The sequence below is a fragment of the Aethalodelphis obliquidens genome, unplaced genomic scaffold (genome assembly GCF_003676395.1).
Source record: "Aethalodelphis obliquidens isolate GAN/ISIS:26980383/991018 unplaced genomic scaffold, ASM367639v1 scaffold88, whole genome shotgun sequence".
NCBI classification, from domain to species: domain Eukaryota; kingdom Metazoa; phylum Chordata; class Mammalia; order Artiodactyla; family Delphinidae; genus Aethalodelphis; species Aethalodelphis obliquidens.
In genome coordinates, this window is record NW_020838032.1 from 304,484 (window position 1) to 376,572 (window position 72,089).

The window sequence follows — 72,089 nt, forward strand, 5'->3', positions numbered from 1 at the left end:
AATATTCAGAAGTGTACTTCAGATCTCTTTCAGACAAAACAAAATTTATTTTCGATAAACTAGTATTCCCAGTTCAAAATTATGTCTGCATAGCTATGTATGGCTACATAGCTATAGCTAAGTACCAATTAAAAAAATTGTGCATAACAATAACAATGATAAATTAGATTTTCAGGATCAACCAAATGGGAGGGCAAAATAATTAGTTCTTGGGGTCATGTATTTAATTCATCATATCATTAATTCTGCTCATTTTTACTTCCCAATCAACTTCCTGAGAGTTACAAGGAAAAGTTTTTTATTTTCTCAGGTCCAAGAATCTATCTCCTAGGAGACATGTCTGACCCCAAAAGAACAGGTATAACATCTGCTCTGACCTACCTCCATGTTTTGTTTTTCCTTGCCAGGTATATACTACCTCTTCTGTCACATTAAAGGTCTCCCTAGAAGCCTAGCAGAAATAGTATATTCTGTCCTTCTACCAAGGCAGCTTCACACTATAATGGGGGTGAAACAAATTTGTTTTGTGGAGACTGCAGTCTCCAAGTACCATTAACCTGCCTGACCAACTGGCTATTTTAGTGATCTTTCAGTTTTCTAAGGAACTGACTGCCAACTGACAAAAGCATAATTAGCTTAATTATCAGCTAACTAGCTTGATACACAATTAATAAACTGAGAAACTACTTGGAATATTACTCAGCCATAAAAAAGAACAAAATAATGCCATTTGCAGCAACATGGATGGACCTAGAGATTGTCATACTGAGTGAAGTAAGAGAAAGACAAATATATGATATTGCTTATATGTGGAATCTAAAACAATGGAAATGAACATATTTACAAAACAGAGTCACAGATGTAGAAAACAAACTTATGGTTACCAGTGGGGAAAGAGTGGGGGAGGGATCAATTGGAAGATTGGGATTGACATACATGCACTACTATATGTAAAATAGATAACTAATAAGGACCTAGTGTATAGCACACAGAACTCTAATGAACTATATGGAAAAAAAAATCTAAAAAAGAGTGCTTATATGTATATATATAACTGATTCACTGCTGTACACCAGAAAATAACATGACATTGTAAATCAACTCCAATAAAAATTTTACAAAATAAAAGAAAATCTTCAAACACTTGCAAATTAACACACTTTTAAATGTTTCATGGCACAGAGGAAGTTACAAAGGGAATGAGAAAATAATTTGAAGTGAACAAAAAGGAAAAATCTTGTCAAAATTGGTGCACTGGCAGTGGTTGAGAGTACGCCTGCTGATGCAGGGGACACGGGTTCGTGCCCTGGTCTGGAAGACCCCACATGCCACAGAGTGGCTAGGCCTGTGAGCCATGGCCGCTGAGCCTGCACGTCTGGAGCCTGTGCTCCACAGCGGGAGAGGCCACAACAGTGAGAGGCCTGCGTACCGCAAAAAAAAAAAAAAAAAAAAATTGGTGCGCTGGAGCTAAAGCAGTGCTGAGCAAGAAATTCATACCACCAAAAACTTACATTAGAAAAAAAGAAAAGTCTCAAATCAATAGTCTCTTCTCTCATCTCAAGAAATAAAAAGAGCAGAGTAAAAAAACCCAAAGCAAGCAGAAGAAAAGAAATAATGTAAGAGCAAGATTCAATCATGTTGAGAAGAGAAAATCTAAGAAACCTGAACTTAATCCTTTGAAGATAGAAATAAAACTGATAAAACTCTACTATGACTGAAAGAAAATGATACAAATTAATTCAGGAATGAAAAATATGATATCACTACACAGATACTGAAAGGATAATCAAGGAACACTACAGAAACTCTGTGTGTGTCACTTTGACACTTTATGTGAAACCAACCAATATGGACGTCAATATCACAAAGCCACAAATTATGAAAACTCAAGATAAAACAGAAAATCTAAATTTTTCTATAACTATTAAATACATAGAATTCATAGCAAGAAGCATTCCCGAAAAGAAATGTTCAGGCTCAGTTGATTGCAATGAAGAATTCTTCTACATTTAAAGAATTAACACCAGTTGTACCCAACTTCCTCCAGAAAAGGAGGGAATACTTTACAACTCATTTTATGAGGCCTGTACACAAAAACATGACAAAGACAAAAGGAAAACTAAATATTTATATCTCTCATGAATTTCCATTAAAAAATCCTCAAAAGCCTATTAGCAAATCAAATCCAGCAATATATAAAAACTAACATCACAACAAAGTGGAATTTATTCCAGGAATGCCAGGCTCATTCAACATTTGAAAATAAATTAATGTAATCCAACATATTAAACTAAGAAGAAAAATGACATATTAATGCAGAAAAGCATTTGACAAAATCAATTCCATTTTATGGTTTTTTCTTTAAAGTCAGCAAATTAGGAATAGAGAATGTCACCAACTTGATAATTAATTGAAAACACAGCTAACATTGTACTTAATAATGGAAGACTGAATATCTTCCTCAAAATTAGGACTAAGGCAAAGATGCCCACCTTCATCACTGTTATTCAACGTAGTACTGGAAGTCTACCCAGCACAATAAGGCAAAAAAAAAAAAAAAAAAAAAAAAGGCATATAGATTATAAAAGAAAAACATAAATATATACCTATTTACATATGACATAATTGTCTATGTATGTACGAAAATCCCAAAAAATGCAGAAAAAAATAAAAACTTCCTAGAATTAATAAATTAATTCAAGTTTGCAGGTTATAAGATCAATACAAAAAATAAATTATATATCTATCTGCTACACACACACACACGTATCTAAACCTAAAACCCTATTCAAAATATAATTTAAAATGGATCAGAGATTTCAATATAAAATGTAAAACTATAAAATTTTAGAAGAAAAAGGGATAATATTCTTAAAGAACTTAGTCTTGACAGGATACTCATAATAAATAGAAGATAAATATAGAACAGAAAACTGATAAATTGAACATCAAAATAAAACACTTACTCTGAGAAACACAATAGCAAGAAGATGGAAATAGGAACTTCCATGGTGGTCCAGTGGGTAAGACTCCATGCTCCCAAGGCAGGGGGCCCGGGTTCAATCCCTGGTCAGGAAACAATCCCACACGCATGCCGCAACTAAGAAGTCCGCATGCTGCAAATAAGAAGTCCGCATGCCACAGCTAAGCAGTCCACATGCCACAGCTAAGGAGTCCACATGCTGCAACAAAGATCCCACGTGCTGCAGCTAAGACCTGGCACAGACAAAATAAATATAAATAAATAAATAAGATAAAAATAAATACAAGCTACAGACAGAAAAAAAAATTCAAACTATATATCTGACAGAGGATTTGTATCCCAACCATACAAAGAATTTTTTAAACAGTAACAAAACAACTCAATTTCAAAATGAACAGGAGGACACTGGGAAGGCTCACACAGGGAGTACTTCCCAGAACTGCTGCCAGTGTCCTTGTACTAACAGTGAGCCACACCCACCCCCCACCTCTGCAGGAGACCCTCCAACACTAGTAGCTTCCATGGACCCCTGATTGCTACTTGAGGAGAATTGCCCTGTGGATTTGACTGACCAATGATTATGCTATAAGCAGTTTCAGGTGACTGGCCCAGCAGGAGTAAAAAGAATTTATCTTCAGTATAAACTTCATTATTCTACAGAGTCTCTTCATTTGCCTGGGAGGTGAGAATATTGAGACTCAAGGAGATTAAACAATGGAGTACTTTCGCTGCTCAAAGGTAATGATGCCATTACTTTCACGGAGTGTTGACCACCCTCATACACTGCTTTCTTCACCCAGGTGCTAATTCCTGCTGTGATGCTGTGTCCTTTCCTGGCTGAGGAAACCAGGATCTACAGTGCCATGTGGTTGAAAGGCTCTTGGTGCTCCAGCCAGGCGTCAGGGCTGTGCCTCTGAGGTGGGAGAGCCAACTTCAGGACACTGGCAAACAAGAGACCTCCCAGCTCCACATAATATCAAATGGTGAAAATCTCCCAGAGATCTCCATCTCAACACAAAGACCCAGCTTCACTCAACGACCAGCAAGCTACAGTGCTGAACTCCCTATGCCAAACAACTAGCAAAAGAGGAACACAGCCCCATCCATTAGCAGAGAGGCTGCCTAAAATCATAAGGCCACAGACCCCCCCAAAAACACACCACCAGACGTGGACCTGCCCACCAGAAAGGCAAGATCCAGCTTCATCCACCAGAACACAGGCACTATTCCCCTCCACCAGGAAGCGTACACAACCCACTGAACCAACCTTAGCCACTGGGGACAGACACCAAAAACAATGGGAACTACGAACATCCAGCCTGAGATAAGGACACCCCAAACACAGTAAGTTAAACAAAATGAGAAGACAGAAAAACACAGAGCAGATGAAGGAGAAAGCTAAAAACCCACCAACCCTAACAAATGAAGATGAAATAGGCAGTCTACCTGAAAAAGAGTTCAGAATAATGATAGTAAAGATGATCCAAAATCTTAGAAATAGGATAGAGAAAATACAAGAAAGTTTAACAAGGAACTATATAGTATCATGTCATCTGCAAAGACTTACAGTTTTACTTCTTCTTTTCTGATTTGGATTCCATTTAATTCTTTTTATTCTCTGATTACTGTGGCTAAAACTTCCAAAACTATGTTGAATAATAGTGGTAAGAGTGGGCAAACTTCTCTTGTTCCTGATTTTAGTGGAAATGGTTTCTGTTTCTCACAATTGAGAATGATGCTGGCTGTGTGTTTGTCATATATGGCCTTTATTATGTTGAGGTAAGTTCCCTCTATGCCTACTTTCTGAAGAGTTTTTATCATAAATGATGTTGAATTTTCTCCAAAGCTTTTTCTGCATCTATTCAGATTATCATATGGTTTTATCCTTCAGTTTGTTAATATGGTTTATCACATTGATTGACTTGTGTGTATTGAAGAATCCTTGCATTCCTGGGATAAACCCCACTTGATCATCCTTTTAATGTGCTGTTGGATTCTGTTTGCTAGTATTTTGTTGAGGATTTTTGCATCTATGTTGATCAGTAATATTGGCCTGTAGTCTTCTTTCTTTGTGACATCTTTGTCTGGTTTTGGTATCAGGGTGATGGTGGCCTTGTAGAATGAGTTGGAGAGTATTCCTCCCTCTGCTATATTTTGGAAGAGTTTGAGAAGGATAGGTGTTAGCTCTTCTCTAAATGATTGATAGAATTTGCCTGTGAAGGCATCTGGTCCTGGGCTTTTGTTTGTTGGAAGATTTTTAATCACAGTTTCAATTTCAGTGCTTGTGACTTGTCTGTTTATATTTTCTATTTCTTCCTGGTTCAGTATCAGAAGGTTGCACTTTTGTAAGGATTGGTCCATTTCTTGCAGGTTGTCCATTTTATTGGCATATAGTTGTTTGTAGTAATCTCTCATGATCCTTTGTATTTCTGCAGTGTCAGTTTTTCCTTCTCCTTTTTCATTTCTAATTCTATTGATTTGGGTCTTCTCCCTTTTTTCTTGATGAGTCTGGCTAATGGTTATCAATTTTGTTTATCTTCCCAAAGAACCAGCGTTTAGTTTTATTGATCTTTGCTTTCGATTCCTTCATTTCTTTTTCATTTACTTCTAATCTGATCTTTATGATTTCTTTCATTCTGCTCACTTTGGGTTTTTTTTGTTCTCTAATTGCTTTAACTGTAAGGTTAGGTTGTTTATTTGAGATGTTTCTTGTTTCTTGAGGTAAGATTGTATTGCTATAATCTTCCCTCTCAGAACTGCTTTTGCTGCATCCCACAGGTTTTGGGCCATTGTGTTTTCATTGTCATTTGTTTCTAGGTATCTTTTGATTTCCTCTTTGATTTCCTCAGTGATCTCTTGTTTATTTAGTAGTGTATTGTTTAGCTTCCATGTGTTTGTAATTTTCTTTACAGTTTTTTTTTCCTGTAATTGATATCTAGTCACAATTGATAGCATTGTGGTCGGAATACATACTTGATGTGATTTCAATTTTCTTAAATTTACCAAGGCTTGATTTCTGACCCAAGATAATCTATCCTGGAGATAGTTCCATGAGCACTTGAGAAGAAAGCGTATTCTTTTGTTTTTGGATGGAATGTTCTATAAATATCACTTAAGTCCATCTTGTTTAATGTGTCATTTAAAGCTTGTGTTTCCTTATTTATTTTCATTTTGGATGATCTGTCCATTCTTCAAGGTGAAGTCTTAAAGTCCCCTACTATTATTTTGTTACTGTTGATTTCCACTTTTATGGCTGTTAGCATTTGTCTTATGTCTTGAGGTGCTCCTATGTAGGGTGGATAAATATTTACAATTGTTATATCTTCTTTTTGGATTCATCCCTTAATCATTATGTAGTGTCCTTCTTTGTCTCTTGTAATAGTCTGTATTTTAAAGTCTATTTTTTCTGATATGAGAATTGCTACTCCAGCTTTCTTTTGATTTCAATTTGCATAGAATATCTTTTTCCATCCCTTCACTTACACTCTGTATGTGTCCCTAGGTCTAAAATGGCTCTCTTGTAGATAGCATATACATGGGTCTTGTTTTTGTATCCATCCAGCCAGTCTGTGTCTTTTGGTTGGAGCATTTTATCCATTTACATTTAAGTTAATTATCGATATGTATGTTCCTGTTACCAATTTCTTCATTGTTTTGTTTTTGTTTTTGTAGGTCGTTTTCTTCTCTGTGTTTCCTGCCTAGAGAAGTTCCTTTAGCATTTGTTGAAGCTGGTTTGGTGGTGCTGATTTCTCTTAAATTTTCCTTGTCTGTAAAGGTTTTTATTTCTCTGTCAAATCTGAATGAGATCCTTCCTGGGTAGAGTAATCTTGGTTGTAGGTTTTCCCCTTTCATCAGTTTAAATATGTCCTGCCACTCCCCTCTGGCTTGCAGAGTTTCTGCTGAAAGATCAGCTGTTAACCTTATGGGGATTCCCTTGTATGTTATCTATTGTTTTTCCCTTGCTGCTTTTAATATTTTTTCTTTGTATTTAATTTTTAACAGTTTGATTACTATGTGTCTTGGCATGTTTCTCCTTGGATTTATCCTGTATGGGACTCTCTGTGCTTCCTGGACTTGACTATTTCCTTTCCCATATTAGGGAAGTTTTCAACTATAATCTCTTCAAATATTTTCTCAGTCCCTTTCTTTTTCTCTCCTTCTTCTGGGACCCCAATAATTCGAATGTTGGTCCATTTAATATTGTCCCAGTGGTCTCTGAGACTGTCCTCAATTCTTTTCATTCTTTTTTCTTAATTCTGCTCTGCAGCAGTTAGTTCCACTATTTTATCTTCCAGGTTACTTATCCATTCTTCTGCTTCAGTTATTCTGCTATTGATCCCTTCTAGAGAATTTTAAATTTCAGTTATTGTGTTGTTTATCATTGTTTGTTTTCTCTTTAGTTCTTCTAGGTCCTTGTTAAACATTTCTTGTATTTTCTTAATTCTATTTCCAAGATTTTGGATCATCTTTACTATCATTACTCTGAATTGTTTTTCAGGTACACTGCCTATTTCCTCTTCATTTGTTTTGTCTGGTGGGTTTTTACCTTGTTCTTTCATCTGCTGTGTATTTCTCTGTCTTCTCATTTTGCTTGACTTAACTGTTCTTGGGGTCTCCATTTTGCAGGCTGTAGCTTCATAGTTCCCGTTGTTTTTGTGTGTGCTCTCAGTGGGTAAGGTTGGTTCTGTGGATTGTGTAGGCTTCCTGGTGGAGGGGACTGGTGCCTGTGTTCTGGTGGATAAAGCTGGATCTTGTCTTTCTGGTGGGCAGGACTGCATCTGGTGGTGTGTTTTGGGGTGTCGTGAAATTATTATGATTTTAGGCAGCCTCTCTGCTAATGGGTGGGGTTGTGCTCCTGTCTTGCTAGTTGTTTGGCATGGAGTGTCCAGCAGTGGATCTTGCTTGTAGTTGCGTGGAGCTGGATCTTAGCATTGAGACAGAGATCTCTGGGAGAGCTCTCACTGATTGATATTACTTGGGGCCAGGATGTCTCTAGTGGTCCAATGTCCTCAACTTGGCTCTCCCACCTCATAGGTTCTGGCCTGACACCAAGCCAGAGCACCAAGATCCTGTCAGTGACACAGCTCAGAAGAAAAGGGAGAAAGAAAGAAAGAAAGGGAGAGAGAGAGGGAGGGAAGGAGGGAGGAAGAAAGGAAAGAGAGAGAAAGAAAGAAAGAAAAACATAAAATAAAGTTATTAAAATAAAAAATATTGAAATAGAACAATACAAAAGGTAATAAAAAAGAAGAGAAAAACCAAACCAATAAACACATCCACCAAATATAACAAGCACTGAAAAATAAAATAAACATAAAAATCAGAAACTAGTCAGTCACATACGGCAAACCCCAAGTCTACAGTTGTCCCACAGTTCACTGCCTCAATTTTGGGATGATTTGTTGTCTATTCAGGTATTCCACAGATGCAGGGTACATCAAGTTGACTGTGAAGGTTTAATCTGCTGCTCCTGAGGCTTCACAGAGAAATTTCCCTTTCTCTTCTTTGTTCTCAGAGCTCCTGGGGTTCAGCTTTGGATTTGGCCCTGCCTCTTCATGGTGGTCACCCTCTGGAGTCGTTTGGGAAGTCTGAGGTCTTCTGCCAGTGTTCAGTAGGTGTTCTGTAGGAGTTGTTCCACATTTAGATGTATTTTTGATGTATAAGTGGGGAGGAAGGTGATCTCCACATCTTACTCCTCTGCCATCTTGAAGGTCTTCTCCAGCCAATTGATTTTTGACAAAGGTGTACAAGCAATTCAATGAAAGGACAGTCTTTTCAACAAATGGTGCTGAATAATTAGATATCTATAGGCAAAAAAAAAAAAAAAAAAAAATCACAGAATGTTGACCTCAACACCACGTCACATACAAATATTAGGGCTGTTTCTCTTTCTTATCATTCTTGTGTTCACTAGAGTAGCACTTTTAATTCCCTTCAAGAACTTTTCCTTGCATTCACACCTTGGCTGTTTGCACTAGAGGCCTGGGTTTTAGTCTCTCTCAGCTTTCAACACACCTTCCTCACTAAGCTGAATCATTTCTAGCTGTTGATTTAATATGAGAGACCCATGATTCTTCCTTTTACTGAACACTTAGAGGCCACTGTGGGGTTATTAATTGGCCTAATTTCAATATTCTTGTGTCTCGGTGAATATGGAGGCCTGAGGAGAAGGGAGAGAGACAGGAATTCCTGGTCAATGGAGCAGTCAAAACATGCACAACATTTATCAATTAAGTTCATTGTTTTATATGAGTGAGGTTGTGGTGTCCCAAAACAGTTATAATAGTAACATCAAAGATCACTGATCACAGATCACCATAACAAATATAATAATAATGAAAAATTTGAAATATTGCAAGAATTACCAAAATGTGACACAAAGGCATGAAGCAAGGAAATGTTGTTGGAAAAATGGCACTGATAGACTTGCTCAACTAAGGGTTGCCACAGACCTTAAATTTGTAGGCAAATACTTCAGCCAATGCAAAAACTATATATCTGTGAAGCACAGTAAAGCAAAGTGTAATAAAACAGGGTATGCCTGTATTTCCTTATTAATCTTCAATCTAGTATTCTATCCATTATTAAAAGTGTGATAGTTAAGTTTCCAACTATTATTGTTTGTCAGTTTCTCCTTTCACCTGTCTCCTTTCACTTAGCTTCTTGTATCTTGGGGCTTAGTTGCTAGGTGTGTGTATGTTTATAGTTGTTATAGTATCTTTCTGATGGATTTACCCTTTTGTCATTGTAAAATATCTCTTTATATCTACTAACATTTTAAAATTTAAAGTCTATTTTGTTTGATATTAGTATAACTTTCTTATGGTTGCTGTTTGTATAAAATATCTTTTTCCACCTCCTTACTTTGAACATTTTTATATCTTTGAAAATAATGTGTCCTTAGCTCAAGCTGGATACAATTCATCTTGGTTTTGTTTTGTTTTGTTTAATCTAGTCTGACAATCTTTACCTTTTGTCTGAATTGTTTAGTTCTTTCACATTTAGTGTTTTTATTGAGATAGTTGGATTTTTGTTTGCCATTTACATTTTGTTTTCTATGTCTCATGTTTTTTTTCCTCCTCTATTCCTCTTTTATTGTTTTGTTTTGTAGTATGTGAATATTTTTTCGTGTAACACTAAATTCCTTTAATGATTTTTTTCTCTGTATTTTTTATAGTTTATTTCTTTAGTTGTTGCTCTAGCCCTTACCATATACACCTGAACTTATCAGAATCTACTTCAAGTTTATATTAATCTAATTTCAGTGACACACAGAAAAGTTATTCCTATGTAACTTTATTCCTCCCCCTGCTTTGTGATATTATTGTATGTATTACATATCTCTATATATGTTAGTAAACTCAACAATACATTCTAATGATTATTACTTTGTATAATTTTATATCTTTTAAAGAAGCTGTAATAAGAAAAAAGGACATGTATGTATGAATCACATTTATTTTATTAACCTTTTTATTTACTATTTTTGTTTTTCTTCTCTTGTTTCTGTGGATTTGAGTTACCATCAGGTGTTATTTCCTTAGTCTAATATATCTTTCTCCTACCTACCTCTTTGTGGTTTTATTGAATACTTTTGTGTATGTTAGACACCTAACATGACTAAATGTACATACTGTTTTATACAGTTACTTTTTAAATCAGTCAAGAGAATTTTCTTTAGTGTGTCTTGTAAGGTGGGTCAGCTAGCAACAAACTCTCAACTTTTATTTATCTGGGAATATTTTTATTTGGCCTTCATCTTTGAAAAATAATTTTTCTGCATATAGGGTTCTTGGTTGATAGTCATTTTCTTTGAGTAGTTTGAGTATATCACCACACTACCTTTGGCCTGTGTGGTTTCTAATGAGAAATCCACTTTGGAAACACAAACTTCTCACTCTGTATGTGCTTTGGTGATTTTTTATTCTACTTTTCTTCTGGCAGTGCTTTCTCCAGCCTCAGGTAGTTTCCTCACATGTTTTCACATAGTACTCAATCAAAGACTGAAGGAGACCCTATTGTAGATCTTCATAGCTCTCTCTCAGTGTAGCTCTTTTTTATTCTATGTTGAAACTCATTAGAGTATAACATGTGGTAGTCATAGCACTCACCTCGTTTCCCTTTTCTCATGAGTTCCTAATCTGCACTGCCTGTTGGATCATGTCTAAAAGCCAAAGTTTCATATATTTTTGTATTGTTTATGAATTGTTTGATGTGGGAGGATAAATTGGTTCCATTACTCCTTCACATCCATAATAAAAAACCCTATTTGGTTTTTTGAAACTTGATAAGTGTGGACTTTTATTGGAATTTAATGTTATTTATACTTGTGATTTAGGAATTTAAGAAGATTGATCTCTTTCAGTATCTGAAAATATTTTTGTTTGGACCTCTCCAAAAAAAGTCAAGTGAGTATTGTTACTATGCCACTTGTGAAGCTGCACCTTCCTCCACGTAGAATCATCAAAGCCCATGTGAACCCACGTCCTAAATTATTTCCCATTTACAGGGTATTGCTTTATAAAGCCAGAGGTTATCTTCAAGTTGGAACAGGAGAAGATCCATGGTTATGAGATAAACTTCTAAAGAGGAGTTATCCAGGAGAGTTTCAGAGTGCTGGCAGAAGGTATTCCTGGAAAACTTAACCCCAAATGTATCTGTTAAAGATGGGCACCTTTGGAAGTTTCAAAATGAATAGATCCAATAAAATGTGCGTGTGGAAAATGTAATGTAAGGGATACAATTTAATCATTTTTATTTTTTCTTCTTTCAAATGCAGCAACATAGTATATCACATACCTGAAAAAATCAAGTCATCAATTTCTATTTAACGATTACAAAGTTAAATGCTAAGGAAGATTGTAAAAGCAACTAAAATGGAAGGTTAAAGGATGGCAAAAGAGAGAGGATCAGTGGTTGTGTGGTGGGAAATTACTAGATACTGTCTAATTAATAATGAATAATTATGTAAGATTTATTAATTATAAATGTAACCATTACAAATGTAACTACTATCATTGTAAAATATAAACTTTCTCATTATTAGAAGGAAGACACAGTTAGTAGTACAAAGAAAACAGACCTATCACTGAAAAGATTTTTCATTAAAAAACCTGTGTAAACATTAACATATGTAAACAGCGTAACATAAAATATGATGGATGTATATGTCATATCAATGTAAATTGGTTAAAGCCCCCTGTTAAGAGAAAATGGCATGAGAATGTATCAAAGATATATACCTAAAATAATTTGGAAAGTTTAAAATATGAGACACTTAATACTAAGGCAATATACAGAAAATAATTCAGGCTTAATTAATATACTATTGGACAAGGTTTTGATTCACATCAAAATTCATGCAGTAATAAAAAGAACACCTTAATAAAGCTAAAGAAGATAATTTTAAAAGGAGATGCAAAGCCCACTGGTTCCTGTGTGCCACTTAAATTATCATCGATTCATTAAAGAAAAAAAAACTTCAAGATATATGAGGAGAAATAGGAACACATAGCTATCATACACCCACTTATACCACTCTGATATCATGCTAGATACAGTGAATAACAACTGGGATTCCAGAACATGAGTTGGTAAATTATGTTCCTTGTGCTAAATCCAGGTAGCTGCCTGTTTTTTGTAAATACGGTTTTTGGAACGTAGTCATTTGCTTGTGTATTGATTATGGCTGCTTTTTTGATACAACAAGCTGGATGAGTAGTTGTCTGAGATCATATGGCCTGCAAGAACTAAAGTATTTACCATCAGGCCTTTTAAAGAAAAAGTTTGTTGACCCCGTTCTAGAAGATATAAATAGCATATGTTATGACATGAGTGTGATACATATTTATATGTGTCTTTCAAACTCTGTACTCTGAAAATATAGTGTAAACTTTCTTTGAAGTGTCAATGGAGGAACTAAACATAAATACATTTGGGGTTAAAAGAAAACTTCAATAAAAAATACATGTATATTTTTGAAAAATCTATTTGATCAAGGGATATATCAAAATCAAATTTATAAAATATAAAATGTGTTTGTGAATCTATATCCAGAGGTCTTCAGGAACTCCGAAAAGCTTTAATATTCAAACTTACAGTTTATTACAGCAAAAGGTTACAGATAAAAGATCAGCAAAGACAAAAGGCACATAGGGCATATTCCAAGAGAGACTGGATGCAAACTTCCCATTTTCTTCTCCTGTTGTAGTTGTATGAGCAGTGCTTAATTCTGCCAGCAACAATGTTTGACAACATACATCAAGTATTGCCAACCAGGGAGATTTACCCAGGCTTTGGTGTCCAAGGTTTTTATTGGGGTTGCTTGGAGCATCTGTGTGACTGACCTTAATTACTCATGCTCCAGCCCTTCCAAAGATCAGACTAATAACAACATGGCCTAAGGCCCCAACCATAAGCAACATTATTAGCCTGAACTATCTGGTGTGGCTCAAGGTCCCGAGGTATATAAAGACATTCTTATCAGATGGGATATTCCAGGGGCTTATAAGTTATCTCCCAGGATCTGGTCAAAAGCCAGTCATTTCTTTGGAATGTGCAGGGTTTGAATACCCCAAACCTGCCGAGTTAACCCTTTACTGTGCAGAACTTTTGGGCTATGGGTATAGCATTTCTTGGTGGAAAATTTGAAGAACAGGAATTTTGAGTAGACTAAGCTTAAACAGAAGTAATTTATTTAAAAAAATTAGAAACGAATTAATTGGAAAATTATAATGGTATAAATTAAAGCCAAAACATGTTCCTTGGAATAAAAAGGATTTTAAAAATTCATAATATTAGCTAGTCTATGCTGGAAAAAGGAGAGGAAACATCATATAAGAAGTTACAGTGCAAACATACTTAGAAATTCAGCTGTGCAAATATTGAAATTTTGAAAAATGTTGAGCAAGATGAAATAAAACTGAAATAAATCCATATATCATGTTCATGGATTGGAAGACTGTTATAAAATTCTTTTTTAGCTTGGCAGGTGTTTATTGATCTCCTAGAGGAGGAGAGAGCTGGGTACAGCCCGGTTGTCACCTCCTCAGAGACTCCACATTGTGAATTGCCCCGCAGGGTCATTCTTATACAGCATGAAGTAGCCCTGCACCTGGGCAGGACTGATCTGAGTTGTAGCTTGAAGGACACGATCTGCAAAAGTCTCAGCCAGAGAAGCTGCTTGCCCTGGATAGAACCTCTGGGACATCTGGGTCTGCTGCCAGCGTGAGCAATGGCCCATGTACTCCTTCAGGTCTACTCGCCCAGGGAGTATCAGGGCAGGGTCGAGCCTGTCAACATCATTGGTTGTCATGAACACAATGCGTGCCTCAGTGGATGTTTTAAAATTCTTAATTCTTACCAATCTGTTTAAACATGTTTGAAGAGCAGGATAGTATAGGATCTTTTCTAACAGGTATTAAAGATATACTGTAAACCTATTGTAACTGTTACAGAATGGTACTGGTGTGGGGGTAATTATAGACCTTTGAAACAGAATCGAGAGCCCAGAAATAATTGCACGCTTTAATGACAATTGATTTTTAATCAGGGCAACAGTGCAGAAAGCTGCAAAAGCCTTTTTTTTTTGCCGTATGCGGGCCTCTCACTGCTGTGGCCTCTCCCGTTGCAGTGCACAGGCTCCGGACGCACAGCCTCAGTGGCCATGGCTCACGGGCCCAGCTGCTCCACGGCATGTGGGATCTTCCCAGACCGGGGCACGAACCCGTGTCCCCTGCATCGGCAGGCAGACTCTCAACCACTGCGCCACCAGGGAAGCCCTGCAAAAGCCTTTTATATGCAACCTGTCATGGTGTCCCAGCTTTATATCCTACCACAAAAGTCAATTTTGGGTAGACCGAAGTCTAAATTGTACGAGGCAAAACAAAATATTTTAGAAGGAGATACGGGAACAAATTTCCTGTGTAGGGAAAATTTTAAACCAAAAAAACCCCTCAATATATGAGGAAAGATTTATAAGCTCCATTAAAATTCAGAATTTCTTGACATCATAAGAAGCATGAAGCCACACTGTGGCAGAATCTTATCTTTGTGATACCTGGAACCAAGACAAGACTAATATTTAGATTATAAGGAATTATGTAAATCTTTGAGGAAGAAAGCAGGCAACCTAGCAGAAAAAATGGGCATAAGATTTAATAAGGAACTTCCCCAGTTATTGTTATCCCCAGTAATAATATTATTATTATTATTCCTCCTTCCCAGGAGGAATAATTGGACAGGGAAAAATATATTTAACCCCATCTCTTGTGGAAGAAATGCAAATGAAACCACAGCGTGATACCACTACACATTTATTTATAAGATTGGCAGAATTTCCGAGTCTGACAGTATCAGGAATGAGGATGTGGAACATCAAAGAACCTCATCTACTGTTGAGGAATTGAAATTTGGTGCAATCACTTTTTTTAAGCCTTTTTTTAAAGAGCAATTTTAGGTTCAAAGCAGAATTGAGCAGAAGGAACAGGTATTTCCCATATACCCCTTGCCCTCACAAAAGTGCAGTCACTTTTGAAATTGATGGACATTATCTAGTAAAGATATTCACACCCCGCGTCATGCTGTTCTACTCCTAGCTACGTATTCTTGATAAAGATGTGTTTCTATGCTCCAGGAAGAAAGTGAGAATTTTTTTCCCCACAATGAAATCCAGCAAATATCCATTAACAGATGAATGAAGAAATAAATTGTGGTACATTCATGGAGGATAAGCTATATAGAAAGGGAATTTTCCAAGTATGGCTACAAGCAAATACATGAATGAACCTCACAAACAATTTTGAACACAAGAAGTAATTATTCAATTTGTGTAAAATTAAACTTTTTTTTAGGGTTGCATGAACAGGTTGTAAAAGTATAAAGAAAAGCGAAGAAATGATTTTTGTAGAATTTATGATAGAAATGACCTCTCAGTGTGAAGAAAATTGTGCCCAGGAAAGAATATGTGAGGTGTCTTAGAGCTAGTCATTTTACGTATCGTAGTCTTGATGATGGTTCTATAGGTGTTCAGTTTATGCCATTTGTTAACATATAGAGAAGGGATTTATGTGTATTTGTTTTATTATTTTATTGAAGCATAGTTGATTTACAATGTTGTGCCAATCTCTGCTATATAGCAAAGTGACAGTTTTATATATATATATATATATATATATATATATATATACTTTTTAAAAATATTCTTTTCCATTATGGTTTATCCAAGGCTAAACCCATTTTGGTTTATCCCAGGAGATTGGATAAAGTTCCTCATGCTATAGAGTAGGACCTTGTTGTTTATCCATTCTAAATGTAATAGTTTGCATCTATCAAACCCAAACTCCCAGTCCATCCCTCTCCTTCTCCCTCTCCCCCTTGGCAACCATAAGTCTGATCTCCAAGTCTGTGAGTCTGTTTCTGTTTTGTAGTTAGGTTCATTTGTGCCATATTTTAGATTCCACATATAAGTGATATCATACAGTATTTGTCTTTCTCTTTCTGACTTACTTCACTTAGTATTATAATCTCTAGTTGCATCCATGTTGCTGCAAATTGCATTATTTCATTCTTTTCATGGCTGAGTAGTATTGCATTGTATATATGTACCACATCTTCTTTATCCATTCATCTGTCGCTGGACAGATGGCTATTGTGAATAGTGCTGCTATGAACCAAGGGATGCGTGTATCTTTTTTTTTTTCTTCTTTGTGGAACGCAGGCCTCTCACTGTTGTGGCCTCTCCCGTTGCGGAGCACAGGCTCTGGTCTCGCAGGCTCAGTGGCCATGGCTCACGGGCCCAGCTGCTCCACAGCATGTGGGATCTTCCCAGACCGGGGCATGAACCCGTGTCCCCTGCATCGGCAGGCGGACTCTTAATCACTGTGCCACCAGGGAAGCCCTGCATGTATCTTTTTGAATTAAAGTTTTGTCTGGGTATATGGCCCAGGAGTGGGATTGCTGGATCATATTGTAATTCTATTTTTAGTTTTCTGAGGAACTTCCATACTGTTTTTCATCGTGGCTGCACCAGCTTACATTCTCACCAACAGTGTAGGAGGGTTCACTTTTCTCCACACCCTCTACAGCATTTGTTATTTGTAGACTTTTTAATAATGGCCATTCTGACTAGTATGAGGTGGTGCCTCATTGTGGGTTTTTTTTTCTCATTGTAGTTTTGATTTGCATTTCTTTAATAATTAGTGATGCTGAGCATCTTTTCAGGTGTCTACTGGCCATCTGTATGTGTTCTTTGGAGAAATGTCTATTAAGGTATTCCACCCAGTTTTTGATTGGGTTGTTTTGTTGTTTTTGTTGAGTTGTGTGAGCTGTTTGTATAATTTGGAGCTTAAGCCCCTGTCGGTCACATCATTTGCAAAATTTTTCTCCCATTCCATAGGTTGCCTTTTTTTTGTTTGTTTATGGTTTCCTTTGCTGTGCAAAAACTTGTAAGTTTGATTAGGTCCCATTTGTTCATTTTTGTTTTTATTTCTATTGCCTTGGGAGACTGACCTAAGAAAACATTGGTACAAATTATGTCAGGGAATGATTTGCCTATACTCTCTTCAGGGAGTTCTATGGTGTCATGTCTTATGTTTAAGTCTTTAAGCTATTTTGAGTTTATTTTTGTGCTTGGTGTGAGGGCATGTTCTAACTTCATTGACTTACATGCAGCTGTCCAACTTTCCTAGCACCACTTCCTGAAGAGACTGTCTTTTCTCCATTTTATATTCTTGCCTCCTTTGTTGAAGATTAACTGACCATAGGTGTGTGGATTTATTTCTTGGTTCTCTATTCTGTTCCATTGATCCATATGTCTGTTTTTGTACCAATACCACAGTGTTTTGATTACTGTAGTTTTGCAGTATTGTCTGAAGTCTGGGAGAGTTATGCCTCCTGCTTTGTTTTTTTCCCTCAGGATTGCTTTGGCAATTCTGGGTCTTTTGTGGTTCCATATAAATTTTTGGATTATTTTTTCTAGTTTTGTGAAAAATGTCTTAGGTAATTTGACATTATATATATATATATATTGCTTTGGGTAGTATTGCCATTTTAACAATATTAATTCTTCCAATCCAAGAGCATGTGATATCTTTCCATTTCTTTGAATCCTGTTTAATTTCCTTTATTAATGTTTTATAGTTCTCAGCATATAGTTCTCAGCATATAGTTCTCAATGTTTTATAGTTCTCAGGGTCTTTCACCTCCTTGGTCGGGTTTATTCCTAGGTGTTTTTTTTTGGTGCAATTTTAAGATTTATGTTTTTTACATTCCATTTCTGATATTTCATTGTTAGTGTAAAGAAATAAAACCAATTTCTGAATGTTAATCTTCTAGCCTTCTACTTTGCTGAATTCATTAATTAGATCTAATAGTTTTTGTGTGGAGTCCTTAGGGTTTCCTATATATAGTATCATGTCATCAGCATATAGTGACAGTTTTACCTCTTCCCTTCCAATTTGGATACTCTTTATTTCTTTTTATTGTCTGATTGCTGTGGCTGGGACTTCCAATACTATGTTGAATAGAAGTGGTGAGAGTGGGCATCCTTGTCTTGTTCCAGATTTTAGTGGAAACCCTTTCAGCTTTTCACCATTGAATATTATATTGGCTGTGAGTTAGTCATAAATAGCTTTTATTGTGTTGAGATATGTTCCCAGTATACCCACTTTGGTAAGAGTTTTTATCATGAATGGATGTTGAATTTTGTCAAATGCTTTTTCTGCATTTGAGATGGGCATGTAGTTTTTGACTTTTCTTTTGTTAATGTGTCATATTACATTGATTGATTTGCGTATGTTGAACCATCCTCATGAAATTGGGATGAATCCCCCTTGATCATGGTGTATGATCTTTTTATGTGTTGTTGGATTCAGTTTGCTAATATTTTGTTGAGAATTTTTGCATCTATATTCATCAAAGATATTGGCCTGTAATTTTCTTTTTTGGTGGTATCTTGGTTTGGTTTTGGTATCAGGGTGATGGTGGCTTCATAGTATGTCTTTGGGAGTGTTCCTGCCTCTTCAATCTTTTGGAAGAGTTTGAGAAGAATTGGTATAAGTTCTTCTTTGTATGTTTGGTAGAATTTGCCCGTGAAGCCACTGGTCCTGGACTTTTGTTTGTAGGGAGTTTTAAAATTACAGATTCTATTTCACTTCTAGTGATCAGTCTGTTCAAATTATCTATTTCTTCTTGATTCAGTTTTGGTGGGCTGTATGTTTTTAGAAAGTTGTCCATTTCTTCCAGGTTGTCAAATTTGTTGGCATACAGTTGTTCATAGTATTCTCTTATGTGTTTTTATTTCTGATGTATTAATTGAGATTTCTCCTTTTTCATTTCTTATTTTGTGTATTTGGGTTCTCTCTCTTTTCTTATTGATGAGCCTGCCCAGAGGTTTGTCAATTTTGTTTACCCTTTCAAAGAACCAGCTCTTGGTTTTATTGATTTTTTTTCTGTTTTTTTTTTTTACCTCTATTTTATTTATTTCCTCCCTGATCTTTATTATTTCCTTCCTTCTGCTGACTCCAAGTTTATTTTGTTTTTCTTTTTCTAATTCTTTTAGTTGGTACGTTAGGTTATTTGAGATTTTTCTTGTTTTTTGAGGAAGGCCTGTATCACTATGAACTTCCCTCTAAGAACTGCTTTTGCTGCATCCCATAGATTTTGTGTGGTTGTGTTTTCATTGGTATTTGTCTCAAGGTATTTTTAAATTTCTTTTTTGATTTCCTTGTTGACCCTTTGGTTTTTTAGTAGCATGTTGTTTAGTCTTCATGTAATCATTCTTTTCTCATTTCTTTTCCTGTGGTTGATTTCTAGTTTCACGCCGTTGTGGTCAGAGAAGATGTTTGAAAGAATTTCTATATTCTGAAACTTGTTGAGGTTAGTTTTATACCCTAGTATGTGATCAATCCTAGAGAATGTTCCATGTGCACTTAAAATGAATGTGTATTCTCATTTTTTTTGGATGTAATGTCCTGAAAATATCAATGAAGTCTAACTGTTCTATTGTATCATTTATGATCTCTGTTGCCTTATTGGTTTTCTGTCTGGAAGATCTGTCCATTGATGTGAGTTGATGAGTGTAAACATCCTCTTCTTGTATTGATCCTTTTATCATTATGTAGTGTCCTTCTTTTTCTTTATAGCCTTTGCTTTAAAGTTTATTTTGTCTGATATAAGTATTGCAACTCCTGCTTTCTTTCATTTCCATTTGCATGAAACATCTTTTTCCATCCCCTCACTTTCAATATATATGTGTCCTTTGCCCTAAGGTGGGTCTCTTATAGGCAGCATATTGTAGGCTCTTGTTTTTTTTATTCACTCTGCCACTCTATGTCTTTTGATTGGAGCATTCAGTCCATTGACATTTAAGGTAATTATTGATACATATGTATTTATTGCCATATTAAACCTTGTTTTCCAGTTGATTCTTTGTTTCTTCTTTGCTCTTTTTCTGCTTTGATGATTTCCTTTTATGCTTGTGTTCTCTTCTTTTTGGTTTTTTTGAATCTATTGTATGTTTTTGATTTGTGGTTGCCCTGTTTTTCAAGTATGTTAACCCCTTCCTATATCTGCTGGACTTATAGTCATATACACTCAAACACATTCTAAAAAAAAAAAAATAAGAAAGAATCTGCATTTTCTTACTCTCTTTCCCCACATTTTATTATTTTGATGTCCTTTTTTACATCTTCATGTTTATCCTTTTGCTATTCCTTTTATTTATAATTGCTTTCACATATAGGTTTTTTTTTTCTTTTTTCTCATTTTGATCTGTATACTGGCTAATTTAAGTGATTTAATTTCCAATTATTATTTCCTCCTTCATATATCTTCTTGGTTCTTTTCTATTTAGAGGATATCTTTCAATATTTCTTTTAGGATAGGTTTACTATTGCTGTATTCTTTTAGTTTTTGCTTGTCAGAGAAATTATTATTTTTCCTTTTCTAAATGATAATCTTGCTGGCTAGAGTATTCTAGGTTGCAGATCTTTCCCTTTCAAGACAATATATGTTGCCACTCCCTCCGGCCTGCAGTGTTTCTGTAGAGAAATCAGCTGATAACTTTATAGAGGTACCGTTGTAATTAACTCTTTGTTTTTCTCTTGCTGCCTTTAGAATCCTCTCTTTAACTTTTGCCATTTTTATTATAATATGCCTTGGTGTAGATCTGTTTGGATTCATATTTTTGGGGACCCTGTATGCTTCCTATATGTGGATATCTGTTTCCTTCTTTAGGTTTGGGAAGTTTTCAGCCATAATTTCTTCAAATACATTTTCAATCCCCTTTTCTCTTTCTTCTCCTTCTGGAATCCCTATTATGCATAGATTGGGACATTTTATACCATCTCATAGGTCTCTTATATTGCTTTCTTTTTTTTTTAATTGGCTTTCTGTCTGCTGTTTCGATTGGGTAATTTCCATTTTTCTATCTTCCAGATTACTTATTCTTTCTTCTGCATTATTCATTCTGCTATTCATTGCCTTTAGTTCAGGTTCATCTCAGCAAATAAATTTTCTAATTTCGGCTCCTCCTTATAGTTTCTAGTTTCTTTTTACAGTAATATGCATTTCTGTCAGTAGCCTTTCTAAATTCCTTCAGTATTTTTATTACCTCCTTTTTGAACTTTGTGTCTATTAGACTGAAGAGGTTTGTTTCATTGTTCCTTCAGGGGAGTTCTCTTGGTCTTTTTTTTTTTAATTTTTCATTTTTTAAATTTATTTTTGGCTGTGTTGGGTCTTTGTTGCTGTGTGGGCTTTCTCTAGTTGTGGCGAACAGGGGTTATTCTTCATTGCGATGCATGGGCTTCTCATTGCGGTGGCTTCTCTTGTTGCGGAGTACAGGCTGTAGGTGCACGGGCTTCAGTAGTTGTGGCACGTGGGCTCAGTAGTTGTGGTGCATGGGCCTAGTTGCTTTGTGGTATGTGGGATCTTCCTGGACCAGGGCTTGAACCCGTGCCCCCTGCATTGGCAGGTGGATTCTTATCCACTGTGCCACCAGGGAAGTCCTCTCTTGGTCTTTTAACTGGGAGTGGTTCCTCTGCTTCTTCATTTTGCTTATATTTCTCTTAGTCTGTGAGTTTAGGAGAAACAATTATCTACTGTTGTCTTGGAGGGCTATTTATATATGGGAGCATCCCTTTGTAGCTTGTGTGGGCTTAATATTTTTTGGTGTGAAGGTTATTTTTGGTTTGGATGCTTGCTATCTCTTTCCTCCATGTGTGCTGGCCATTATCCCCTTGATAGGGGGTGTGCAGTTATGCTGCCCGTGAATGCTCCCAGGAAGGAGGGGGTAGTGGTTGGCTCCCAGTTGCAGGTCCCTCAGTAGTGGCGGCAGGTTGAGTGCACTCCTCAGGAGGTGAGGGCAGCAGTTGGCGTTGGGTCTCAGGACCCTTGGCAGTAGCAGCCAAGGTGGTCTGGGCCCACCTCTGGAGTCCAAGATGGCAGCTGTGGCTTGTGCCCGTCCCCTGAGCTCATGTAGGTGGTGCCCTGCCACTTGAGAGAGCATGTGAAAAAAGAAGTTCCTATGGCAGGCCCACCCCTCTCCTTTCACACCACCCAATGGTGGTGCCCTGCCTTTCTGGTGGGCCCAGGCCTCCCCCCATACTCCCTTGGTTGTGGCGTACCACACCCTTGCCCCCTCAGGATGTCTCCATGCAGCCAACGCCAGTCTTGTCCCCTGGGTCTGGTCTCTGAAGCCTGGGCCTCAGCACCCAGGCCCGACCCACCCCCTCTGTCCCAGCTAATCTCCCCTCCATTGAGGGCACTTCCCAGTGTGCAGAAACCTTTATTCTTTCACAGCTCCATCCAAGGGGCACAGGTCCTGTCCCAATTCCTGTCTCTTTTTTCTTTTGCCCTACCCACTTATGTGGAGATTTTCTTCCTTTTTGGAAGTCTGAGGTCTTCTGCCCATATTCAGTAGATGTTCTGTGAGAATTGTTCCACATGTAGATGTATTTTTGATGTATTTGTGGGAGAAGGTGAGGTCCATGTCCTATTCCTCCGCCATCTTGATCCGATCTCTTATGTGTATTTGTTTTAGTTTCCATGTTTAAAAAGCTAGAAACGGACAAAGTAGTGAGAGGTAGGTACTTGTTACATGTATTCCTCACAAATGTGTTTGTTTCTATAAGAGGATTCAGGTCTTGTTACATCACCTCAGTATGGCCTTCCACAACCTCCCTATTTATAATGGCACTCTTCATTTCAAGCAGTCCGTTTCTTCCCTTGTTTTTTCTCCTAAGCACTTACTAGCTCTTCTTACTTCTGAAATTGTATTTCAAAATTTCCACTTATCTGTCCTATTTGAAAAATTTGGGGGCACTACATCTCTTTCCCACACTCTTTCTGCTTCCTTTGATGATACTTACTAATCATGATTCCTGAAATCAGCCCAAACATTGATTTTATCATACTTTTGTCTGTGCTTCCCTAAGTGCTTATTCCCATTAGTTGACCTGGTTTAAAGTTGTATCTCTCCTGCCTCAAACATAATAAGGCACAGAATAGGCATACAATGGATATCTGAGAGTGAAAGAATTTTGATTCCCAGTCTTTTTCTCCTCCTAATTTGTCTATCTTTGAGCACTCTATCCTCAAGTTCTGCTCTTTTTCTTCTTATACAATAACTGTTTCCAGGCCTCATCCATACCTGCAGTTTAAGCCTTTTTACTTTATTTTAATGACTTGTGCCCCTTCAGGGCAGCTGTATTTCAGTGTTATGGTCTCTTTATTCTCAAAATGGTTGAAAAAAACTAAATTTTTTTTTCTCACAACTCAAATATCCTTCTTTTTCCCCTTCCATAATTATTTTGTCCTGGTAGCCTATTCTCATATCAGACAACCAAGAAATCACTTTAAAGTTCTGAATCATCTCTGTTATCCTCATACCAATCTTTCAATACTTCCTGACATTTTAGTTTTCCTTTGTACTCAGTATTTTCATGTTCTCACTGCCTAATGACATCACCCAAAACTTAGAGTCCTGCTCTTTAATGCCTCAATTTTTATTATTCCTAATTGGATTTAATTTTTACATAATGTATTAAATTCATTTTTCTCTGGGCTGACAAAATAACTTATGGCTTATAAAGCTGGGTTTTACATATAACTTAATACATGAAATTTAGTGACCATCAAATAAATTTTGAACCCCTCTTACATTATCAGATGTATTTCTTTCTGTTGCCTACCCTGATGCCAGAGCTTATATGATCCAGTCTCCTTGTAAGTGTCACCCATTCATGTGCCATTCTTCCTTACATCACAGTTTTCATCATTGTATGCTTTCCCTATACAGCTACTTAAATTTTATACATTCATTAAATTGCTTAGCATGCCTGGCACAAGGGAGTGTCTCGTTATTTTTTGTTATTTTTGCAATATTAATTTTTGGCTAAGATTCCTACTTCTATAAAATGATCATGGAATATATTAGCCTATTTTAATTTCTCCTTTTTTGTAATCTCCCAACTCATTTCATGGCTATTTCACAAGAAAATGAGACTTTTCAGACACTCAGTGCTAGATAACATACAGTCATTGAAAGAACACTTTTTCTTTCCTTGAAATTCACTAAAAAGTGTGGCCTCAGTTTTATTCTTCCATACTCAGGTATGGAGCCAGGTAGAGGAGAAGTAGTTCATATCAATTCACTCTGAAAGCACTATCTCAAATACAAATGCCCAGCTCAGGTTTCTGTTTCCCCCAGCAGTTACTTTTGATTAACATGAAATTATTCAGTTACTTGTAATTAATTCTTTGCAAACGAAGCAACTGACAAAGGATTAATCTCCAAAATATACAAGCAGCTCATGCAGCTCAATATCAAATAAACAAGCAACCCAATCCAAAAATGGGCAGAAGACCTTAATGGACATTTCTCCAAAACAGATATACAGATTGACAACAAACACATGAAAGGATACTCAACATCACTAATTATTAGAGAAATGCAAATCAAAACTACAATGACCTCATTGTATGTAGTTGATTGATACCTATCATCTCACACTGGTCAGAATGGCCATCATCAAAAAATCTACGAACAATAAATGCTGGAGAGGGTGTGGAGAAGAGGGAACCCTCCTGCACTGTTGTGGGAATGTAAATTGATACAGCCACTATGGAGAACAATATGGAGGTTCCTTAAAAAACTAAAAATAGAACTGCCATATGACCCAGCAATCCCACTATGGGCATATACCCTGAGAAAACCATAATTCAAAAAGACTCATGTACCACAATGTTCATTGCAGCACTATTTACAACAGCCAGGACATGGAAGCAACCTAAGTGTCCATTGACAGATGAATGGATAAAGAAGATGTGGCACATAAATACAATGACATATTACTCAGCCATAAAAGGAAATGAAATTGAGTTATTCATACTGAGGTGGATGGACCTAGAGTCTGTCATACAGAGTGAAGTAAGTCAGAAAGAGAAAAACAAATACTGTATGTTAACTCATATATATGGAATCTAAAAATGAAAAGGTACTGATGAACCTAGCTGCAAGGCAGGAATAAAGAGGTAGACATAGAAAATGGAATTGAGGACACTGGGAGGGGGAAGGGTAAGCTGGGACAAAGTGAGAGAGTAGCATTGACATATATACACTACAAAATGTAAAGTAGATAGCTAGTGGGAAGCAGCTGCATCACACAGGGAGATCAGCTCTGTGCTTTGTGACCACTTAGAGGGGTGGGATAGGGAGGGTGGGAGGGAGACGCAAAAGGGAGGAGGTATGGGGATATATGTATACATATAGCTGATTCACTTTGTGAAGCCACTCTTCTTGGCCACCACTGTTGGCGGAGAGGCCGCCTATCACTGGGGTGGAGATACATCTTCTGATAGGGATTGAGGAGGCCACCTTTGCTGGAGATGGAGCCAGTGAGGCCAATCCCACAAGAAAAGAAGACTCATCAGAATTTAGGGGCTCTGTGTCCCCAGTTTCATCAGGGTCTTCCACATGGCCCCACCCCAAATTACAGAATCCCATTCTTTCCCAAGCAATGCATTCACTTTAACAGAAGACATGCTGTGAGGCTGGGAGGTCAACTTGCATTATAATTCAGCCAATTGCTAGGCAAGGAATCAATTTTTGATTCTCAGAAATATCAGCCGTGTGGCTACAGGAGATATGGCTGTCCCTCAGGGCATTCGTAGAAGCTCTTAGGTCACTTTATGCTGCACCTGAGCTGGGAATTTGAATCCCAGAGCTCATCCTTTTCTTTCACCACTTTGTCCAACAACATTAGAAGCAACCAACACATTATATTCCTTGGTTTTCCAAAAATGTTCAAAAATGCCAAACACAGAGTCACTTAGTTCCTTTCTTCTTTTAAGTGGTTGATGAGGATATTCAATGCAGATGTTTTGCATATCTCTATATACTTTTCACACCATGGACTATCAGGGCTCTCTACTATGAAATGGAGTCATTAGCATCTCTAAATCTAATCAGACTAGAGAGCCAATTCCAGAAACCCCAGAACCAATTCAGAAAACTCATCCTTAACATTTTGTTCTTCTAGTACTGCTCCCCATACCCAAATCTTTACTAGTCAGAGTTCTCCAGAGAAACAGAATATATATATAGCTATATGTAAATAGTGTACTATAGGAATAGTTCACATGATTACGGAGTTCAAGAAGTCCTACAATCCATCATCTATAAGTTGGAGAACCAGTAAAGCCAGTGGTGTAATTCAGTCTAAATTCAAAGGCCTGAAAACCAGTTGAGTTGATGGTGTTAAGTCCCAGCCCTAGTCCAGAGGCTTGAGAACCATGGTCTAAGTCCCATTCTGAGTCTGAAGGCCTGATAACCAAGAGCACCAATATTTGTGGACAGAAGGTGGATGTTTCATGACAGTGTACTTGGCAATGATCTCTTAGATATGACACCAAAAGCAGGGCAACAAAAGCAAAAAAATAAACAAATGGACTACATCAAGTTTAAAAGCTTTTGTGCATCAAAGGACACAGTCAACAGGTGAAATGATGTACAAATGACCAACAAGCATATGAAAAAAGGCTCAACATCACTAGTCATGAAAATGAAAATCCAAATCACAGTGAGATATCACCTTACACCCATTAGGATGTCTAGTATCAATAAAACTGAAAATAACATGAGTCTTAGCTTGGGCCCTCATAACAGCATACCATAGACTGGGCGGCTTGCGTCAGCCAGTCTCATGGTCTAAAGGCTAGAAAGTCTAAGATCAAGGTCCCCACAAAGCAGGTTTCATTCTGAGACTTCTCCTCTTGGCTTGTAGGCAGCTGCATCTCCCTGTGCTCACATGGACTTTCCTTGATGCATGTGCATATAGGGTGAAGAAAAGAGCAAGCTCTCTGGCATCTCTTAAAAGGGCACTAAACCCATCATGAAGTCCCCACATTTATGACCTCATATAAACCTGATTATCTTCAGAGGTCACATTTCCCAAATACTATCATATTGGGGGTTAGGGCTACAACGTAGTAATTTGGGAGGGAACAAAATTCAGTTCATAGAACAAGTGTTAGCAGAGATGTGGAGAAATTGGAACCCTTGTGCACTGTTTATGGGATTGTAAGCTGGTCTAACCACTGTAGAAAACAGTATACAGATTCTTCAAAAAATTAAAAATAGAACTACCACAGGATCCAGCAATGCCACTTCTGGGTCTATATCCAAGAGCATTTAAAGCAGGGTTTTGAAGAGATATTTGCACACCCATGTTGATAACAGCACTATTCACAGGAGTCAGGAGGTGGAAAGCAAGCCAAACGTCCATTGATGGATGAGTGGATAAACAAAAGATAGCATATACATACAGTGGAATATTATCCAGCTTTAAAAAGAAGGAAGGAAGTCTATCACATGCTACATGGGTGAAACTTGAGGACATTATGCTAAGGGAAATAAGCCAGTCACAGAAGGACAAATACTGTACGTTGGTAAAAGCAGTCTCACGTACGCAGTATTTTGACTCCCACTTGGTCACATAAGAATGGGCCTTGGGTCTGGAACACTTCCATACCAAGAGATAAAGAGCCCACATAGCTTGTGTGAGCTTCTCATGCCATGGGAATATTCTCCTTGTTACAGCCACAGTTAGTACTCTCATCTCTGCTTTAAATGTGTGTGTCATATGGCACCTGGCCACCCCCACCGTCATATACCTCCTCACAGGGAGGGGACAGGGTTCCTTCCACTGCAACATGAGAGGGATGCACATAGGCAAATTGGCCTGAGTCAGCCACCAGGAGAAACTCCCTGGCCATGGAGGACTGACACATACTACTGAGGCTGATCTTTTTCTGTCTCTTCTCTATGTAAGTAAAGCGTTGTTCCATCCAGTGCCTAATTAACTGTGTTGTTTTCCTTGGCAAGTCCAATACCAAGATGCAATGTGCAGAAGTGTTTACAGTCCTTCCCCTGGTGTTGGTAACCAGTGAATGGTACTCTGCTGGACACTGGGTATGAGATATGTAAAGTAGTCAAATTCATAGAAACTAAAAAGTAGAATGGTGGTTGCCAGAGGTGGGGGAGGAGAAATGGGGAGTTGTTTATGCCCTCAACATCTTCACATCCCCATCAAGTATAGTGAGAAGGGCCAAGAAAGTGAGTCATGCCCACACTCATGACTGATTAATTAATATAAAATATCTATCATGATTTGTGTTCCTGTGCTATTTCTTAAAGGTAGAGCTAACAAATATTTTTATACATGATTGATACCTACTATAACTACACTATTAGTCTGGAATATTTAACATATATTCTAATTAAGTAATTGAATGCTCTGTGTTATTTTGCTGCATTCCTGTTAAATTGGCCTGAAAGAATCTTTATTTATTAAAGTATCAGGTGGTTTTAGAAAAGAAGTATTCAATGATTTCTATCTAGAGCATGATCAAGTTGAAATATTGCCATTTGTACAGTTAAATTCACTTACAAAGAGAAACCACTGTTTGTTCAGTTAATATTTCCAGAACATGTGACTGTTTTAATTTACATTTGTACCTTATCACTTGAGGACAAAAATAAAGTGACAGTTAAAGTAACAACATTGAAATGTAAAATCAGAATAAAATCATGCCCTTTCACAATATTCTATCTAGACAAAGTTGTAGACTGTGGTTCTTTAAGAATAGCTCAGATGGGAACTTCCTCCTCATAACTACACTCTCCGCCACCCTCCTCAACCCCCAAAAACACAAACACAGACATTCTCCTCAGGCTCCACCAAAATAAATTTAATTGTGAGCTCATCAGTTATGAGGTACAGGTTTAATTTATCTTACCACTACAGAAACGGCAAAGATTTTCCATTAAATACTAGATTTAGAAACTTTATAGAAAGTCCCAGATTTATAATTCATTCTGTAATACTGGCACAATGAAGATTGTTCTGTAAAATTCATGGAAAAAATGTTCCAAAGAAACAAATTTTTCTCCTAAATTATTTTCCCAAATCAGTAAGTTAATAAAATATCAAAGAAGCTATGGTTTAACATAACCACATTTATTTTTGAAATTTTAAAAGGAATTTTATGATCTTTCAGCTGTATAAATTATGATGCTTCACAAAGGTGAATTTTAGCCCTTAAGGAAGGTAACTGTATTTTCCCAATTCCTCCATTACTTTGAAAATATAAATACCAGGTTCCAATGTTTAAACAAATGGGAGTCACTGTTTCTGATATGGATTTAAACAGATTATAATATATGCATATTTAAAAATATATATTAATGCCTATTTAACTTTATTTTTTAACTACTTGGGAATTATAGCAATGTCATCACCTATGCCAAACAAAGAGTGACTCTCATAACCTTCTCTTTTTGTTTTCTGCATTTTTATCCCCTCAAGACCTGCTTACACAAGAAACAAACTGTCTTCTGTTGTACTGCAATCCAAATTGATCTCTCCTTGCCATAGAGAAAATTTGAAAAAGTTTTCTTTAAAGTCTTAATTAACTTAACTTAGTTGATTTGATTTTGCAATAACTGCATTAATGTCATATAAATTAAGAAACTTATCTACCATCTCTGAGCAATTCCAGGATAAGAAACCAGAAGCTGTAGCTTTTCAATCACAGACTGAAAAATCCCTGTCATTTAACGTATAAGTTTCTTTGTGTTTGGTTCAAAGCAGTAGTGGCTCCTATAGCTATTCTGATGGTCATCTGATACCCCACTTGCTACCTTTATCCAATGAAGTCCCTATTTCTGCCTAAGTTTTCCTCTTGTAGTGGACGTTTAAGAGATTTAAAAAGAAGAATGGAAAAGCCAGAAAGAAGACAAGACCTATGAAGAAACAAGTCAACAAAACTGCTTCGTCAAGCAATTTGGACAGTTCCCCTGAAGATGGTGAGCTGAGCAGTGCATACCTGGTAGTAAGCTCCCACCCTTGTATCTTTGAAGATGGAAGGAAATAGGGAAGATGAAAAAAATGAAGTCTTCATTAGAGCACTCTTTAACCTAATGAGATCAGTAAAAATGTCAGTGATTGCCAAAGGTTAGAGAAGCAGGAGGGAGGAATAAATAGGAGGAGCACACAGAATTTTAGGGCAGCAAAGTAATTCTGTATGATACTATAATAGAAGACACATGTCATTATACATTTGTGAAAACCCATAGAATGTACAATGCCAAGAGTGAATGGTAATGTAAATTATGGACTTTGGGTGATAGCGATGTGTTCATGTAGGTTCATCATTTTAACAAATATACACTCTGGTGCAGGATGTCGATAGTGGGGAAGGCTGTGCATGTGTGGGCAGGGGGTATATGGGAACTCATCATACCTTCTGCTCAATTTTGCTATGAACCTAAAACTACTCTTCAAAAAAGCCAATTTTTTTAAGTTGATATTTATTTCCCACTCACAGAAAAGATAATAGGGTTTTTGTTGAACTTATTTGACTGTCTAATTATATCCCTTTCATGTATGCTGAAAAATTTTTTAAATTGAAGTATAGTTGATTTACAATGTTGTGTTAATTTCTGCTGTATATATATATATATATATATATATATATGTTTATATGTATTCTTTTCCATTATGGTTTATCACAGGATATTGACTATAGTTCCCTGTGCTATACAGTAGGACCTTGTTGTTGATTACTTCTTTGCTTTATCCTGCAGAATACATATAAAAGTCTTGAAATAACAATGCCAATATTGTATTGATACTATGTATGAAATAGGCAACTGATAGGAACACATTGTATAACACAGGGTACTTTACCTAATGCACTATGGTAATCTAAATGGAAGGGAAGTCCAAAAGGGAGGGGATATCTGTATGTGTATGGCTGATTCCTTTTGTTGTGCAGGGGAGGCTAACACAACACTGTAAAGCAAACATACTCCAATAAAAATTAATTTTAAAAAATGCTAATATTGGCTACTGAATAGAATTTAAAATTTCTTAGTATTCTTTTTTTAATCTTGGAATATATCCTCCTAGGGATGTACAGTCAAAAATGCTCTGTTTTAGAGTCATTTGAAGTAGTTCTTCAGTATGTGGTTATGCCATCAGCTTGACATACAGCTATGTTCACTATAAAAAAAATAGTTTATTTTTTTCAATTTTTAGAAATTTTTTCATTTTGCTTTTTTAATGATGTAAATATTTGCATGGTTACAAGTCAAAATTATTAAAAAAAGGAACATTCATAGAAATTTTGCTTCCATCCTCATCTCTGCAATTCTTTTCCTCTCTCTTTAGACCATTAGTTTTCTTAGTTTTGGTTTATCCTTTCATTGTTTCTTTTTGAAAATACAAGAAAATGCATTTAAATATAGTCACACTCCCTTCCCTTTCTTACACAAAATTTGCAAACTATAAAAGTATTTTGCATCTTGCTCTTTTTTTTTTTTTGCTCAATAATATATCTTGGAGATCACTCCATATTGGCATATAGAGATCTTCCTGCTCATTTTTACAGCTGCATAGTACTCCACTGAATGAATGCAACAGGTTTTTTTTTGTTTGTTTCCTATGATAGAGTTTTGGGTTGTCATAATCTTTTTGTTATTAAAAACAGTGCTGCAGGGACTACCCTGATGGTCCAGTGAGTAAAACTACACGCTCCCAATGCAGGGGGCCCAGGTTCAATTCCCGCATGCATGCCACAACTAAGAGTTCCCATGCCGCAACTAAGACCCAGTGCAGCCTAAATAAATAAATAATTAATTAATTTAAAAAAAAACAATGCTGCAATGAATAACTTTGAAATGTGTGCCAATTTTAAAAAATCAAAGTTAGTTGTAGTAAATGCAATAATAAGCTTATAGGAGTGTTCCAGCACTGTGGTAATCATTCATTGATAATAATTAGTAATAACCTACCTCCACATTGTCTTCTTATTGAATATTGTTTTATTTGCCCAGATGTGAACCTCCCACCATCACTCAGATACACACTGTCTACTCAAGTGTTTACTATGGAGTTGCAATCCTCTTATAAACTCCACATTCCTTGCCACAATGATAGGTCTATGCTTAGGTACCTAATCCAAATTGGGTCCATCAAAGAACCTCGATTGAATGGTCTGGGTTTAGTAATCTGACTCAAACTGTGCCATTCAGGGCTCTTCTCTGGCTTCTAAACGTGAGACCTAGGAAGGGTGTTTTATTCTGATCACCAATTCCAGTGTGTGTGCTGCGGTGGAGGGGGGTGAGGGTTCTTCTCCACTCCTCCAAACAATGCTCCAGACATTAGCTGGGTATCCTAACAATTCAAGTCCATTTTGACATTATCTACTGGGAGAGAGTATCAGATTCCACAGGTCATGGGTTCAGTTCCACAAGAATGGCCCCCCTTACTTCAGATGTCAATCACAAGTAGTAGGTCCCCAAGTTACCCACAACTTCTGTCCAGTTTAGTTAAAAGTCAAAGGTTCCCATGAGGGCCCTCAGGTTTTATTAACTTGCTAGAGCAGCTCACAGAACTCAGAGAAACATTTTACCTACTAGATCACAGTTTTATCATAAAAACAATATAACTTAGGAGCAGCCAGAAGGATGACAGGGCAACGTGTGGGGAAAGGACATGGACCTACTATGCTCTCTCTCTGAGCATAGCACCCGCCCCAAACCTCTGCATGTTCACAAGCCTGGAAGCTCTCAGAGCCTCCTATTATTGGGGTTTTTATGGAGGCTTCATCATGAAGGCATAATCAATCATTAACTCTATTTTTAGGCCTTCTCACTCCTTAAGAGCATGGGAAGTGGGGCTGAAAATTCCAAGCTTCTAATCATGGTTTGGTCTTTCCTGTGACCAGCCCCTATCCAGGAGCTATCCAGAGCTGCCTCATTAGAATAAAAGATGCTCCTATCACCCAGGAAATAACAAAGGTTTTAGGAGCACTGTCAGGAACCAGGGTCAAAGACCAAATATTAGAACAAAAATGCCTCAAGAGCTCTTATCACTTAGGAAATTACAAGCGTTTCAGGAGCTCTGTGCCAGGAACTGGGGGCAGAACCAGTATATACTTTCCATTACCTCACAAGGGGGAAGCTCAATTCATCCCCAGTGGAGTGTGTGCGACATGATTCTGGGAGTAGCCATGTTCTCAGGCATTGTATAAGGGGACAAGTTGAGAAAAGGAAACCCACCCATAAAGAGATGCAAAACTAGAGAAGAAGGAAGAAGTTCCTGGTGGTGTTTTCTTCTGAGACAAGCCATATCTATGCCTTTCCTGCTATTTTGTTACATGCAACAATAAATTTCTCTTTTATTCTAAAAAATAAAAAGGAAATTAGGCAGTGAATTAAGGCATTACATGAAAAATAGAATTAGCCAACAAAAAAGCTCATACTAGAGTCAGAACCTACTTTGATTCTTAACTCTATTGTTTTCTCTCAGTTCATCTAGTTTTTCAGACAGAAGAGTTCACTGCACCTGGGACACAGTAGGTGCTCAATAGATGAGAGCTGTTTGAACAGATGAATGAGTAAACAATAGATGCATCATTATTTCTTTTCAGTGATTATTTTCTCAACAATCTAAACAAGTAGATTATAATTCAATCCGAAATTAGAATATGTTTCCTACATCCAAGAGTCCCTGAATTTCAAATTGGTTCTCACACAACTGATAAAACATCGTTTCATAATCTGTTTACTAAATTCGTAAAGAAAGACTCAATGTCCTGGACTGGTAAATTTTAAAGAAAGAGGGAAAATATTCTCTGATTGGTGTTCTTGTGTGGCTATAGAACATTTAAAATCTACCCATTGCAAATCAACAAGAATTTTATCTGCATGTTACTAAACAACAGTAGATACCACAAATGTACTTTATGAAACCACTTTGCAAGTAGAGCAAACTTGTTCCATTCATCAAGGGATGCTTGCTCTTATTTACTAAAAACTCAAAGAGGCATTCCATTTGCAAAGCCTTTTGCTACAATTCAGCAAAGATATTAATCATTAAGATAAGTTACATATCTTGAGATCTTTCATCTTAAATACAAACCTACTGAATGAAGAGCCCAATGAAGAGCGATAACAAACAAATTACTTAAATGGAAAAAAATAACATAACAAACTATTAACTATATATAGGCAGTAACTAAGGGTGAAAAGATAACTCTAAAGAATATCCTAGGGCTGAGGAAGAGTGCTCAAGGAAGGAACAAACTTGTCAGGGGTTCCCTCCGCATAGCTAGAATTCAGTTTCTTCTGAGATGTGGATTTAGCCCATTGGATGATGGAGAAATTTGCTGGGTTTCCTAAGCCAAAGCTGGTCCATAGTCCAGGCAAGCGGGAAATACTCCTTCAGGCTGCAGGTGGGCAGAGACTACCAGATAGGCATGCAAAAGGAGCTGGGCATCAGAAGCCCACTGAGTGGTATTAAGCCTGGCATGTGTGGTGTCCACATTGGGAGAACAATAGGAACCAACCCTCCAGGGTGCAAGTGGACTGAGGCTGGCAGTTGGGTGAGCAGAGGGAGTCAGGGCATCAGGAGCCCATCTATGGGCAGTGCAGTGTGAGGCCTGGGGTGCACAGTGTTCACACTGTGTGGGCTGCAACAGGTGGTCACTGGGCCTGGGCTGGGACTGCAGGCTCACCAAGGGATTACCCGCTCCTGGATGCCCAGTGAGACAGAGCATTGCTGAAGTCCCCACACGTGCACCCCTGGTAATTGTGAATTTGGAGCAAAGTGTGGCAAACAGAAGCACATCAAAACAAGAAGAGAAGCCCTTTCTCCTGCAATGTCCCTCCAGCACCCCTGTTTTAAAACGTAGGTCTTATTATTATTCAGGTATGGTAAGGCCAAGTCAGGAGACAGCTGCCATTGAAAAGATAGTTTGTTACAGTTCCCAAGAGGAGAGAGCAGGCCATGCCACGTAGGGCCACACGGAAGCATCAGAGTCAGTCAGGAGGCAGGGGGAGTGAGGGGAAAACATGGGCAACAGCCTTTATTGTGGTTTTCATGGGAAGGAATGGGAGAGGTAGGGTAAACAGGCTTAGGATTGAGTAATTTTAGTGAGCTCCAGGGTGTAGGGCCTGCTCCTAGCTGTCTGATAACTGGCCCCGTTATAATTAGTGCAAGGGAACAGTGGCCCATCGTGTGAGAGCCCAATTAAAGAGTGGTGGAGGGGTATGGGCTCTGGATTGTTTAGTGTGCATCTGAAAGCTGTGCTTGCAGGCAGGCCTTTGCTGTCTCTAGGAACTGGCTTCTAGGCAGTCCCTCCAGGGTCAGCAAGGCCCCAAATGTCAAACCATCAGAAATACATGGTTAATACAGCCCCCTACTGACAAAATGTGTTTACTGCAAAGGAGAAATGCTTATTACCATAGAGTAAGTAATGAAGGGTGGATTTGCAGCTGAGATGCATTCATTACTAACCAGCACAACTATACAGAGATTGATCATCCTGTTTGAAGATTTTCAACCAGTTGAGTTCAGCTCTGATTGTTTATTTATTTTTTATTTCATTTATTTTTGTCAGTGATAATATCATCTTTGGAAAATGGATCTCTCCTTGCTTTGTACCCTGTAATGGTCATTTTGGCTTTTTCCCCACTGTCTCTTTTATTCAAATAATCAATTTAAACTAATCATGGATATTTAAGTCTTTTGCCAGAGACTGGTCTAGGGAAGGGCACGTCTAAGCTATGTTGACCTGAAACAAATAGACTTCCAGATTTTTCTCCAGAAAAGATGGGTTTATTCCAAATCAGTAGGGAATTGCAATTCTGGGTCTGCAACCATAGTGAGCTACATGCAAGTTCACCCACCGCAAGGGAAGAAGAATACTTCTATAGAGGGAAAAGGAAGTTGGGAGGGCTATAAGAAGCAAAGAGTCCATGGCTTTTCATTGGCTGAGTCCTTGCCAGGAAAGGAGTCTTTCTTACAAATGCAGGGCTTGGCTATCGCTGCAGAGCATGAGAGCGCCCCCTCCTGTTTTCCCAACTCTATTTAACTCAGGTTGCTGTTTAATCATTTTTTATAGCAAATTTAGGTAAGCTAAACCAAAAGGAGAAGGTTGCTAGGGCTTCTGGGGATGAACATGTTCTATGTCTCTTCAACGCACCTGAACTAGAAAATGCAGCTCTGTTGCAACTGGGATGCATCTTGTGACCAGCCTAAGGGCAATGCCGATACAAAGGAGGATTGAACCAAGAGAACAGCTAGCAAGGAAGCCCTGATTTTACCACACCTAGAAACTGACTTGTCCTTGAATTTCCTGTTATGGTAGATAATAAATAGCCTTATGATGCAAAACAGTTTGAGCCAAGGTTTTCTGTCACTTGAAAAGAAAAATATCGTAACTGATACAAGTTCTCATTATACTTTATTCATACTTCTGCTCTATTACTTATTGCCCTTCATCACAACTATTTATTCTGAGTTTATTTTCCCAACTAGACTACTGTCTCCTTCCCTTGAGCTTGGCTTCATTATCTTAATCTTTCTAGTTTCTAACAATGCCTGACACAGGGAAGTTACTAAGTAAATATTTCTTGACTCTGTGACTGGTTCTGCCTGTTGCATCCTGATTTCAAGGATTTGGGGCGTTTATATGAAACATAGTTTGTATTCGTAAGCTTAAAGTGTAAAGGAAACTACAATACATTGCAATTAATACTCCAAAAAACAAACACATTTGAGAGTAACCAAATGAAACATCTATACCAGAATAAGCCGAATTCTGTGGTGATCATTTGTGGCTTTACTCATGCTTTCTTCCTGTCACTTGGACTCTAGAACATTTTTTTAAACTTTACTTTTGGAACTAATTTTAGAAATACAGATGAATCGCAAAATAGTACAGAGCTCCTATTTACCCTTTACTCACTTTCCTCTAATATTAACATCTTATATAGCTATAATACATTTGTTAAAACCAAAAAGTTAACACTGGTACAACACAACTCACTAAAGTTCAGACTTTATCCAGAGTTCCCCAGTTTTTCCACTAATGTCCTCTTGCTGTTTCAGGATCCAATTCAGAATACCACACTGCATTTAGTTATCATGACTCCTTATCTCCCATCCGTGATGGTTCCTTGGTCTTTTATGACATTTAACACTTTTGAAGAGTATTGGTCAGGTATTTTGTAAAATGTCCCTCAAATTTTTTTTATCTAGAGCTTTTTCCATTTTTTTTCTTCTTTTCTGATGTCTGAAGCTTTCTAAAAATTCTTTTGTAGTAATAATAATGCCTTATTTTAGGATATTTTATGCTTTGCAGACCAACGTCACTACATTCCTTTGGTGATTCTCATCTCCACCTGGAGAAGTGACTCAGAAAGAACATTTCTCCCCATATATGGGAAAGCACTCATGGAAAGATGCTGTAAGGAGGAGGCTGAAAGCACCAAAGCACCTGTAGGAATGAAGCCTGTGAGACAGGCTGGGACTTGGGACCTGGGACCCTTTGCTGCAGTGCTTATGCTCTCGGGTGGCCTCAGCCTGCAGCGGCTTGGAACAGGATTTCAGTTCCCAGCCACAGATTGAAGTCAGGTCGCAGCAGTGAGAGCGCTGAATCCTAGCCACTAGACCACCAGGGAAGAGTGGCCAGTGACAAGGCCCTGGCCTGTCAGCTGTGTAGAAATGAATTTCCACATAGAGTCAGAAAATAGTGAAACAAGTGTTATGAGGAAGAAAAACAGCACATATGTGTGGATAGGCACACGGGCGGGCTCAGAGAGAGAGAGTCACGTCCTCCTGGTAGTTTGAATCACCTTTATGGGGCATTTCTTCCAGGTTTCCTTTGGCCAATCATCTTGCTTTGCCTGGTTCTGAGTCCGTATATGGTATATCTCAGGGTCCTCCCATGCGCACATCTCATAGCCATGATGGATTCTAGCGAAGAGGCCCATGGGTAGGTTGGCATCACTTGCTGTGGGGTGGTGCCCCCTCCCTTTTGACCTCCGAGGAGCCTCTCTACGCATGTGTAGTCAGGGAGGTCTCCTTGACTTCGAGAATGAGGAATATGTGGTCTTTTATCTCTTATCTGGGCAGGGCTCAGCTCTTCTCTAGCTCCTCAACTTGGAGTATCTGTCCACAGAGGACAAACTCCAGCTGCTCAGCCTGGGGCCCATCTATCTCCTGCCTCACTTACACCTGGACAAACATCTAGTCTAGTCCCAGCAACAGAATACAAAGAAACCATAAGGGACTAAAAATAACTGTGTATGCGCAGTTGGGGCAAAGTATGAACAACAAGATGCAAAAAAACCAAAAACCCAGCTGCCACTTCTGAGGTGTCAGGAGCAAAAGCAGGGTACTGTGCATGATCCCTGCACACAGCACCACCAAGGGGGTGGCAGGCCACCCACACCACCCCTTCCACCTGACACACGGGTCCGCCCCTACCCTCACCCCATTTAAGGGATCAGCTTGCCCCAGCTCAGGGAGCCTATTACTTGTTTTCACTCCCTCGTGCTGCAGCACCAGTCCCAATAAAGCCTTGTCTGAATTTCTTGTCTGGCCTCTTATCAATTTCTATTGATTAAAGAGTCCAAGAACCCAGGTCGGTAACACCTGGACATGAGGTCAGTGAACTGGACCAGGCCTGAAGGGAGCTGGGCTTGAACTTGTGAGTTACCCTAAGAGGGTCAGATTCCTTACCTCCATGGGCGTAAGTGGTTTATAAAATGTCTTCCAGTACTAAAATCCTCTATTATCTGTGTATTTCATTTCTCCTGCTAATATTGCACTCTATTGACACTAATCCTTAACAGCTAATAATAAAACCCAAAAGTTGCCTTTCAGAGATAGCATTCTACTGTACTTTCTTCTCTCTTAGACAAAGGGAGCAAAGTGAAACCTTGCTCTCTGGGCAAGGCTCTCTTCAAAAGGCTGATAGGGTATATTGGCAACAACTTATCCCTTTAGCCTAAGTTACTTCTCAATGAATTAACCTCTTGGGAGACACATTCCTTGTTTCAGAAAACCAAGGTTCATTAGTGACAGTAGCAGATATGAATTCACCAGGAATGTACTATTTTCAGACTGAAGTACAGTTGCAGAACTCAGCCAGGTGTGTGGGTGATAATGGCATACCAGAAACATAGTGGAGGAGAACAAAATGAAAAATGAAAGGCTCGGGAGTGGGGAGGAAGGTAGAGGGAGAAGTACAAGAGGATAAGGACAAGCAAAAAGAAGTTTATCCATTTATGAGTATTTATTGGGTACTCTCTATGTTCCAAGCTCTGTGATAGATGCTGGAGATATGCAGAACAAAATGGACATGGACTTGTTTTCGGGGAGTTTATACTCAAGAAATGGACAAGAAGGGCAAGGGAGGGATAAATTAGGAGTTTGGGATTAGCAGATACAAATTACTATATATAAAGTAAATAAACAACAAGGTCCTACTGTATACCACAGGAAACTATATTCAATATCCTGTAATAAACCATAATGGAAAAGAATATGAAAAAATATATATACATATATATGTATATATATATATGTGTAACTGAATCACTTTGCTGTATACTAGAAACTAACACAACATTGTAAATCAACTATACTTCAATAAAAAAAGAAATGGACAAAAACCAAATAATTATTTAATCATAACTGTAACAAATGCTTTTTTAAAAAAAAGTGTACAGTGTACCAAATAACCAGAAGTTAGGAGGTCAGGAAAATTTGGTAAGTTGGAATATTTGATGGTCTGGAATATATGATGTACCAAGTAACATATTCCCGGTTCAACCAGGAAGTTTGGGGGAGCTTTGACCAGTTATTGGTCACAGTGTGAAGACAGTGTGGTTAGAGTCAGTGGTTAGCATCTAAACCAAGGAAACTTGGGCATCTACTGTCAGGTGAGGCTCACCTCTGGAATAATGTGAATGAAATAGAGCTGGCTGGGTGTTAGGTTGATGGGTTTCTGTGGACTGGCAAGCCTGCAGCTGCATATGTCCTCTGAGCTCTGCCCTGCTTGTTTCAGACAGTGGGGAACACCATTTCTGTAAGGCACTGTGACTACCTTGCTCCCATTCATACTCGATCCACGCCAGATGGTGAAAGGTCTCTTAGCGCCACCCTATCTTGCACATTCCATGCATTCACCAATCAGACAATATTCATGGAGGCCTACAATGTGTCAGGCCTCGCGCCAGTCTGCGAAGATATTACAGTGCTGCAGAAGGCAAGGAGCTTACTGCCTGATTCAAAGCTTTCCAGACTTTCTTGGTTCACAGTAGTTTATTTCTTGGGGTCAGCAGTTTATTCACAGCACCCTTAGGCCAAAAGAAATTCCTACCAATTTCTTTTATTTGGAAGTTAGATCCAAACAACTTAATAAGTATTTATGTCTGAACAACTTAGTAGCTATTTGAAGATACAACTATAAATTAAAAGAAAAAGTAATATTTTTATTTCATCCCAGAGTGTGCCTGCCTGTTGGACACTGCACAACTTCTCCAATCTTGGAATCAGACTGGACGTCCCCAACCTCATTCCCTAAACACAGTGATTTTTGTGCGGTTTTAGGTTTTTTTATAATTTCTAAATTTATTTATTTTTGGCTGCATTGGGTCTTCGTGGCTGAGCGTGGGCTTTCTCTAGTTGTGGTGAGCGGGGGCTACTCTTCGTTGTGGTGCTTGGGCTTCTCACTGCGGTGGCTCCTCTTGTTGCAGAGCACGGGCTCTAGGCACGTGGGCTTCAGTAGTTGTGGCACGTGGGCTTCAGGAATTGTGGCTCACGGGATCTGGAGCGCAGGCTCAGTAGCTGTGGCGCACGGGCTTAGTTGCTCCGCGGCATGTGGGATCTTCCCAAACCAGGGATCGAACTTGTGTCCCCTGCACTGGCAGGCAGATTCTTATTCACTGCACCACCAGGGAAGCCTGTGCAGTTCCAGCTTTTTATCACAACTGTTAGAAACCCAACTTGGCAAAGATATGACATTATTCAAAGAAATATAGTGGAAAAGAAATGTAGTCTAATGTGAAATCGTGAACTATCTCCACTCACAAGCAGGATGTCAGGAGGATAACCTCTGCTTCCCTCAAGTATTTAAAATATCCTGCTGTGCCCCTGAGAGTGCATCTGTGGCACCCCAGCACTGGTGGAACATGACTTAGAAACAGGTCTATGATTAGAAATGTCCAAACCCACAGCAGAGTTTCTCAAACTGGGAGCACTTAAATGTGTGTTCAATAATGTATGTCTTCACACAACTGAAAGCCAGAGGATTCAGGATCAGTCTCTCCTGCACTTTGTGGCAGAGTGAAATTGGTCACTTTTACCTCACTAGCACTCTGCCCTTGATAAGTGTGATCCTGAAGGGGTTCCACTGGACAAATACCATAAATAGAGGATCGTATTTTCTGAACCACAAATCCAGAAACAAGGGTGGGTGAACTTATAAAGACAAAGAACCTGAATGTTGTCTGGTTCTGCCCTGGAAGACTTGGACACATGGTCACCATCTAAGAGAAACCCCAGTGCAAGACCAGCCTCCAAGTCCAGGACCAGCTGACTCTCACAGAGCCTGCAGAAATTCCTAAATTCCTCTACGCCTGCTTGCCTGCAGCCTGCCCCAGGAGAAATTAAGGTAGAACAGAGCCATTTAACTCCATCTTCCTCATCCCTCTCAATCCATCATTTACACACACACACACACACACACACACACACACACACAGAGTTATATCACTTGAGGGGCCTGCTAAACAGCTTTAGCAAGAAAAGTCTGAAGAAAGGACATGAACTCCTGAAACACCCTAGCACATTTATAAATAGATTTATTATACCTGCTCTTAAAAAATATAACTGAGGGAATTTTCTCAAGTGATAGCGATGGTCCATATTTTTATAGGATTGTGGATAACGGGTGGATAATCAGGCAAAACTCACCTAACTGTGGACAGATGCACAGATTCTGACAGAGTAAAATAGAATCTAGGTGGTGGATATAGGAGTGTTCCCTGTAAAATTCTTTCAACTTTTTGGGCATGTTTTAAAATTTCCATGATAAAATTTTGGCAAATTTTTAAATTTAAAAATTTAATTAAAAAATAAAATTTAACTCCACTTAAGATTTGTACATTACACTGTATGTTAATGATACCTGCAAAAAAACAAAAAAAGCACGAGAACTGAGGAGGGAGTGGGTTAAAAACAGACTAGAAGGTAAAACAAATCTATCGGATCATAAATATGGATGTGCTTGGTAACGGGTTCTCTTGAACAGATAAGAACTAACTTTGACCCAGGCGGCTACGGGGAGCAGGGATTGCTTTCTTCCTAATTAACTCCTTTCTCGGCTTGGATCTCTCTGTCTCTCTACCTCCCTACCATGAATGGCTGAGTCAGAAAACGCGACAGCGGTTCCGTACCTTTCCGGAGCTTCGGAACCACCGGAGATGCAAAGACTTGGCGAATCCTAACCTGGAAGACAACATGTGCGCCCCGGATCGACCCCGCGCGCCTCACTCTCGCCGGGCGCCACAGCGGGTCTGCACCTCAAGCAACTCCGCGCCGTGCGCCCCGCCCCGCCGTGCGCCCCGCCCCACCGTGTGCCCCGCCCCGCCAGTACGGCCCGCTCCTTACGCCCAGCTTGGGTAGCGACCCGGCCCACCAAAGATTCTGACCCCCACCCTCGCGAACCAAGGGCCCGCGGATGCAGGGCGCGATGGCCGCCCCATCCGTGGTCCCGGTCACGCGGCAGATCAGCGGCCGCGCCGCCCCAGCCGCAGTCCCAGACCCGAGCGGCCCCGAGAGCGGGCAGTCCCTGGCCGCCGCCGTGGCCGACCTGCCGGTGCTGGACGCCTCCGGGAGGCGGGTGCTGTTCGGCGCGCTGTTCCGGGAGCGCCGGGCTGTAGTGGTCTTCGTGCGGGTGAGCGCGGGGTGCGGGACGATCCGGAGCAGGTACCTCACCCGCAGGCTGGGACGGAGGTTGCTTCCACGGCCTGCGCTGAAGGGTGGTTACATCGGGCCCCTGGACGGGTCCAGGGCCCGAGAGCGGAGCCCGCCGGGCCTGGCCCTTCCCGTGTTCATCCACTAGAAGCTTCCGGAATGCGAACTGCTCCTCTCGCTTCCTTGAACGGGAATGGAAAAGCAGCCCGCCAAGCGAAGGCCATTTTCTCAACGAGCGAAGAGGCCTAGCACAGACTGGGTGCGGCCTAATTTCAATGCATATTTGGGCGCCCCGACACCTCTTTCTACCCGTCTTGGGTGTTGTGTTAATTAGCATCACGCATAATGAAGTACTTGGCCCTTTCTGACCCCGGGGGTGTTAGTTGCTAACTTGTCCTTTTTGCCCGTATTGGGATTTCAGCATTTCCTGTGTTACATCTGCAAGGAATATGTAGAAGATCTGGCCAAAATCCCCAAGAGTTTCTTACAAGTAAGTTTCCTGAGAGTGAGCAGCAGCGAGCCCCGCTTCAGGGCGGCCTGGTGAAAATCACCTGCCATTTATAAGGAGTGCAACGGGATGAGGTGCGGAGTGCACCACCTCTCCAGCGCAGACACTCACAAACCCAGATTCTCACCATCCCACACATCTCTCCAACACCTCCAAAAAGGGGAGGCACGCGTTAGAAGTCTATTTCTGGCCTGTTCATTATTGCCTGGTTATAAACATACTAACCATAATAATAATTTTGATGTTACCTAATAACCTGCCTGTTCTCAAATGTTGATTGATAATGACCAAAAACAGAAATGCTAAAAATATTTCCTTCCCTTTATTTTTGTAATAAAGATACTCCAAATAGTTGTTCGTTATAGGAAAATACTAATATATCTTAAAGGTGAAAATGTGTATTGTTAATGGAATGCATGTTCCACATTGGTCTGACAACCACATACAGGTGTGTTTCTTCAGGCATATAGAGGTTTGTCCCCAGCTGAGCTTTTGAGTGAACGGATTGGGTAGCTTTTGTAAAACTAAGATCTATTTTCAGCAGACCTTATCAATTGAGATGTGAAAGAATAAAATTGTCTGATTAAATAACCCTACTTTAATAGTTTTTATTCTTGTTTAATGTATGCCTTTGGGGGAAGTGTAGAGAACTACTGACTATATTGTTTTGAAATTCTTACTTAGCAAAAGAATTATCTGAATTAATTGAACATTTTAGCATACATCTCTTTGCTTTGACTCACACAATTTTGCTCTTTATACCATTCTTCTAGAAGCCTATAGGTGGCATTAGAATGGAACAAAAGAGTTGGATTAGGGGAAGTTGTATGAAACATGTGATTTCCAATAATATGTACATGTCTTTTTTCTCTCCTAAAGGAAGCAAATGTCACTCTTATAGTGATTGGACAGTCATCCTACCATCATATTGAGGTAAATATATAGCAAATTGAGACTCTAACAGGTTAAATCTCTTTCAGACGTAAAAATTATATTATTTGAATCACTAAATGTAGGCTAAATTTGCTAAAATTAAGTCAGATTATCACTATTTTTCTCCCATTTCTTTTTATTAAAATTCCAACTATATTCTTTTTTCAGCCTTTCTGTAAACTGACTGGGTATTCTCATGAAATCTATGTTGATCCTGAGAGAGAAATTTATAAAAGATTGGGAATGAAAAGAGGTGAAGAAATTGCCTCCTCAGGTAAGACATGATATGTCTCAAGTAGAAAACACTAATGGTGTATTTCACATTTCACATATGCATATATATGCATAGGGGAACAAATGGTAAATTCATAAATCAGCCTGCTTTTTATGATTCTAGTAAGTGATCCAGATTCATGAGACTCTAAAAGATTCATTTCCTATATGTAATGACATGGAAGGCTGTTGGCGAAGTACTAAATGAATGAAAAATGCAAGTTGCAGAGCAGTGTTTTTAGTATGATTCCATTTTTGTAAAATTAAAACCATTTTCATAAAGATCTATACTATATATGTGTGAAATGAAAAAGGTTTTAAAAGATATTGCAATGATTACCCCAAGGCATGGGAATGAGAAAAATGGCTTTTGAATTTTTTACAATAAGTACATTTTACTTTTGTAATTACAAGAAAAATAATATTGCTTAAGTTAATATATTTTCATACCTCGACACCATGGCTTTGAATGCTCTATGTTCTTTAATAGATGAAATCTTAGTTTTCATTTAAAGCCCAGCTCAAAGGGGCTCTTAATAGCTCTTCAAGCAGAAGCAATTGCTTCCTTCATTGTATTTTAATAGCACCTTGTACTCGATTATATACTCTATAATTGCACTTAAGGTGGTGGGTAGTATAGTTAGTTGAAAAGTTTGATGTTTTATTCATCTTTATATGGTCCATATTCCCTGCCCTTACACAATTCTTTACAATTAAGTGTATAATAAGCTTTAGGTGAACTATTTATGTATATATTAGGTAGAAAGACCTTGGCTTCTGAAACACCAAATAAGAGAACTCAACTTGAACTCAAATCACTTATTCTCAACAAATGCTGAGAATGACACCCATGGCACCCACTGTGTTGGATGTTCCTGGGAGGACTGTGATAAAAGACACAGCCCCTGCCAACCCAATGCTCATAATCTACTCTGGGAGACAGAAGCAAACAGTCAACTATATTACAGGTTAGGGCTCATAAAAGAGGAGAGCATGTACTGGCAATACCTATAATGCAGAAATGCCTATAACACCAGAAATGCACAGGGAGAGAAGAATCTGGAAAGGCTTCTTAGAGGCGGTGTTGTCTAAGCTCATTCTTTAAGGAGTTAGCTGGGTGAAGTGAGGCTGGGAATGGTGCAGCTGACAGAAAGTAGCACGCACAAAAGCACACAGGTATGAAAAAATGTGACTGTTGGAGAAGTGCAGTTCCCTGTGTCTGGCCAGAGTCTAGGAGCCAGTTGGGGGATTGTGTGAGCCAGGGGACTGAGTCTGGGAACATGCCAAGGAGTTTGGATTTGTTCTGGAGGCAGTGGGGGAGTCATAAAAGAATTATATTTGAGTGGAGAAGTGATACAGTCTTGTTGCCAGGTGGAGGAGCAATTGGAATGTTCCAAACGGGAGTCGTTGATATTCTTGGCAAGTTTTTAGTAATAGTCTAGAAAGAAATGACACAGCCTGAAGTAGGGATGCAGAGGGACAGATCACAGAGCTACTTATGAGGTAGAGTTGACAGGATCCCTTTACTGAAGTTTTTAAAGAAAGCAACCTAAACTTTATTAAAACCAATGATGAGGTAGCATAAATACAGAATTTGCTCTTTTTTTCCCCTCTCTTTTTAGTATAGGAAATTGCAACAGTACAGATTGTGAACCTTTGTCTTTGGTAGACTGTTTTCCTGTGCTATAGCAGAGTCTCAGCATGTGTAAGGTCTGTTTGTCATTTAGCCACCTTAGGTATAAACTGTGGGTTTCACTTTAGTAACACCTCACCATCCATTGCCTCAATAAAGATGTGGAATTGCAAAGAAAACAGTTGCTTGTGATTATAAGAGAGAGTATATTTAAATCATTTAAACTCCTTTGATCTGTGTTAAAGTACTGTATTTCCAAACAGAAAACATTAGGTTCTCACAAAATCATTTTTTAAAGTTCCTGCCTGAAAAAGCACAGATCTCAGAATCAGTTTCAGAATAATCCTACTTGAAAATTATGACACTGAAAATAAAATATAATAATTTAAAGTTAATGGGACAGTTTATAAGGACAAAGTGTAAGAAAATAAAGCCACTAAATTCAAGGGAGTAATGGGTTTACCCAGTATTTCACTTTGCCTTACCATAAGCCAATTTATGGTGTTAAATCTACAGTGATTACTGTAGACAGCACATAAGCACAAGGCAGAAAACACGCCTCTTATAATACTTACTTAATCTAATGTTTCAAGTTAAAATTCTGGTCTTGAGTCCAAGAGTCAAACTGAGCGAAAACAATGAAAAACAAGAGTTTTACACATAACTAAATTCGTACTAGCAAAATTAGATTGTGCTTTACAGCAAAGACTGTGAAATTCTAGGTTGTGAAATCTTCTTCAATTGAATTTCTAAAATTTCAGAAGTTAAATGACCCTTCTTCAGACATGAGGAGATACTTTGGATTTAGGAACATCTATTTTAAGTGTAAAATCCTAAAAAACAGTAAACTTTAGTCCTTTACCCATGTCTCTAAGCTAATGAGCCTGTATTTGTTTCTTGGTGAGATGAATGTCCATCCTAATATAAACATGAAAGAAATAGAAAAGTTGGAGAGATGAAGGAAATAATAGGTATCTGGAAATATTAAGAAATCGGGCGGGTCAAAGGCAGCATAATCATCAAAATAAAAAGCAAAAAGCACTAGTAGGAACCGACTGCAGGGCTGAGGGTTGAGCTCTGTGCTGCGACCCGGCAGGAGAAGATGAAGGGGACTGGTAACTGCTGTACCCTGGTGGACATGCACCCGGAGGGGCAGACGGTGGGCAAGAGGACCTGGGCCATGGTGTCTTGCTGCTCAACCACTCATTCTCTGGCCTCAGACCTGGTGGAGTCCAAAATTTAAAAAAAACTAGAAAGACATAGAAGGCAGGGATAGGAAAAAGATAAGTTACAAGAAAGGTAGAGACTGAGCTTCTTTACTCAAAGGGAGTGGAGGACTTCCCCGGTCGCGCAGTGGTTAAGAATCCGCCTGCCAGTGCAGGGGACGCAGGTTCGAGCCCTTGTCCGGGAAGATCCCACATGCCGCGGAGCAACTAAGCCCATGCGCCACAAATACTGAGCCTGCGCTCTAGAGCCCATGAGCCACAACTTCTGAAACCATGTGCTGCAACTACTGAAGCAACAAGAGAAGCCACTGCAATGAGAAGCCCGTGCACCACAACAAAGAGTAGCCCCCACTAGCAGCAACTAGAGAAAGCCTGCGCGCAGCAACAAAGACCCAACCCAGCCAAAAATAAATAAATAAATAAAATATTAAATTACTTTTTAAAAAAAAGGGGGTGGGGGAGTGGAAGTGAAGTATCAGTTACTGTGAGAAAGGAAATAGAAAAACTGACAGCCAAGCAAAGATGGAGTGGTAGCTATAGTTGCTATTGTTACAGCTAAACCGCAAAGTCTCAGTAGCATAACGTGGGAGAAGGTTCTTTTTCTTTCACATTTCAAGAAGGGTATATCTATTGCGCGCTTGTCCAAGCAGCAATTCGGGGACATAGTAGGAAAGACTCAGGCCCTTTCTATCTTGTGGCTCTGCCATTGTCAATCCAGACTTCGAAGGATGTAGAAGAAACACGGAGAATCACTCCCTGAGAGGTTTTTAAGAGGTGCCCTGGAAGTGGCACACATCATTTTACTCATTGGTTAGAGTGTAGTCACATAGCCGTACCAAACTCCAGGAAAGGTTTAGCTGTGGTCCCAGAAAGAGGAAACGGGTTTTGACAAGCGTATAACAGTCTGTGCCACAATGTCTCCTGAAGAGGAATGTAGTTATCTATTAGTTGGTAAGAGACTAAACAAAACACAAATGGGGAATTAAAAAGGAAAGCACTACCAGTTTGACAAGTCTGTAGCTGACATTTTTCTGTGGGAGAAAATGATCTGGGTCTGTCATCAGTTCTTCCTTTAAAGCAGTAGTTCTCAACTGGGAACAATTTTGACTCCTTCCCCCAGGGGACATTTGGCATTGTCTGGAGACATTTTCAGTTGTCACAGCTTGGCGAATGGTGGCTGCTACGGCATCTAGCAGGTACAGAGAGCAAGGATGATGGTAATCACCCCACATTGCACAGGACAAAGAATTATCTGGTCTAAAACATCAGTAGTGAAAGGCTGAGAACTGTTCTTTGAAGGAAGAAAAAAAGACAAGTCAAAAGTAAGATGACACATAAGAAAGAGACTGTTTTCTAGAAATACTAACATTATCTTAATATCTAATCAAATATAAAATGACAACTTCTAAAGACAATTCCTAATATTTCAGGACAGAGCCCCCATATAAAATCAAATATACTCTCAGGAAGCATTCGGAGCCTGTGGCGGGCAGTGACTGGCCCTCTTTTTGATTTTCAAGGAGATCCAGCTCAGCAAGGTGGAACACTCATTTTAGGTCCAGGTAAGCATCAAAGCCCAGCTTCAGCAGTACACTTTTCGTGCTTTTTAGAAGTCCAAAGGCCATCCACTTTCTTCATAAAATAGCCACCATGTAAAGACGGGCAACTGGACATGCTAACAGTCAGGGTGCTGTGCTTTCATAGGGGTCATCGTTTGTTTTCAAATGCTCCTGTGTATTTTTGATGTTTGTTTACTGGATGTAATGTGGCCATGATTCTCTACCTGAGTGATTCCAGGTATTTGGGATAGAAGAAATCAGCAGTGGTTTGGTGACTTCTATGTGGCTATAACACTCTTTAAAAATTTCAGTGGAGGTGAACATTTTCAAATGGGAGAAGACCATCAAGAACTTTTTTTTATCAATAGAAGAATCAAATCTAGTTATTTATATCTAACAAAACTAGCAGACTTGCCCTATGTCAGAAAGCAAGTCAAGGGGAATTCCCTGGCAGTCCAGTGGTTCGGACTCAGTGCTTCCACTGCAGGGGGCGTGGGTTTGATCGTGGTCAAGGAATTAAGATCCTGCATGCTGAGCAGCATGGTCAAAAAAAAAGGAAGCAAGTCAATCCCAGGGGCAGCTTATTCAGCAACAGTTACTCTAAGCTGCATCCTTTAAATAGCTTTCTTTTTTTATTATTTAATTTTTATTCTATATTGGAGTATAGTTGATTTACAATGTTGTGTTAGTTTCAGGTGTACAGCAAAGTGATTCAATTATACTTATAGGTATATCCATTCTTTTTCAGATTCTTTTCCCATATAAGTTATTACAGAATATTGAGTAGCGTTCCCTGTGCTATACAGTAGGTCCTTGTTGATTATCTATTTTATATATAGTAGTGTGTATATGTTAATCCCAAACTCCTAATTTATCCCTCCCCCCCCCACCTTTCCCCTTTGGTAAGTTTGTTTTTGAAGTCTGTGAGTCTGTTTCTGTTTTGTAAATAAGTTCATCTGTATATTTTTTAGATTCCACATATAAGTAATATCATATGATATTTGTCTTTCTTTGTCTGACTTACTTCATTTAGTATGATAATTCCTAGGTCCATCCATGTAGCTGCAAATGGCATTATTTCATTCATTTTTGTGGCTGAGTAATATCCCATTGTATAAATGTACCACATCTTCTTTATCCATTCATCTGTCCATGGACATTTAGGTTGCTTCCATATCCTGGCTATTGTAAATAGTTCTGTAATGAACATTGGGGTGCATGTATCTTTTTGAATTATGGATTTCTCTGGATATATGAACAGCGGTGGGATTGCTGGATCATAAGGTGGTTCTGTATTTAGTTTTTTAAGGAACCTCCATACTGTTCTCCATAGTGGTTGTACCAATTTACATTCCCACCAACAGTGTAGGAGGGTTCCCTTTTCTCCACACCCTCTCCAGCATTTATTGTTTGTAGACTTTTTGATGATGGCCATTCTGACTGGTGTGAGGTGATAACTTCATTGTAGTTTTGATTTGCATTTCTCTAATGATTAGTGATGTTGAGCATCTTTTTGTGTGCTTTTTGGCCATCTGTATGTCTTGTTTGGAGAAATGTCTATTTAGATCTTCTGCCCATTTTTTGATTGGGTTGTTTTTTTGATATCGAGCTGCATGAGCTGTTTGTATATTTTGGAGATTAATCCCTTGTGGGTTGCTTTGTTTGGACATATTTTCTCCCTTTCTGTGGGTTGTCTTTTCATTTTGTTTATGGCTTCCTTTGCTGTGCAAAATCTTTGTAGTTTAATTAGGTCCCATTAGTTTATTTTTATTTTCATTACTCTAGGAGGTGGATTCAAAAGATATTGCTGTGATTTATGTCAAAGAATGTTCTGCCTGTGTTTTCCTCTAGGAGTTTTTTTTATTTTTTTATTTATTTTTTTTTTTATGCTTTTTTTTTTTTTATTTTTTTTAACATCTTTATTGGAGTATAATTGCTTTATAATGGTATGTTAGTTTCAGCTTCACAACAAAATGAATCAGTTATATATATACATATATTCCCATATCTCTTCCCGCTTGCGTCTCCCTCCCACCCTCCCTATCCCACCTCTCCAGGCGGTCACAAAGCACCGAGCTGATCTCCCTGTGCTATGCGGCTGCTTCCCACTAGCTATCTACCTTACATATGGTAGTGTATATATGTCCATGCCTCTTTATCGCTTTGTCACCGTTTACACTTCCCCCTCCCCATAGCCTCAAGTCCATTCTCTAGTAAGTCTATGTCTTTATTCCTGTTTCACCCCTAGGTTTTTCATGACATTTTTTTTTTAAATTCCATATATATGTGTTAGCATACGGTATTTGTCTCTCTCTTTCTGACTTACTTCACTCTGTATGACAGACTCTAGGTCTATCCACCTCATTACAAATAGCTCAATTTCGTCTCTTTTTATGGCTCAGTAATATTCCATTGTATATATGTGCCACATCTTCTTTATCCATTCATCCGATGATGGACACTTAGGTTGTTTCCATCTCTGGGCTATTGTAAATAGAGCTGCAATGAACATTTTGGTACATGACTCTTTTTGAATTATGGTTTTCTCAGGGTATATGCCCAGTAGTGGGATTGCTGGGTCATATGGTAGTTCTATTTGTAGCTTTTTAAGGAACCTCCATACTGTTCTCCACAGTGGCTGTATCAATTTACATTCCCACCAACAGTGAAAGAGGGTTCCCTTTTCTCCACACCCTCTCCAGCATTTATTGTTTCTAGATTTTTTGATGATGGCCATTCTGACTGGTGTGAGATGATATCTCATTGTAGTTTTGATTTGCATTTCTCTCATGATTAGTGATGTTGAGCATTCTCTCATGTGTTTGTTGGCACTCTGTATATCTTCTTTGGAGAAATGTCTATTTAGGTCTTCTGCCCATTTTTGGATTGGGTTGTTTGTTTTTTTGTTATTAAGCTGCATGAGCTGCTTATAAATTTTGGAGATCAATCCTTTGTCAGTTGCTTCATTTGCAAATATTTTCTCCCATTCTGAGGGTTGTCTTTTGGTCTTCTTTATGGTTTCCTTTGCTGCGCAAAAGCTTTTAAGTTTCATTAGGTCCCATTTGTTTACTCTTGTTTTTATTTCCATTACTCTAGGAGGTGGGTCAGAAAGAATCTTGCTGTGATTTATGTCATAGAGTGTTCTGCCTATGTTTTCCTCTAAGAGTTTGATAGTTTCTGGCCTTACATTTAGGTCTTTAATCCATTTTGAGCTTATTTTTGTGTATGGTGTTAGGGAGTGATCTAACTTCATACTTTTACATGTAGCTGTCCAGTTTTCCCAGCACCACTTATTGAATAGGCTGTCCTTTCTCCACGGTACATTTCTGCCTCCTTTGTCAAAGATAAGGTGACCATATGTGCGTGGGTTTATCTCTGGGCTTTCTATCCTGTTCCATTGATCTATCTTTCTGTTTTTGTGCCAGTACCATACCGTTTTGATAACTGTAGCTTTGTAGTATAGTCTGAAGTCTGGGAGCCTGATTCCTCCAGTTCCTTCTTTCGTTCTCAAGATTGCTTTGGCTATTCGGGGTCTTTTGTGTTTCCATACAAATTGCAAAATTTTTTGTTCTAGTTCTGTGAAAAATGCCAGTGGTAGTTTGATAGGGATTGCATTGAATCTATAGATTGCTTTCGGTAGTAGAGTCATTTTCACAATGTTGATTCTTCCAATCCAAGAACATGGTATATCTCTCCATCTATTTGTATCATCTTTAATTTCTTTCATCAGTGTCTTATAATTTTCTGCATACAGATCTTTTGTCTCCTTAGGTAGGTTTATTCCTAGATATTTTATTCTTTTTCTTGCAATGGTAAATGGGAGTGTTTTCTTAATTTCACTTTCAGATTTTTCATCATTAGTATATAGGAATGCCAGAGATTTCTGTGCATTAATTTTGTATCCTGCCACTTTACGAAATTCATTGATTAGCTCTAGTAGTTTTCTGGTAGCATCTTTAGGGTTCTCTATGTATAGGATCATGTCATCTGCAAACAGTGACAGCTTTACTTCTTCTTTTCCGATTTGGATTCCTTTTATTTCCTTTTCTTCTCTGATTGCTGTGGCTAAAACTTCCAAAACTATGTTGAATAAGAGTGGTGAGAGTGGGCAACCTTGTCTTGTTCCTGATCTTAGTGGAAATGCTTTCAGTTTTTCGCCATTGAGGATGATGTTTGCTGTGGGCTTGTCATATATGGCCTTTGTTATGTTGAGGAAAGTTCCCTCTATGCCTACTTTCTGCAGGGTTTTTATCATAAATGGGTGTTGAATTTTGTCAAAAGCTTTCTCTGCATCTATTGAGATGATCATATGGTTTTTCTCCTTCAATTTGTTAATATGGTTTATCACATTGATAGATTTGCGTATATTGAAGAATCCTTGCATTCCTGGAATAAACCCCACTTGATCATGGTGTATGATCCTTTTAATGAGCTGTTGAATTCTGTTTGCTAGTATTTTGTTGAGGATTTTTGCATCTATGTTCATCAGTGATATTGGCCTGTAGTTTTCTTTCTTTGTGACATCCTTGTCTGGTTTTGGTATCAAGGTGATGGTGGCCTCGTAGAAGGAGTTTGGGAGTGTTCCTCCCTCTGCTATATTTTGGAAGAGTTTGAGAAGGATAGGTGTTAGCTCTTCTCTAAATGTTTGATAGAATTCGCCTGTGAAGCCATCTGGTCCTGGGCTTTTGTTTGTTGGAAGATTTTTAATCACAGTTTCAATTTCAGTGCTTGTGATTGGTCTGTTCATATTTTCTATTTCTTCCTGATTCAGTCTTGGCAGGTTGTGCATTTCTAAGAATTTGTCCATTTCTTCCAGATTGTCCATTTTATTGGCATAGAGTTGCTTGTAGTAATCTCTCATGATCTCTTTTATTTCTGCAGTGTCAGTTGTTACCTCTCCTTTTTCATTTCTGATTCTATTGATTTGAGTCTTCTCCCTTTTTTTCTTGATGAGTCTGGCTAGTGGTTTATCTATTTTGTTTATCTTCTCAAAGAACCAGCTTTTAGTTTTATTGATCTTTGCTATTGTTTCCTTCATTTCTTTTTCATTTATTTCTGATCTGAGTTTTATGATTTCTTTCCTTCTGCTAGCTTTGGGGTTTTTTTGTTCTTCTTTCTCTAATTGCTTGAGGTGCAAGGTTAGGTTGTTTATTCGAGATGTTTCCTGCTTCTTAAGGTGGGCTTGTATTGCTATAAACTTCCCCCTTAGAACTGCTTTTGCTGCATCCCACAGGTTTTGGGTCGTTGTGTCTCCATTGTCATTTGTTTCTAGGTATTTTTTGATTTCCTCTTTGATTTCTTCAGTGATCACTTCATTATTAAGTAGTGTATTGTTTAGCCTCCATGTGTTTGTATTTTTTACAGATCTTTTCCTGTAATTGATATCTAGTCTCATGGCGTTGTGGTCAGAAAAGATACTTGATACAATTTCAATTTTCTTAAATTTACCAAGGCTTGATTTGTGACCCAAGATATGATCTATCCTGGAGAATGTTCCATGAGCACTTGAGAAAAATGTGTATTCTGTTGTTTTTGGATGGAATGTCCTATAAATATCAATTAACTCCATCTCGTTTAATGTATCATTTAAAGCTTGTGTTTCCTTATTTATTTTCATTTTGGATGATCTGTCCATTGGTGAAAGTGGGGTGTTAAAGTCCCCTACTATGAATGTGTTACTGTCGATTTCCCCTTTTATGGTTGTCAGTATTTGCCTTATGTATTGAGGTGCACCTATGTTGGGTGCATAAATATTTACAATTGTTATATCTTCCTCTTGGATCGATCCCTTGATCATTATGTAGTGTCCTTCTTTGTCTCTTCTAATAGTCTTTGTTTTAAAGTCTATTTTGTCTGATATGAGAATTGCTACTCCAGCTTTCTTTTGGTTTCCATTTGCATGAAATACCTTTTTCCATCCCCTTACTTTCAGTCTGTATGTGTCTCTAGGTCTGAAGTGGGTCTCTTGTAGACAGCAAATATATGGGTCTTGTTTTTGTATCCATTCAGCCAATCTGTGTCTTTTGGTGGGAGCATTTAGTCCATTTACATTTAAGGTAATTATCGATATGTGTGTTCCTATTCCCATTTTCTTAATTGTTTTGGGTTCGTTATTGTAGGTCCTTTCCTTCTTTTGTGTTTCTTGCCTAGAGAAGTTCCTTTAGCAGTTGTTGTAGAGCTGGTTTGGTGGTGCTGAACTCTCTCAGCTTTTGCTTGTCTGTAAAGGTTTTAATTTCTCCATCAAATCTGAATGAGATCCTTGCTGGGTAGAGTAGTCTTGGCTGCAGGTTTTTCTCCTTCAACACTTTCAATATGTCCTGCCACTCCCTTCTGGCTTGCAGAGTTTCTGCTGAAAGATCAGCTGTTAACCTTATGGGGATTCCCTTGTGTGTTATTTGTTGTTTTTCCCTTGCTGCTTTTAATATGTTTTCTTTGTATTTAATTTTTGACAATTTGATTAATATGTGTCTTGGCGTATTTCTCCTTGGATTTATCCTGTATGGGACTCTCTGTGCTTCCTGGACTTGATTAATGATTTCTTTTCCCATATTAGGGAAGTTTTCAACTATAATCTCTTCAAATATTTTCTCAGTCCCTTTCTTTTTCTCTTCTTCTTCTGGAACCCCTATAATTCGAATGTTGGTGCGTTTAATGTTGTCCCAGAGGTCTCTGAGACTGTCCTCAGTTCTTTTCATTCTTTTTTCTTTATTCTGCTCTGCAGTAGTTATTTCCACTATTTTATCTTCCAGGTCACTTATCCGTTCTTCTGCCTCAGTTATTCTGCTATTGATCCCATCTAGAGTACTTTTAATTTCATTTATTGTGTTGTTCATCGTTGCTTGCTTCATCTTTAGTTCTTCTAGGTCCTTGTTAACTGATTCTTGCAATTTGTCCATTCTATTGTCCATTCTATCTCCAAGATTTCGGATCAACCTTACTATCATTATTCTGAATTCTTTTTCAGGTAGACTGCCTATTTCCTCTTCATTTGTTAGGTCTGGTGGGTTTTTATCTTGCTCCTTCATCTGCTGTGTGTTTTTCTGTCTTTTCATTTTGCTTATCTTACTGTGTTTGGGGTCTCCTTTTTTGCAGGCTGAAGGTTCGTAGTTCCTGTTGTTTTTTGTGTCTGTCCCCAGTGGCTAAGGTTGGTTCAGTGGGTTGTGTAGGCTTCCTGGTGGAGGGTACTAGTGCCTGTGTTCTGGTGTATGAGGCTGGATCTTGTCTTTCTGGTGGGCAGGTCCACGTCTGGTGGTGTGTTTTGGGGTGTCTGTAGACTTACTATGATTTTGGGCAGCCTCTCTGCTAATGGGTGGGGTTGTGTTCCTGTCTTGCTAGTTGTTTGGCATAGGATGTCCAGCACTGTAGCTTGCTGGTCGTTGAGTGAAGCTGGGTGCTGGCGTTGAGATGGAGATCTCTCGGAGATTTTTGCTGTTTGATATTATGTGCAGCTGGGAGGCCTCTTGTGGACCAGTGTCCTGAAGTTGGCTCTCCCACCTCAGAGGCACAGCACTGAGTCCTGGCTGCAGCACCAAGAGCCTTTCATCCACAGGGCTCCTTAATTTGGGATGATTCGTTGTCTATTCATGTATTCCACAGATGCAGGGTATATCAAGTTGATTGTGGAGCTTTAATCCGCTGCTTCTGAGGCTGCTGGGAGAGATTTCCCTTTCTCTTCTTTGTTCTGACAGTTCCCAGGGGCTCAGCTTTGGATTTGACCCCGCCTGTGCGTGTAGGTCGCCGGAGGGCGTCTGTTCTTTGCTCAGACAGGACGAGGTTAAAGGAGCCGCTGATTCGGAGGCTCTGGCTCACCCAGGCCGGGGGGTAGGGAGGGTCACGGAGTGCGGGGCGGGCCTGCAGCGGCAGAGGCCGGCGTGACGCTGCAGCCTGAGGCGTGCCGTGCGCTCTCCCGGGGAGCCGTCCCTGGATCCCGGGACCCTGGCAGTGGCGGGCTGCACAGGCTCCCCAGAAGGGCGTGTGGCTAGTGACCTGCGCTCGCACACAGGCCTCCTGGCGGCGGCAGCAGCGGCCCTAGCGTCCCATGTCCGTCTCTGGGCTCCGCACTCCCAGCCGCGGCTCGCGCCCGTCCCTGGAGCTCTCCCAAGCAGCGTTCTCAATCCCCTCTCCTCGTGCACCAGGAAACAAAGAGGGACGTAAAAGTCTCTTGCCTCTTCGGCAGGTCCAGACCCCCCCCCCGGACTCTCTCCCGGCCAGCCGCGGCGCACCAACGCCCTGCAGGCTGTGTTCACGCCGCCAACCTCAGTCCTCTCCCGGCGCTCCGACAAAAGCCGGAGCCTCAGCTCCCAGTCCCGCCCGCCCCGGCGGGCGAGCAGACAAGCCTCTCGGCTGGTGAGTGCAGGTCGGCCCGATCCTCTGCGCTGGAATCTGTCCGCTTTGCCCTCCGCACCCCTGTTGCTGTGCTCTCCTCCGCGGCTCCCAAGCTCCCCCACTCCGCCTCCCGAAGTCTCCACCCGCGAAGGGGCTTCCTAGTGTGTGGACACTTTTCCTCCTTCACAGCTCTCTCCCGCTGGTGCAGGACCCGTCCCTATACTTTTGTCTCTGTTTAGTTTTTTCTTTTGCCCTAACCAGGTACGTGGGGGGTTCCTTGCCTTTTGGGAGGTCTGAGGTCTTCTGCCAGCGTTCAGTAGGTGTTCTGTAGGAGTTGTTCCACGCGTAGATGTATTTCTGGTGTATCTGTGGAGAGGAAGGTGATCTCCGCGTCTTACTCTTCTGCCATCTTCCCGGAAGTCTCCTCTAGGAGTTTTATAGTATCCAGTCTTACATTTAGGTCTTTAATCCATTTTGAGTTTACTTTTGTATATGGTGTTAGAAAATGTTTTAATTTCATTCTTTTATATGTGGCTGTCCATTTTTCCCAGCACCCCTTATTGAAGAAACTGCCTTTTCTCCATTGTATATTCTTGCCTCCTTTGTGGTAGATTAATTGACCATAGGTGCATGGGTTTATTTCTGGGCTGTCTACCCTGTTCCATTGATCTATAAATAGTTTTATTGATCAATTTGTACCACCTGAAATTCCTTTGGCTTCCCTCTACAAAATGGTTGGGCATTGGATCTCTACCATGTTCAAGTATTGCAGTCAGGAACAAACACCCAAAAAGCCTGGATCACTGTGCTGTAAACTGATTTTTCTTGGTTCTTCTTCATGTTTAAAACTGTTCATATTAGTGAGTGTAGCTTCTACAGGTTATAAAATTAACATTTACTTTAATAAATTCCAGATGTCTATAAGGAAGTCTTTAGAAGGAGGATTTTGACCAACTATCATAACTTTTTTGGTTTTTTACAGCTGGAACACTATAGCTAGCTAAAATCTTTCATTTTATTTAATCTCCCTTTCCCTCTCTCTTATGAATTTACACTAGTTAGACTAGTCAAAAAAAAAAAAAAAATCAAAGTAAACAGAACACAGACTATAAATTACGACTATTTGGGCTTCCCTGGTGGCGCAGTGGTTGAGAGTCCGCCTGCCAATGCAGGGGACGCGGGTTCGTGCCCCGGTCCGGGAGGATCCCACATGCCGCGGAGCGGCTGGGCCCATGGGCCATGGCCGCTGAGCCTGCGCGTCCGGAGCCTGTGCTCCGCAACGGGAGAGGCCACAGCAGTGGGAGGCCCGCGTACCGCAAAAAAAAAAAAAAAATTACAACTATTTTATTTGAGCAGATAAAAGAATTGTGAACATCTAAGTGTATTGTAACTGATTGTCTTAATGCCCTTATTTTTTTCAGCCTCTTTTGGTCTATGGTTATAATGTAGATAGCCTATTAAACCAGTATTTGGGAGTGAATTTTTTAAGGAAGTGATTTATTCTATTATTACATTTAAGAAACAGATGATTTTCCAGCTTGATATTTATGCTAATTCCATATTCTGCCTGTTTGACAGGATATTTTATTTAATTACATTTAATAAAACCTAACAGACGGTTATAATTTAAGAACCTTTCCCCTTGGATCTCATAAAACATTACGTATTAGCCTTATTTAACGATAATTTTTGTCATGCTTTATTACCTTAATTAAAAATTATTATGTCATTATATAGAGAATATTATGTACTCCAGGTAAATAATGTTTTCTTTTGGACTAATTTAAAGTTAAAATGCTTCCTTGATTCTAGTAAGCAATAAATCTAATGAATAGCACTGCATGTCAACCTTTACCTTTTATTCTTATTCTCTTCTAGGTAACAACATCCATTTTATACACTGTGATAGGAATAGGTTGGATCACAAGCCCATCAACTCTGTTTTACAGCTTGTAGGAGTTCAGCACGTGGACTTTACAAGCAGACCTTCAGTTATCCATGTGTGACATTACAGACTCTGTCGCTTTCAAATGGACCTTGGGATATGACCTGAATTGTGGGAATGTAGTATACTTGTGCAGTGCCTAACTTGTTGGCTCTTCCCAGCCTTTGAGGAGTTATGAAACCATAAAGAGACCATGTACCACCAGTTGAATAGCATGCTGAGAGGCATTAGTTGTCAAAAATGTGATATATATTTATAATTTTATAGCTTTTGAAGTTTTATTTTCTATAAAAATTTTTGTAAAAAAATTATTTTATTTTTGTAAAATAAAACTTTAAAAGCTATAAAATTATAAATACCATTCTTTATTTTACATTATGATATATCCATTCAATGCAGGTTTTTTTGGCCATTAAAATCATAAATTCATATTTTTTTTTAATTTTTTTTTGCGGTACGCGGGCCTCTCACTGTCATGGCCTCTCCTGTTGCGGAGCACAGGCCCCGGACGCGCAGGCTCAGCGGCCATGGCTCACGGGCCCAGCCGCTCCGCAGCATGTGGGATCTTCCCGGACGGGGGCATGAACCCATGTCCCCTGCACCGGCAGGCGGACTCTCAACCACTGCGCCACCAGGGAAGCCCTAAAATCATAAATTCTTATAAAGAACATATAAGGAGAAAGGGAAGCAACCCAAGACCATTTTATCCATTGAGAAAAGCAGGATCTCAAATTCTGTAAACAGTATAATCACATTTTTGTATGTATATGTTTATTTTTTTGTATGCTTAGAAAGAAAGACAGGAAGTAAACACACCAGAGTATCACCAGTTAAGTGTCTCTAGGTGTTAGGATTACAAGTGTTTTTATTTTCTTTTCCATACATTTTTATATTTCCCAACTATTCTATAATGAACATGATTCATTTTTTTGGCAAGGAAAAGGTCTTTAAAATTATACGAAGAATATATCCCTACGTAGCAAGTTCCACAAAGGTACAATTATATAGGCTGCAGTCCACAAGTTTCTATCCTGATTGCTTTACTCAGAGGAAATACAGCAGATCGAACCTTCACAGAGCCTGTGTTCACAGCATCTTGACCACACACCCACCGTCCATTTCACTAGGATTTTGTTTGGGGCAACAGGGGCGGGGGTTGCTGGTAAAATGAGAAAAATATGTTTTAGATATTTAAGATACGTATAATCAGTATGCTTTCTGAAAGGAAATTTTAAGAATTGTTTAAACTAAAAACCAAAAAAACTGTAATTTAAATGTACACTGTGGTTTGGTTGTATATTCCTGGACAGTTTCTATTTCTCACCTCCAAGTTTCTTTTATTTAGTAGACTATTGTCATCTTTTATTTTTCTGGAATCATAATATGTTTTGTTGGAAGAGTCCCAGGAATTCTGGTGAAAAGTACAGCAAGGGCTTCCCTGGTGGCACAGTGGTTGAGGGTCCGCCTGCCGATGCAGGGGACACGGGTTCGTGCCCCGGTCCGGGAGGATCCCACGTGCCGCAGAGCGGCTGGGCCCATGAGCCATGGCCTCTAAGCCTGCACGTCCGGAGCCTGTGCTCCACAACGGGAGAGGCCACAGCAGTGAGAGGCCTGCGTACCGCAAAAAAAAAAAAAAAAAGTACAGCAAAATTAAAGTATTTGTAATTATTAGCAAGTATAATACTGCTTTGAACTTATACAAGCATATGGAGTCATACACAAAATATAAATTTAAAGTGTCCAAAAATTTGAATCTATTTTCATGTGTATATAAATGGAAAATCATGTTTTTAATCAATAAAAATGAGTTATCTTATAAAAGTTAAAATTAAGGTACTTTGTGCTATTTTTTATAGTAAGGAGACTGGTGGCCCAGATCCTTCTACTGATTTTAGACTTAAAACTGCTGAATCATAGCTTACACAAAATTTATATATTTCCATTTATAATATACATTATAAAAATGTACACCACATTTTTTAAGATACATAAATGTTCTTTATGTAGTTTCATGGAGGAACAGTTACATAAATACAGTGCGGTAGTAAATTGCCTACCCGAACAAACATTTAATATAAAAGTTACTTATAATAGGTGCTGTGAAACATATAAACATACTCCATATCCAATAATGTACTGGACGCAAAATTTTGAAAAACCTTTTGGTGATAAATATGTAGAAGTGCTGGATAAAAAAATAATAACATCTAACAGTTTTGTGGTGCTAATTATTTGCCAGGTACTATTCCAAGTGCTTTACATACATTAGCTCTGTGGAATTGATATTACTATCATCATTATCATTGTCAACTCCATTCTACAGAACACAAACAACCTCTTTTTTTTAAGTTGAATTTACAAGAAAGTAAGGAAACTCCACAAGGGCCAAACGGAAGCAGAAACCAGGCTGTTGACCATGTGTTGAAGCCATGGGCTGCCCTGAGGGCTGTCCCCCTCCCAGGAGTTAGAGAAGGCTGTTCCTTGGCCAACTCAAAGGCCTTACACTGTAGAGTTAAAAGTAAGGCCACTAAAGCACTACCTGAGACCTGGAACTTCTGAGGGCTATGACTGTAAGAATGGGCTGCAGTCAAATCCATCTATAGACCAAGGAGCCCTGTGAGGAAATATGTTGTAAAGTTTCTGCAATGAACCTTTGTGGCAAAAAGAATTTCAGTAAAATGAAAGTTCATGTTTAATTTAAAAATTAAAAAAAAATTCATTTATTTTTGTTTCTCAAGGAGATTGATAACTAATAGCCTGCATAAAATGTTTGTTCGTGTTGCCATCTACCATGGGGGTGGGGTGCAAAGTGATAACACTGACCACATGAAAACTGGAAGACAAACTTTCTAAAGAAGCAACAACATCTACTTCAAGGTTAAGAGTTATTTTAAGAAGAGTGTTCCAGAAGATGATTTAAGACATGGAGTTGCAGAAGGTACACTTACACATCATTCTGTGAAGAACGATTTTTCATTTAGATCAGAGTTCTTTTAAATTAATTTCACTTATGTTCAATTCCAAGTTTTCTTGTGCACATTTAAAAAGTGAAGTGGTAGCTCTTCATGTACTGGCTCTGTTAGCAGAAAACTCCGAAAACAGTTTCAGGATGCCAGTTTTAAATCAGTATTATCAGATGCTTCAAGTAGAAAATCAGGTAAACTCATTCCTTAAAAAGGAGCTTAAAAAAAAGATTCTTTTTTTTTTTTAAATCCAGTTTACAAAATCAAGGCAAAACTTCCAGAAGATGAAATATCTGACAGTATGGTGTGTGCTACTCTAAATTCAGTTTAAAAATTCAACGCTGAAGAAAAACTGATTTGTTTTTGTGGTGACAATATGAGCATAGATTTGGATGAATATATATTTTGATAAAAGTAATGTTCATACTATATTAAGAAACCTATGGGGCAGATGTGTTTTGGAATGTGCTGTGGTGCACGCATAATTCATAATTAGGTCCAAACAAGCTGTCAATCAAAACAGAGATTATAGTTGTTAAAATTTACCAATTAAAAATTTTTTATTGTGGTAAAATATATATGACATAAAATTTACCGTTATAAGCATTATTTATTGTAAAGTATACATAACATAAAGTTTACCATTTTAACATTTTTAAGTGTACAGTTCAGTGGCATTAGGCATATTCATATTGTTATGCAAGCGTCACTCCTATCCATCTCTAGAATTTTGTTATCTAATACTGAAACTCTGTACCCATTAAACAATAACTCCCCATTTGCCCATCCCCCAGCCCCTGGTAACCACTGTTCTAATTTCTGTCTCTATAAATTTGACTGTTCTAGGTACCTCATGTAAGTGGATCGTACAATATATACCCTTTTATGTCCGGCTTATTTCACTAAGCATAATATCCTCAAGGTTCATCCATGTTATAGCATGTATCAGAATTTTATTACTTTTTAAGGCTGGGTGTTCTTGGGGGTGTGTGAGTGTGTGTATCACATTTTGCTTATCCATTCATCTGGATAGTTGGGTTATTTCTACATTTTGGCTATTGTGAATAATGTTGCTATCAACATTGGTGTACAAATAACTGTTTGAGTCCATGCTTTCAATTCTTTTGTGTATATTCCCACAGCGGAATACCCACAAGTGGGCATTCTGTTTGTTTTGAAGAACTGCTGCACTGTTTTCCATATCAGCTGTATCATTTTACGTTCCCACCAGCAATGCACAAGAGTTCCAATTACGCTACATACATTTTTCTGTTTTGCTTTAAAAAAAAAGAGCCATTCTAATGGGTATGAAGTGATATCTCACTGTAGTTTTGACAAAATGTGCCAGTTTTAAAAAATGTATATACAGAGTGATAAGGCAACACAATGTGTGAGAGAAGCTGATGGTGAATAGCAATTTTTTAAAAAGCGAGCATGACACTGGGCACTTTATTGTTGTTGCCCACCATTAAGCAGACATTAGAAATGTTTGAAGTGTTGAACAACTGCTCTGGTAAGTCAACCTGTGCTGTTCTCACTGATAGTGAACTTGTTTTTTTAATGGATCCTGTATGTTTTGATTTCTTCTGTGTAGTAAGTTGGAAATATTTAATGAATTTACTCAATGAATGGTGTGCCAAAAAAACTATCACTTTTGAAGCTTTTAGCGAAACTGTGATTGAAAACTAACCTTACAAATAAGAAGACATTGAAATTGGCCCTTAAGAAGAAAAGTAAACAAAATAAATAATTGAAAGCTCAAATAAGATGAAAGATATAATTGTTAAATTCTATAACTTTTTTTTTTTTTTTTTTTTGGCGGTACGCGGGCCTCTCACTGTTGTGGCCTCTCCCGTTGTGGAGCACAGGCTCCGGACGCGCAGGCTCAGTGGCCATGGCTCACGGGCCCAGCCACTCCGCGGCATGTGGGATCTTCCCGGACCGGGGCACGAACCGTGTCCCCTGCATCTGCAGGCGGACTCTCAACTACTGCGCCGCCAGAGAAGCCCTATAACTTTGTTTTATAGTTTCTGAACTTATGATAGAGCTCCTATTTTTAATTGGGTAAAAGTGAATTCTGCATCAGAAAGGAATGAAATTTTTTTTAAAAAGGAAAAAAATGCCCTATGATTTTATAGCGTCAAAATGTGAAACATTCAAAAGAATTTTAAGTGGAGAATTTATTTTATGAGTTTCATCTTGTAAAAATTATGTGTTAAAGAAAGGCACTCTGGGCTTCCCTGGTGGCGCAGTGGTTGAGAGTCCGCCTGCCGATGCAGGCGACGCGGGTTCGTGCTCCAGTCTGGGAAGATCCCACATGCCGCGGAGCGGCTAGGCCCGTGGGCCATGGCCGCTGAGCCTGCGCGTCCGGAGCCTGTGCTCCGCAACGGGAGAGGCCACAACAGTGAGAGGCCCGCGTACCAAAAAACAAAAAAAAAAAAAAGAAAGAAAGGCACTCTGAGTGGAAGCAAAAAATCAGTATCTGAAAATGTTAGGGCTGAATTATTTTCTTTTAATTTTTTATTGGATTATAGTTGATTTACAATGTTGTGTTAGTTTCAGATGTGAAGTGAATCAGTTATACATATACATATATCCACTCTTTTTTAGATTCTTTTCCCATATAAGTCATTACAGAGTATTGAGTAGAGTTCCTTGTGCTATACAGTAGGTCCTTATTAGTTATCTATTTTACATACAGTAGTGTGTATATGTCAGTCTCCCAATTTATCCCTCCCCCACAAGTATTTGTTTTTAATATGAAAATATTGACCTGAAAATATCCTTCATTTTGCAAAATTTGTCCTGAGCTTACCAGGTACCTCAGTATCTGTAGAGACTGAATATTCTCAACTTGAAATGTGGACTACAGAGAAAACTCAGATGAAGAGGTCTACAATTCTAATTCATTTAACCATAAAATGCAACGTTAGAGAAGGTTGCAAGGAATTTTATATAAAAGTTAAAAATAATAAAACCATATTGAAAAATACAGTTTTCAGAAATATACCAATGACATAGTATTAGAGACAGATTCAACTTACAAATGGACTAAAGTATATAAACATGGACTAAGCATAATTATTCTGCTTGCATTATTGTTATTTTTATTATTATTATTACTTTTTGCCACATGGCTTGTGGGATCTTAGTTCCCCAACCAGGATTGAACCCGGGCCCTCGGCAGCAAAAGCACAGAGTCCTAACCACTGGACTGCCAGGGAATTCCCTTTTTAAAGTTCAGATAATCAATATAAAAAGTTTTAAAGTGTATAGAAAAATTTTTTAATAGTTTTTGAGTAGATTATTATAGGTCCCTTCACACTGAAACAATTGTCAATCAATATTTCAAGAAATTATATAATCTTAATTATTTTGTGGCTTTTTTCACTCTCATATGTTCTGGTTTGGACTATAGGTTATATGGTCACCTTCATTGATGGATGAAGCAAATAAAATAAATTTTAAAAATTAAGGATAAAGAACAGTTGAACAATAGAAATAATAAGCTTGATTTAATTAGCAAATTAAAACAATAATTAAAAGCACCTATCATTCTCAAGAACATAAAACATTAACCATATATTATCCCTTAAAGTAAATCTCGATAAATTTCAAAGACTCAATTTCATACAGACCATGTTCTGTTATCACACTGCAACGAAATTAGAAATCAATAACAACAACAAAAAACCTCTATAGACATTTTTAAATTTAAAAAACACTGAAAGTCATGGGACAAAATAGAAATTGTGATGGATGTTAAGAATTAGAACTGAATAATGACAATATTCATGGAATTCTTCAGAAATAGTATTTTAATGTAAATTTATACCCTTAAACACTCATATTAGGAAAGAAAAAAAAGGCTGAAAATTAATGTACTAAGTGTTCAACTTTAAGAAGTTAAAAAAGCAGCAAACTAGGGAATTCCCTGGGGGTTCAGTGGTTAGGACTCTGGGCTTTCACTGCTAAGAGCGTGGGTTCCATCCCTGGTTGGGGAACTAAGACCCCACAAGCCACGTGGCGAGGCCAAAAACAAAACAACACAACACAAACAAAAAAAAAAAGAAGCAAACTAAACCTGTATAAAAAAAAAAAAAAAAGAAAGGAGATAAAAATTAGATTGACCATTGATTAAAGACACAAAGAAATAATAGGGAGGGACTTCCCTGGTCATCCAGTGGTTAAGAATCAGCCTTCCAATGCAGGGGACACGGGTTTGATCCCTGGTCGGGGAACTAAGATCCCACATGCCGTGGGGCAGTTAAGCCCGCACGCCACAACTACTGAGCCCGAGAGCTCTAGAGCCCGTGCGCCACAACTAGAGAAGCCCGCACACCACAATGAAAGATCCCGCGTGCTTCAACTAAGACCTGACGCAGCCAGATTAATTAATAAATTATTTTTTTAAAAAAAGAAATAATAGAGAGATACAACAAGCCCAAATCTGGTATTAAGTAGACAAATCTCTGTCAAAACTGATGAAGGAAAAAAAGAGAGTAAGTACAAATATTAGTAGTAAAAAAGGGACATAGCTACATGCATAGTAGAGATTAAAATATAAAAAAACTCTGAATAACTTTATGCCAATAAATTTGAAAATTTAGAGAAAATGACTATATTTTATCTAAAAAAATAGTAACTTTTCAAAAGTCTTAAAAAATATATAATAGAATACTATGTAGCCTTATAACCATTTAAAAATTGAACCAGCAGTTTCTTCTTACAAAGAAAACACCAGATCAAGAGGTAAATTCTACCAAATTTTTACAAGTGAATTCTACCAAATTTTCAAGGAAAAGATACTTCTAAAGTTTTTTTTAATTGAAGTATAGTTGAATTGCAGTGTTTTGATGTTGTATTAATTACTTTTGTACAACAAAGAGACTCAGTTATAGGTATTTCCAATCTGAAGAATAGAAAAATGAGACTGAGAATAGAAAAATGAGAATTTTCTGAGAATAGAAAAATGAGACTAATTTTACCTTGCTACTTCAATTGGACTAGGACAATAAAAGAAAGGAAAATCATAATTTTGACTCTCCCATGAACAAATGCAAAATTCCTAAAATGAATATTGGCAAGCAGAATCAAACAATATATAAAACATTTAATTTACCACAATAGAGTTTATTCCAGGTATGCAAATTTGGTTTTACAGCTAAAAATTAATACAATTCACCACATTATCACATTTAAAGAAGAAAAAATGTATATAGTTATTTCAAAGAAGCAGAAAAAGCACATGATAAAATTTAGCCTCCGTTCACATTAGAAAAGAAAACCTTAAGAAATCTAGGAATAAAAGGGAATTTCCTCAATTTGATAAAATCTATCTGCCAAAAACCTACAACAGATATCATATTTAATGAGAAAATGCCATAACTATTCTATTTTTAATATTTATTTGGTTGCACCAGGTCTTAGTTGCAGCAGGTGGGCTCCTTAGTTGTGGAATGCAAACTCTTAGTTGTGGCATGCAAACTCTTAGTTGCGGCATACATGTGTGATCTAGTTCCCTGACCAGGGATCGAACCCCAGGCATTGGGAGTGCGGAGTCTAACCAGTGCGCCACCAGGGAAGTCCCACTATTCCTTTTAAACAAAGGACTATGATGAGACTGCTCATTTTTACTGCTAACATTTGACATTATATCAAATTTCTAGCCAGTTCAAAACCACAAAAAAACTAACAAAAAGTATAAGAATTAGAAAAGAACTAAAACTCTCATTTATCACATATGCCATAATGGTCAACATAAAAAACCAAAAAGAAAATACTTAGAATTAGTAAGGTACGTTGCTGAATATGACATCAATATTCAAAATTCAGCTTCATTTCTACATACCCTTAATAAATAGAAAATCTAATTTTAAAATCATTTATGGGAATTCCCTGACGGTCCAGTGGTTAGGACTCTGTGGTTTCACTGACGATGGCCTGGGTTCAATGCCAGGTCAGGGAACTAAGATCCCGCAAGCCGCGCAGTGCAGCCAAAAATAAAATAAAATAAAATAATTTATAAGAGCAATAAAACTTATAAGGGACCCAGGAATAAATCTAATGTGTTAAACCTGAGAAAATTATATAACTTTATTAAGAAATATTTAAAGGAGCTGATAAATGTAGAGGTATAACATATTCATGAAGAAGAATTCTCATTATCCTAAAAATGTTAGTTATTCCCAAATTGATCTACAGCTTCTTTTCATGGAACTTGAAATGCTGGTTCCAAAATTTATGTAGAAGAGCAAAAAGTCAAGAAAAGCTAAGATATTCCTGAAGAACAACAAGCAAGAAGTGTCTTGTTCTATAAGATATCAAAATGCAGAATACAGCCATAACAATTAAGATGGTGTGGAATTGGCAACATATATATACACAGGGCTTCCCTGGTGGTGCAGTCGTTGAAAGTCCGCCTGCCGATGCAGGCGACACGGATTCGTGCCCCGGTCCAGGAAGATCCCACATGCCGCAGAGCGGCTAGGCCCGTGAGCCATGGTCGCTGAGCCTGCGCGTCCGGAATGGGAGAGGCCACAACAGTGAGAGGCCCGCGTACCGGGAAAAAAAAAAAAAAAAAAATATATATATATATATACACACACACACACACACACACACACACACACACACACACACACACACATGGAATAGAATAGAGAGTCCATACGCATACATGGACACTTGATATATGACCAAGTCTGTGTTGCATAAAGGATAGAGAATTAATAAATAAATGGTACTGGGATATTTGATTACCATAAGATAAGATAAATACACTAGTGCAATATTTGTAAGCCACTGTTTTTCAAATCACTATTATTTTCAGCTAAATCTAATCCTCTTTAATAGATTCCTAACTCACACCAAACACACAAACTCCACAAGAATTAAAGACCTAAATGTGAAAACCGAAACGTTTCTACTTTTATTTCCTGTAGGAGAATGTCTTTTTGAAATTAGGGTAGGAAAGAAATCCTTAAATAAAATTTTAAAGAAAGCAAAAATCATAAGGGAAAGACTGAGACACTCCATCAGATCAAAATCTTCGGTTCAATGGGTAGCAAAAAAGAAGAAAATAAATTGGGAAAAGATATACACAATGCCTATAACAACAAAAAAATGATTAATATCAAGAATATATCAGAACTTCTACAAATCAGTTTTTAAACAAGATAAACAACATAATAGGACAAATAGGCAAGAGATCAATCACTGCAAAATTAGAGGGTACAGTACACAAGATCACCCTCCCTTCTGACACCCACTGCCATTTCAAGGGGGTCCCAAAACCATACTCAGGTTTGATAATTTGTTAAAAGGACTCAGAATTCACTGAAAGCTGTTATACTCACAATTACAATTTATCACAGGAAAGGATTAAAATCAATAGGGCTTAAAAATCTTTAAAAGATTAAAATGAGCCAAAGGAAAAAGCACATAGGGCCAAGTCCAGGAAAGCACCACATGCAGAGCTTCCAGTTGCCCTCTGCCCTTGGACTCTGGACACTGTTTCTTTCCTGGAACTGATGAGTGACGATAGGCATGGAGTACTGCCAACCAGGGAAGCTCATCCAAGCCGGTATCCAGAGTCTCTACTGGGGATTCATGGTTAACTCCCCAAGTGGCTGACCTCAGTCTCCAGCCCCTCCAGAGGTTAAGCTGATACCACATGACTCAAAACTTCTACCATAAATTGCATTTTTTAATAGCTTAATTTTTTTTGTTTGTTTTTTTAATTTAATTTTTATTTTTTTGGCTGCATTGGGTCTTCTTTGCTGTGTGCAGGCTTTCTTCTTTGCTGACGTGCGGGAGCTACTCTTCATTGCGGTGCGTGGGCTCCTCATTGTGGTGGCTTCTCTTTGTTGTGGAGCACGGGCTCTAGGCACGTGGGCTTCAGTAGTTGTGACACACGGGCTCAGTAGTTATGGCTCACAGGCTTTAGAGCGCAGGCTCAGTAGTTGTGGCACATGGGCTTTGTTGCTCCGCGGCATGCAGGATCTTCCAGGACCAGGGCTCGAACCCGTGTCCCCTGCATTGGCAGGCAGATTCTTAACCACTGCGCCACCAGGCAAGTCCCAATTGCATTTTTTTAATTGAACAAATTTGACATTTAACACTATGTCAATTTAAGGTGTACAATGTGTTACTTTGATATATATTATAATATGATTGCAGTTGTAACAAAATTTTTCACGTTATATTTTTATAGTACAATACTGTTGTTTATATTCATTATACTGTGTATTAGATCTCTATGGTTTATTTACTACTTGTGGCAAGTTCGTACCCTAAACAACATCAATCTTATCCCCTCACCTCTCATGCCCTTGTAACCACCATTTTACTCTGTTTCTTAATGGGCTTGACTATTTTAGATTCCACATATAAGTGACATCATACAGTACTTGTCTTTCTCTGTCTGACTTAGTATAATTGTACTAAGTCCATTAATGGACTCGAGGTCCATTAATGTTGTCACAGATGGCAGGATAACCTCCTTTCTCACAGCTGAATAATATTCCAGTGTGTGTGTGTGTGTGTGTGTGTGTGTGTGTGTGTGTGTGTATCTCACATCTTCTTTATCCATTCATCTCTTGTTGGGCATTTAAGATTGTTTTCCTATCTTGATTATTGTGAATAATGCTGCATATATCTCTTCAAAATCCTGTTTTCATTTCCTTTGGGTATATACCCAGAAGTGGAATTGCTGGATTGCATGGTAGATCTATTTTTAATTTTTTGTTTTCCGTAGTGGTTGGACCATAAATTATTGGTGTTCGGGTTTTTCCATAAGGTGATACGGAAAAACCTGAACTAACCTTCTGGCCAACCCAGTATATTGTTAATCCTATCATTAGTCTATCTGGTATGACCCAAGGCCCTCAGGCAAACAAAAACACTCCTATCAGGCATTACAAGGACTTAGAGATTATCTCTAAGCAGCTGAGACCAAAGGCTAGACCTCTTTTGGGGAACGACCATGTTCTTTACTATACAACCACAAATTTATAGGGGAAAAAACCTCGTAAAAGGCTAATGAACATACGAAAGTATGTCGAACCTCACTAGTAATTAAGAACTTGCAAATTAAAACTACAATGAGATACTATTTTATACTCAGGAATTTGGTAAAAAATAAAAAGTATGACAATACAGGTGTTGGGAATACAGAGTCATGGGTACTTTCATACACTGACAGTGAGAGCATAAATTGAAGAAACAATTTACAGAACAATTTGGCAATACCTAGTAAAATAAAAAACATGTATAGCTCTAGAGTCAGTCTTATATAAATCAGAAAAATGCACAAGAATGTCTACAGCAGCATTGTTTGTTCATGGCTATCAACTGGAGACATCCTAATGTTCATCACCAGGAAAGTGGATGAATTAACTGTTGTATTA

The 72,089-nt window shown here is 38.5% G+C and overlaps 1 protein-coding gene and 1 long non-coding RNA gene across 5 annotated transcripts; one reads left to right on the forward strand and one right to left on the reverse strand.

Annotated features, from left to right (window-relative positions):
• Window positions 1-22,747: 22,747 nt before the first annotated feature.
• LOC113613504 (uncharacterized) lies at window positions 22,748-42,904 on the reverse strand. Its single transcript, XR_003430279.1, has 2 exons — window positions 42,795-42,904; window positions 22,748-23,035 (listed from the first exon to the last, which is right to left on the reverse strand). It is a non-coding gene; the product is annotated as an uncharacterized LOC113613504 (long non-coding RNA).
• Window positions 42,905-42,980: 76 nt separating this feature from the next.
• PRXL2C (peroxiredoxin like 2C) lies at window positions 42,981-59,963 on the forward strand. 4 transcript variants are annotated; one of them, XM_027094251.1, is made up of 7 exons: window positions 42,982-43,294; window positions 43,736-43,804; window positions 44,702-44,755; window positions 44,924-45,029; window positions 49,318-49,449; window positions 50,195-50,251; window positions 59,650-59,764. In XM_027094251.1, the coding sequence occupies exons 1-6, from the start codon at window positions 43,079-43,081 to the stop codon at window positions 50,209-50,211; spliced, it is 594 nt and encodes a 197-aa protein (XP_026950052.1). In that variant the 5' UTR covers window positions 42,982-43,078; the 3' UTR covers window positions 50,212-50,251; window positions 59,650-59,764. The 4 variants fall into 4 exon arrangements, with proteins under 4 accessions (XP_026950051.1, XP_026950052.1, XP_026950053.1 ...); XM_027094250.1 differs by lacking the exon at window positions 50,195-50,251 and having other exon boundaries at window positions 42,981-43,294; window positions 49,408-49,449; window positions 59,650-59,963; XM_027094249.1 differs by lacking the exon at window positions 50,195-50,251 and having other exon boundaries at window positions 42,989-43,294; window positions 59,650-59,963.
• The last annotated feature ends 12,126 nt before the right edge of the window (window positions 59,964-72,089 follow it).

Excerpts from the sequence above, each read along its gene's own strand:
- PRXL2C (XM_027094249.1), top strand. The coding sequence starts at position 43,079 with ATGCAGGGCGCGATGGCCGCCCCATCCGTGGTCCCGGTCACGCGGCAG. Across the intron at positions 44,756-44,923 it reads CATCCTACCATCATATTGAG|CCTTTCTGTAAACTGACTGG; the intron begins GTAAATATATAG and ends TTCTTTTTTCAG. Across the intron at positions 45,030-49,317 it reads TGAAGAAATTGCCTCCTCAG|GACAGAGCCCCCATATAAAA; the intron begins GTAAGACATGAT and ends CTAATATTTCAG.